At 41.5% G+C, this 72,089-nt stretch overlaps 1 protein-coding gene and 1 pseudogene across 1 annotated transcript; one reads left to right on the top strand and one right to left on the bottom strand.

The window, feature by feature from the left end:
- Window positions 1-6,061: 6,061 nt before the first annotated feature.
- On the top strand, window positions 6,062-7,332 carry LOC131899147 (syntaxin-2-like; annotated as a pseudogene).
- A 9,356-nt stretch (window positions 7,333-16,688) lies between these two features.
- Luzp4 (leucine zipper protein 4) lies at window positions 16,689-49,042 on the bottom strand. Its single transcript, XM_059250922.1, has 8 exons — window positions 48,931-49,042; window positions 37,443-37,568; window positions 36,089-36,168; window positions 31,217-32,544; window positions 29,297-29,382; window positions 27,564-27,609; window positions 22,355-22,475; window positions 16,689-17,331 (listed from the first exon to the last, which is right to left on the bottom strand). The coding sequence occupies exons 1-8, from the start codon at window positions 48,977-48,979 to the stop codon at window positions 17,233-17,235; spliced, it is 1,935 nt and encodes a 644-aa protein (XP_059106905.1). The 5' UTR covers window positions 48,980-49,042; the 3' UTR covers window positions 16,689-17,232.
- Between the last annotated feature and the right edge of the window lie 23,047 nt (window positions 49,043-72,089).

The following is a 72,089-nucleotide window of genomic DNA, read 5'->3' as shown; positions in this document are numbered from 1 at the left end:
CTTACCTATTTTAAATTCTCTCTCTCTCTCTCTCTCTCTCTCTCTCTCTCTCTCTCTCTCTCTCTCTCTCTCTCTCTCCCCACCTGCATCTGGAACTATTTCTCTATCATGAAGTTGATCATATAGCTAAGAATCACGTTTTATTATAGAAAGTTAAGTAAAGCAGAATTTTCAGGTGTTACCAGCAGAGTGGGCCCTGCACCCTGCCTGGGTAGCACACTAGATCTGACCTTGTTGTCCTGGGTGCAATTGAACCAGCCCTTAGGGCATAAGAGCAGGAGAACTGACCCCTACCCCCCACATTGCCCCTACAGCAATCAAGAGAGAGCACCCTGTGCCTTGCTTGGGCAAAACAATATAGCTGGCCTTGGTGATGTGAGTGTGGGGGACCCAGATCTGAGGACCCAAGAGCAGGAAAACTGGCCCTGCTCCTTGCTGCAGGCTGCATTGGATGAGCTAGCTGAGGCAGTGCTGGAGAGCTTGCCCAGGTAAAGATGAGGGAAAGCTGGTGGGCTGACGAACTCCACTACCATGCAGGCCCAGAACCAGGGCTCTGTTGGCCCACCCCAACATCCAACAAATCTATGAACTGTTGGAGCATGTGAAGGGAACAAACCTACAGATCCAAAACAGAAGGATCTCCGTGACACAGGACAACAACAGGATATCTAAGAGGAGCCCCAGTGAGAGCCCATTTTTGATGATGTAGCAGAAATCGGAAGCCTTGAAGCCTTGAGCCAGACCAATCAGTTGTGGCAATGAACACTTACAAGTAAAGATGAAGGGATTAAAGTGTCAGCTGTGTGTCTCAACAGGCCACACTACAGCTTCCATGACAAGATTGTTCTTTTTTGTTTTGTTTTGTTTCTTTGTTTTGTTTTTCTTTTAAATTTGGGTTTGACTTGTGGGGGTGGGGTTATAAGGGCAGAGGGCAAATTCGAGGAGATGGAGAGATAAGTGGGATTGGAATGCATGATGTGAAATCTACAAAGAATCAATAAAAGTAAAAAAAAAAAACACTAAAAAGCTGGGGGGAGGGGGGAGTGGCGCACGCCTTTAATCCCAGTACTTGAGAGGCAGAGGCCAGCGGATTTCTGAGTTTGAGGCCAGCCTGGTCTACAGAGTGAGTTCCAGGACAGCCAGGGATATATAAAGAAAGCCTATCTTAGAAAACAAAAACAAAATAGAATATGAAGATATCTAGGCCTGATAAGAGAGGAAGGACCATCCTGTGCTACATGAACCTTCATGAGAAGAAGAATTAAAAAAAACCCACAAATTAAAAAAAGATACATTCTTAATAAACTTTACAGTAGAGTTTTCAAAATTTGCTTATTTGACCTATAATATTTACTTTAATATTACATATAATTATGATTATGTATATAGTATTTTAGTGGATAAGTCCTTTATTTATTGATTACTGGGATATTTTAATGCACCTCACACTGTGCCACTTTTAGCTATCTGTTCATAAGGAAGGACAGTTTGTTATTGCAAATACGAATGAATGTGAAGCTCTCACAGCCCTGAAGGCAGGAGAGGAGGCCTGGCTTCACGTAGTTCCACCACTCACTAGCCATATACTTATGGCTATGGTATAAACTCCTTAGCTTCAGACTTCTTTTCAAAACAACAACAGAAAAAACAGAGACTTAATTAATTTTCAACATTAAAATTCTGTGACTACTGCTTTTCTTCTAGGGCTATATGAATTTTAAGGGAACACATGTGTAATATCCCCCAGTTACCTGGTAAGGGAAAGTACCCTGAGAGAGCACTAGTTAGAACTGTGGGGACAGAAGTATTCTTTAGAATTACTAAAATTTAGAATTTCAGAGTTACTCCCTTTTTTTGAGCAGTTGCCACAATATGTCCACTGAAGGCTGTTCTTGAGGATAACTGTCAAGTGTGGCTCCAAGAAAGGCTAGTGAATGCCGCCATTCCTCTAGTTGGCTGTTAACTTTCAAAAGGAAGTCGTTAAATGGCCCCCAAATCATCTGAATTAAACTGGGAAACAGCCCTAAGGAGAAACTCCTTTCCAGCTTCCTCCCAAACGTCCATTTCTGAAGTATTCAAATGCATTTAACCGCAAAATGCTGGTTGTTTTTTTTCTGTTACAGCGGTTCGCGATCATAGAGACAGGCTAGTTTTGCGAAGTTGAGTGCTGCCCTCTGCTGGCTGCCCTTGAGGAGGGCAGCCTTTCAGACACAACAAAAACAAATCTCTGCACAGCCAAAGGCCTCAGAGGTACATGCCAGAATCAACATAGTTTTACCCACAAAAATGCTTACTTTTTTATGACTTAAGTAAAATATGATTCTTTCAGAAGTGTGTAAAATTTGGAAAAAGTGAATATGGGAAAAAATAAATGTCCCATCACTCCTCAGTTCAACACCTTGGTGCATTTTTTTCTTCCCTCCTTCCCGTCTCTTTTTCCTTTTTTTTTTTTTTTTTTGGTTTTGTTTTGCTTATTTGTTTATTTTGTGTTAGAACTTGCTATATAGCTGAGACTAGCCTTGAACTCTCCTTTCCCCTGCCTCAGCTTCAGAGTACCCAGATAACTGGAGGACATCACCATTCTCAGCCCCCAATCTTGATGTGTTTATTAATGTATTGGATTGAGACAGGTTTTACTGTATCCAAGGCTGGCTTAGAACTTTCTACTTAGTCTTGAACTTCTGACCCTTCTGTTTAAATCCCAAGAGTGCTGGGATTTCAGACGTGTGCCATCATGTCTAGTTTACCCAGGGTTTCATGCATGCAGGCTACACATTCAGTCAACTTAACTATATTTCCAGTCCCCAAACTTTGTCTGTTACTCTCACTTTGAGGTGCTAGGCATCAAATTTAGCACCACAGCACACTGAGCAAGCTACCACTATCCTTCCACTGAGCTACAGCAAGCACCCTTCCACTGCGCTACAGCAAGCACCCTTCCACTGCGCTACAGCAAGCACCCTTCCACTGAGCTACAGCAAGCACCCTACCACTGAGCTACAGCAAGCACCCTACCACTGCGCTCCAGCAAGCACCCTTCCACTGCGCTACAGCCCCTGCCTCTTGATTATATTCTGCGATATTTGTGTTCCAAACTCAGTTTTTTATGAGTCTTAGTTCCATTCAACAAGCATTTATTGAGAGCTTTCTATATACAAAGCCTTTCACTGGACCATGGCTCACGGCCAGAGCACTTTGCCTAATGTGCACTGGACCCTGTGTTAGATTTCCAACACGGCAAACTGAAAATCAAACAAAAACAGTGAAGTTGGCCATTGCTTTCCACACATCACTGTTAAGCCTGCCTCTTTGTCTAGGTTTTAACGCAAAAAGCATAACTCTGCTTGCTGATCATGGTATCTCATAGCTGTAAGCACTCAGGAGATAGAGGCAGGAGGATTGCCATAAGTTCTTGATCTGCATAGGAAATTTGAGGCCAGGTAGTCAGATATAGGGAAAATCTGTATCAAAACAAAAACCCAAAGCACTATGAATGTAGAAATGAGAGGAAGAGCTCTTGAGACATTAATTTACAACCTCCTGTAACTCTAGCCCCAGGGAATTCAACACTCTTTCCTGGCCTCTCTGGGCACCTGTACTCACATTCATATATCTACATGCAGATACATGCCTACACACAATTTAAAATAAAATGTTTTTTTTTTCTTAAGAAGTAAAAAGATTGAGACAGAGAGAGGAGACAGAGCCCCATGCAGATACTATATCTTCACTCATCTTGGGCAGGAATCTCAGTTGCTACTCAGAATCATTATGGAGCATCATCTCAGATATTAGGACGTATCAGGGATTGCAGCAAGTTTTGTTAGAATGTGGGTTTCTGGGACCTGTACCTGGAGTTTCTTGTTCAAGTGATGTGATGTTAAGCCTGAGAATTTGCAAGTTCCCAGGGGGAGCTGTCAATGCTGCCCTGAAGACCATGCTTTTGGAAAATTAGGGCCAAAGGAGACGTATATGGAGTTGTTCACGTACTACCAAATGGCAGAGTGCTTGGCTCTTCAAAGTGTTCACAACTATGATTGTCTTCCCTTGCTTCTATGTTATTCAAGGCAGAAAAGGAGAGACTTGTGAGTGACATGACAAGTTTAATCACTCCTTGGAAGCAAGACATTGAGAGCAATGTTCGATGTTTCCATCCTGTATTCTCAATCTATGAAAATATCCCCTTTTTGGAAGTAGAGCCATCTGTTAAACAGTTCAGTCTTTCTGTGGGACAATTTATTAAAATAAGTAGCATTCTACATATGTACTATTTGGTCTAGCCGTCTTCTAGAAAATTACCATATGGAATGAATTAAACATATGTTGCAAATGTATAATACATGGAACTTCTCCATAAGCATAATTTAGCAAAAACCACACTGGAAACAGCTTAACAGTCCACCAACGGGAAATTGGATGCATGCAGTGGAGAGCTTTGTTGTGGAACCTCTGTGACAGGAAAAGAAATATGAGAGTAAAGACAGCAAGTGGTAGGTATTGTCCCTGTCCTTCCTTACTGCTCCCACATCCCCCAAGGCCACAGTTTTTCACAAATTGTACATGATACATAGGAGTGGCTTTGGAAAAAGATTGCAAACTGGTGGCACCCTACTGCTTACTTGGTGCTGTCATTTGGGCTTTGATATTCTCCCACCCCCAGGAACAGATTTTATTTGTGGGAAAGAGATGCTCTACATTGTGGATCTAAATACTCTAGATACCAAAATGTCAGAAAACATTATGATGGATAACTGGAAGGGCTGTACAGTTTGCAGGTACCAACTATGGCCTTACTTACTAAACACAATGGTGGAGTCAGTATCAGGATAAAGGCACATGTGGCTGGCGGCTGCCATATTGCTGGATCATGGAGGTAACTATGACACATTTAATGAAAAGGCCCTGTTACCGCTAGATTTGCATAAGTGTTAAATCCTATTATCTTTGCATTATGGTTTAAATACCAAATATTGTAAATTTTTTTTGAACATAGGAAACATTTGGAAGTCAGAATGCTAAAGGAAGGGAAAATCCTAGGATATATTTTGTGTATTGCAGATTCCAATGAAGCTGTTGGGTCTCATACTGCTGGCCACTAGGATCCAGTCACAACTCTTCCATTTGTGAGATAGAACTCTTTACCTGCATCTCAGAGATCTTGTATCCCAGTGTCATGTATTGATGCTTTCTGGGTGTGATTTTCAAGACAAGAGAGGTTGGGGGTTTTGCTCAGTCAGTGGAATGCTTTCTTAGCAGGCGTTGAGCCCTGGGTTTGATCCCCAGAATTTCATATGCTGGCTGTGGTCTTGTAGACCTGTAGTACCTGTAACCACAGCATGACACTAGGAGGTAGGGCAGAAGGATCAGAAGTTCAGGGTTATTTGTGGATATATAGCAAATTCGTAGCCAACAACACAATGAGAGGGAGAGAGAGGGAGAATAGGGGGGAGGGGAGAGAAAGAGATAGGGAGGGGGAGGAAGAGAGAGAGAGAGAGACAGAGACAGAGACAGAGAGACAGAGAGAGAGACAGAGAGAGACTGAGAACCAGCAAGAGTGCACCAGCAAGATGGCTCAGTGGGTAAAAGTAGTTGGCAGTCCAAACCTGAAGTTCTGAGGACCTGTGTTTTATCCCCAGAACCTAGAGTGAAAAGAGAGAACTGAGTTAGGAATGCCCATGCACCCACACTCACACTCGTCATACACAACACACAAAAGCATGACCCAGTTATTTTTTTAAAGGTCGGGGAGTGGGGGAGTGAGATGGCTCAGGGCTTAAAGAACTTGCCACGAAAGCCTGGTGACTTGAATTCAATCTCCAGATGACAAGGTGAAAGGAGATGAACTGGATCTGCCAAGCTCTCTTTTGACCTCCACATGAGAGACATGGCATGCGCACACTTGAGAACATGCAAACACACACACACACACACACACACACACACACACACACACACACACTGAAATTTTAACATTTTTAAAAGTATAAAAAAAACTTCAATTTGGGGGTGGGCAGGCGCAAGCGCAGAGAGCGTTGCCATGGTAGCGCCGGCCCGAGGGAGGGCGGTGGCCCTGGCCACTGAGAGTGTGCCGGAGGGCAGCTGGGAGGCGGGCGTCCCCGCCTTACTGGCTGGTGGGGTTTCGGGACTGGCTGCCCGACCTCAAGGCGTGTAAGAAATGCGAAGATGGAGACAGTACTGTCATCATTGCTGAAAAGGACCATTTCATGGATGATTTCTTCCATCAGGTGGAGGAGATTCAAGGCAGCATAGTCAGGATTGCTCAGTACGTGGAAGACGTGAAGAAGAACCACAGCATCATCCTTTCTGCCCCAAACCCAGAAGGAAAAATAAAAGAAGAGCTAGAATACCTGAACAAAGAGATCAAGAAAACCGCTAACCAGATCTGAGGCAAGCTGAAGGCTATTGGGCAGAGTTGTGATTAGGACGAGAGTGGGAACCGAACTTCCGTGGACCTGCAGATACGACAGACCCAATACTCGGTGCTGTCAGGCAAGTTTGTGGAGGTCATGAAGGAGTACAATGAAGCACAGATCCTGTTTCGGGAGCGAAGCAAAGGCCGAATCCAGCGCCAAATAGAGATCACTGGAATGACCACCACTGACAATGAGCTAGAGGAGATGCTGGAGAGCGGGAAGCCGTCCATCTTCCTCTCGGATATTATATCATATTCACAAATCACTAGGCAAGCTCTCAACGAGATCGAGTCACGTCACAAAGACATCATGAAGCTGGAGACCAGCATCCGAGAGCTGTACGAGATGTTCATGGATATGGCTATATTTGTGGAGACCCAGGGTTAAATGCTCAACTACATCAAGAGAAAGGTGATGAATGCTGTAGACTAAGTCGAACACGCCAAGGAAGAAACCAAGAAAGCCATCAAATATAAGAGTTAAAGCCAGGTAGAAAAAGTGGACAACTGCTGCTGTGGTGATGGCTGTCATCACTGTTTTGTCTCTAATCATTGGCTTATCGGTTGGCAAATGACTGCTTAGATGACACTGGGTGCTTGCCTCTCCCTGGGGTGGCAAAGGTGATGTTTGTCCTCATTTGTGTAGTCACTTTGCTTGTGATCCTTGGAATTATCCTAGCAACAGCATTGTCATAGCAACTGCACCCAGGAGCTCTTTGTCCTCAGAGACTCCGGCCACACCTGCAGCAGAGTCCTGTCCTGTCCTTGGCTTAGGCCAAGTGCTGAGGTTTTTATTGGTGACGAAGAATAAAGTGCCACAGAGGTTTCATACCATGAAAACACCATGAGCCAAGTGGACGCAGCATGCCAGCCCAGATAGCCTTGGTCTCTGAAGGACACCGCAGAGATTTCACAATGGTGGCCTTGTCTCAGTAGCCTTGAAATATTGAAAGAGGAATGATTGAAAAATCCTAAAAAAAGATGTCAGTGTTACAGATTTATGTACAGTTTAATTAGGGTGTGCTCTGTGCTCTCGCGGACAGTGATGAAGAGACTTTGCACCCGGACTGATTTCTGTTCATGCCTTGCTTGCAGAATCATCACAGAATTGTTTTGTAAGGTATCTGTAATTTTAAATACCTATAAATTAATATATTAATTCCTTAATATATTGCCCGGTCCCGCGGGCCAGGTTATTTGATGAGACCCGAGGAGGCACCTCCTGAAAGATCAATGGGGGTGAGAGAGAAAGGAGATCAGGCGCGTAAAGGAAGACAGAGACATTCTGAGTTGCGTCGAGGTCTCCGTTTATTGACTGGGTGTTGAGGCTTATAAACAGGGCTTCAGGCAGGGAGGGGGAACAGGGGAAGCACGGAGAGAAGGATGGAAAATTCCTAAGGGAGGGTGAGGTCGCTTTGGTCCCAGGCCCCTGCAGCTGGTTGATTAGCAGGTATTCCAGGAAGTTGTACAGCCCACAGGTTAGGCCAGGAACTTCCTGCTTTTGTAAGGTTTGATAAAGTAAGGACACCGCTGTCCTGAATCGGTCCCCAACAGTTCCCCCTCTTTTCTCAAAAATGGATCAAGTCCATGTGATCGGGGTGGCTAAGGTCCGAGAGAGTCCCTGTCTTAGGCTACACAGGGGGCTTCCCACGCTCAGCAGCATGCCGTGTTGAGCCGGTCTCGGGTGACCTCTGTATGCTGTTGTCTCCGGCGTGGGCCCTGTACTATTCCCGTCATTGAGTACCCTCTAGCAGGACCGTGGGGACGTTAGGGCCTTAGGACACTGAATCTGAGTCCTTGATGGGGCTCCTGGCTGGCCTCCTCGGAATCTACTCTGTGATAATGAATCGAGACGTGTAGTGGTAAGGCCGAATCAATCTGATTTTTGATAAACTGAGTCAACCGCTGAAAGGCCCAGGGACCAAAGGTCAAACCACCCGTGCTGATTTTTAAACTCCCTTTTTCTTTGAACCAGCCTTTCCCTTAATTTTTCCATCGATTCCCTGACAATACCAGTGTTGTCGACATAAAAGCAGCATTCTTCCTTCAAGGCTGCACCTAATCCTCCCTCCTTTAAAAATAGTAAACCCAGACCTCTTATGTTTTGTAACACAACCTCAAAGAGCGAGGTTAAAGATTTCTCCAGAGCAGAAATGGATCTTTCTATGGCCTCTAGGTCAGTAGTCATAGCCATTTGTAACTGCATAAGGTGGTTGCTCTGCACGAGGGCAGTAGTTCCTGTACCAATTCCTGCAGTGATTCCCCAATACCTAACAAGAGGGCAATAGTCATAGACACAGGTTCTCGAGTGTATCTGCCTCTCTGCTCAAAGAATTCCATATCGGAGACTAATTGGACCACAACATAAGAGTTTTCCCATTATCAATGGCAAAGCGAGCTTCCCCTTATTCAGTTTTTGCCATCTGCAAGTGTGTCATGGGTTCCGAGGTGGATATTGGAATTCTAGCATCCTCAGTTTAGTGGTACCCAGACATGAATCATCATTTAGTTAAGACATCAGTGATATAAGAGCCAACAGTAATTAGCAGAAGCACAAGGCCAAAAGCCTTGTGATGGCTGACAGAGTTCCTTATCCTCAAGCAACTTGGAACTTTATCTCAGGTTCCCTATGACAAGAAATTCCCTTTTGAGCTAACATTCCAGGGTGGGGGGGAAACAGGGTCGATGTTTTCTCTCTTCTATAATTACTTCCTGCTGGCATTGGGACGTTGTTGTCAAGGCCCTGGAAAGCCAGAATGTTAGTCAAAGACAAGAGGGAACGTTTTATTGACCAGCTGAAGAGATGGTATACATATCGGCTGAATTGGTCCATATCAGCTTTCGGCAAGTTCAGGGCTCATAGTCATTTGCAGTAGGTTGTCACCAGCAAATGATGCTTGGATGTATCTGTCAGCCAAGTGGAAACCTGTTGAGATAGATATAAACTAGGAACAGGAGTTAAAACTTACGAACTTATTTGGAACTTTTAGACCCATAGTCTTAGTAATTGTAGTATTATCAATTTGCCCTGAAATCCATAGTGTCTTTTCTATCTAGAGAACCAAGTATAGATTGGACTGAAATTTCCTTGGCCCAATGAAAAGCATCTGTAAGTCTATATTTAGAACCTGTTTATCTTTTTTAAAGAGACTTATTAGCTTTAATTAATTAATCCATTGATCAATCAATTACTAAGCTGAGAAAGCTATAGCTAGTCCAGTCATCAATGTCATCAAAGATCTGAGAAGGATAAACTTTACCTGAGTGCAGACTTTTAAGTCTATTTAAAAAACAACATAGATTATCCATTACCCAGACTGTCATCATCCCAGGCTCCTATAGTCTTCATAGTGTTGGCAGGACAGGTGTCAGGACAGCATTGTCCACAATTCAGCTGGCATCTTCTTGTCATTGTTCCATTTCTTCTTTGGAGACCTTGGGAGTCATTGCTAGGAGCTGGGGAGCTCAGAGTCTCTGTTTGCTATAGTAAGCTTTTTATCAAATAATGTAAATGCCATATTCATCAGATCCTTCACAGGTTTGAGGACCATTATCTATTAAATGTATCTGAGCCAAACAAATCTAAGCCTAATCTTGAAAATATCTCTAAGTTTGGTAACAATAACCAGGCCAATTTGTTCTCCTATAAATATATTAGTCAAATATACCTCTCAGTTTTTTTTTATTTTTTTAAAATAGAACAGTTTATGCTTTAAACTAGTATCTGAATAGCCAGATGACTAGTATTAACTTGTATTCCTTAACACAAAGGACATGCAAACTCAGACATTCAAAACCAAACATACATGTGGCCACATTTTTCATTCATACCTGTAGAGTAGACAGACATTTTTACAACTATGACCCTTTGGAGTCTCAATGTAACAGCAGAATAACAAGACAAAGAAATCTGAAACATTTTTTTGTTTTTTTATATATATCTCAAGTCATTTTTTATAAAATATTATATTTTATCTTAACCAACAATAATTTGAAACCAATTCTCTTAAATGATGGCAAGTATTTGTAACCCATTGAACTCAAATGACCAAAACCCATGTAAATTTTTATTTTTCCTGTGGAAACAAAAGCATAATTTTCCCAGTATCTTGAACTGGTAATTTAACATTTCTTTTTAAGCAATATCAGGACAGAGAAGGGCTAACAAGAGAAGCTGCTGGCCGGCAGAAGAGACCTTGAAGTTATCACAGTAAAGGAAGGGAGGGTCAGATTCTCTCTTTAGTGTTCACACAGTTTTTGTCAAATGCAGGCAGTCCCCATTACCCTGTCCAGAGCTCCCGTCTTTGCCCGCCTGTATGGAGAGCATGCACCCCACCCTCCTGAGAGCAGCCAGCTGGCTGTAGTCCTGATAGCAAGAGAGTTATGGAGGGAGGGAGGTGGCCTTTGCTATGCCTCTCTCTCCTCTTCTTCCTCTAGGAAAATAAGGGAGGGTAGTAGACAGAAACAAACAACATTTACACAGACAATCCAAGAACTGGAACATCAGCACTGAGATGATGGCCTCATTCACAGCCAGAAAGCCCCTCCTGCAGTATGCAAGCCCCATCTGGCAGGAGCTCCTGTTTATCTCAGTTCAATCAGGGAGTGGGGGTGGGGAACTCAGTTCCCTCCTTTGTGGCTCACACATCCTTCCAGTGGGCTAGGCAAAGGTCTAGTAGAGAAGAAGGGAACTGTCCCATAGCGTCCATCACAATCAAGTCAACAATGAGAACAATTAACACATTACACCCAAGACCAAGGGCACACAAAAAAACTTTGCCCCAACAAAACAACCAACAAAGCTCCAAGAACAATGACAGCCTGACGTGCTGGGGGGGGGGGAACCCTCCAGGCTCAATCACATCAAAAACAATCCAGACTCAAGGATCTCTGTCCTTGATCAAACAGACATCAGGGGGCTTCCACATCCCTGTCAGTCAGACATGCATCTTTTTTTTTTGTTTTGTTTGTTTTGTTTTGTTCATACACTTTATTATTCTGTGACAGTTCTCTCTCTACATAGCTTCTATTCTGCTTCTCATGTCTAGCTCCTTTCTTGACTGATTTCTCTATATTTATCTACCTCTAGGTTCTATCTTAATTCCTTCATATAGTTCTGACCCTTCTAGGTTCTCATCTATCTAGTTCTTTCCCCTATCAGCTCCTCTCCCATCTCCTTCTCTCATCTGGCTCTTTCTCATCTTGTTCTTCCCCATCTGGCTCTTCCTCATCTTCCATCTCGTTCCTCTAGTCCTCTCTTTTAGCCCTTCGATCTAGTTCTTCCCCATCTCAGTTTGTTCCTCTCAAGTTCTTACCCATCTAGTTCTTCCATTCTCTTTTTTCTTTTTCTTTCTGTGCCCTGGAAGTCCCGGTATATAAAAGGGAGGGTCCAAGCTAAACTAAGTAAAGCTATTACTTAACATCCACCTCTCCTAGGCGGTGTCTCCTTGTGGAATTTACCTTAAGTCAGGAGACTTGTATGTGGGTGGTTATCACTGTTAGTCCTCGGAAGTTGGGTGACCACCTGGGTGGTGTCTCCTTTAGTCCTTGAAAATGGCTAGGGGAGATATCTGATTCCAGAGAAAGCCTTTCCTGGGGCTGTTCTCCAAATGCCTGGAATGTGTATGTATGTCTAGAGAGTGATCAGTGCATATTGTTAGCCCTTCTTAGGGAAAAATCAATTGGGAAAACTATGAAGGCACACATGATTTTTATAACAGAATACAGCTGATATATAACAAGCCAAGTAACACCAAAAACTCCTTAGGATTTGCCTTCCTCTGGAGGAATTCCCTGATTCCTCCAGGTAGTGACTTTGCCATAACCAGCTGAGTTCTTATGATATATTCCTGTGGCCTGCAGCAGTTCCCCTTTTTTCGTTTAGTTAAAAAATTTTTTTCTTGGAAGAGAAGGAGAGACAGTAAAGTAACAATGATCACAACAAAACATACAAAAAAACCCACAAAATGGCTCTGACAAATTCCCGGGACAAAATACAAGGTGGCACTTCCTCCCATTGTGGGGGAAGATACCCAAAGATGCTCCTAAACCAAATTGTCACCTCTGAGGTGGCCTTAGGGCTCTGGGACGTCTCCCTTCGCCGCCAGGTTCACTGTCCGGACACGTCTGCCCCAGTGAGAGCCTGCAAAGTACAAATCGGTCGACCGGTACAAAACAAAAGTAACATGACAGAGACACAGACAGGACAGAGAGCGCTCTTACTGGTAGATGTCAATAAACCTCTGGACCCTTGGGTGTCAGGCAGGGGGAGTTTGAGAGAAAATCCTCTGCAAGGGCTAGTAAATGTGAAACACGCCCATCTCCCTCTGCTTCCTTTAGAACATCTCTAATCACACCATAAAAACTAAAAAAGGCGTCGGGGACATTTTCCCCATCTCTGAATAATTTGTTAATATCTTTTCCAACCTTGTTCCAAGTCAAAGGGTGATTTCCTGGTCCATTAATCACTAACCAGGGACATTTCTCCTCTGCATATTGGAAAAATTTTATCAAATCCTTTTTCTTAACTCTTATTCCTCTCTCCCTAAGATTACCTTTTCATCTCCTTTAGAAAAACAGCCTCTTTAGATAAATTTTTGCCCATGATCGATGGGACGACATACTTACCTCAAGACTCTCCCGCGTTGCACGAGTGATGCGGTCCGGGCGTCTCTACCCTGATCCTCTCTGGGGCCCCTTCCGTTATCCGTCGTCCGGCAGGTCACCGGTCCTCGAGCCCCACGTTCGGGCGCCACTTGCCCGGTCCCGCGGGCCAGGTTATTTGATGAGACCCGAGGAGGCACCTCCTGAAAGATCAATGGGGGTGAGAGAGAAAGGAGACCAGGCGCGTAAAGGAAGACAGAGACATTCTGAGTTGCGTCGAGGTCTCCGTTTATTGACTGGGTGTTGAGGCTTATAAACAGGGCTTCAGGCAGGGAGGGGGAACAGGGGAAGCACGGAGAGAAGGATGGAAAATTCCTAAGGGAGGGTGAGGTCGCTTTGGTCCCAGGCCCCTGCAGCTGGTTGATTAGCAGGTATTCCAGGAAGTTGTACAGCCCGCAGGTTAGGCCAGGAACTTCCTGCTTTTGTAAGGTTTGATAAAGTAAGGACACCGCTGTCCTGAATCGGTCCCCAACAATATATTAACATCCAAACCCCTTTTTCTAAGCTAGACACTGCCTTGAGAAGGACAATGGGCAGGTCCTAGGCAGCCATGTACAGGTTGCTGTTGTCACTGAGAACGTGGTCTCGCAGCCCTCAGGGCCTTTTTGTCAGTGCTTTCTGGTGACCCTGATCTAGGAAGTGTAAGGGTCAGAGAAGTCTTGATTGTCGTTAGCTCATTTCTACCGACTTTATGCAATGCGCTGCACTCATGTGGCCCTCCTCCCTGCTCACTGGTGCTGGCGGAGTTTCAAGGCAAGTCGATGACAGAACCAAGACTTGGTGCTTACTAATCTCAAGGGAATAGTCCCGGCTGTAAAGCCATTCTTGGGGAGCATCCGAAGGACCAGATGTTCAGCTGAACCTCCACTAATGTCCAGAGTTCCTAAGAAACTATGATGGATGGTATGAAGATGTGGGCTGTGTGGCCCAGTGACTGCGTATCTGTATGCTGATATGCTGACTGAATATGTGAAGGACACCAAAGCCTAGTGAACTGCGCTGACTGCTGACCATGTGTGTGGATGCTCACTCTGTCCCAGCCTTACTTGGTTGGATCTGATGGAGCCACGCTGATTCAGAACACCAATCATGAGAGATACCGAACTGTTTAGAAACCACCACCTTTACAGCGGTGAGTCACTCACTCTCCTCCTCACACCTCCCAGCCTTACACCCCATGTGACCAGAGCAACTGCAGGAGGCTGGTCTACGTGTCCTGGTCCAGAGCTAGTCTGCAGTGGAGAGCTCTGCACATGGGGCTGTGTTTTTGCAGCTCCCTCCCTCTTTGCTCCAGTGCCATCAGACTTAGCTGCAGTGACCTGCATGCCACCGAGGTTCCCACCACTCGTGGCCAGGGCTCCAAGTCCAGCCTGAGTCCTTGGCCCGCAATGTGCTCCTATGTGCTCAGGTGGTCTCTTGACCAAGCAGGTGCCTGAATCTGGCTTTCTAGTGAAGCAGGGGTGTGTGGGTGAGTGAGTCAGCCCTCAGGATATATTTCTATGCTGACTTCATAGCCTGTTTAAAAATACATTTACAGATTGTCTTGTTACTTTTTCCAATGATTTCTTCAAAAATTTTGTGTTTACATTAAAAAGTTCTCAGATAAGCAAAAAAAACCCCTTCAATTTGAACCCTTTGGTCTTCATGCATTAGTCATTTATCAGTATTAACACAGTACATTTGTTATTTCTGTTTTTCATAATTTAGTAGGCATATGAAGAGTTTGTATTATTTACAAAGGGGCCTCTCTAAATGTAAGATAACATGCATAAATGTCATACTCTGTATTTTACTTCTTCATGTTTTTCCTCTTGAACAGTGGGTCACTATCAACATTTTGACCCAGGTAATTCTTTGCCATGAAAGACTCTCCTGTACATTGTAGCACATTTTAGTAGCCTCTCTGACCTGTATTCACTAGGTGCTACATCAATCAGTTTGACAATTAAGAATACCACTTATATAGTCAGGGAGGCAAACAGGAACCTGATTGACAGATATCCTTGAATGTTAGCAGCATGGAGACAGATTTTTATAAACTGTTTTCTTTCGTCAGGCACATTTGCATGCACCTGTAATCCCAGCACGTTTAAGAGGTGGAGGAAAGAAGAGCTAGAGTTCAAATCTAGCTACACAGAAACTTTGAGGCCAGCCTGGGCTAAATGAAGTGCTGTTTCAAAACAATTTATGAAAACTCATTTGTTTTACTACTAGTAAATCCCAAGCCCTAACAGAACAAATGACCTGGAGTACGAGTTAGCAGATATTAATAATTAGAGAGATGAGTATGTTTTAGACCTATGGCTAATTAGAGTAGTGTGGCTTAAAAATGCCCTTGGAATGAAGAAACCTGCTTTAGGTTTATCATTCTGCCACTAACCCCTTTAACAGACACACAGATTGCATTTGCTCTACCTCCAACTTCTCTTAGACCCATTCCGTTCTTCCAGCTTAATGTCTTTTTTAAAAAACAGCCCATTGCCATATGGAAGTGGCACACACCTTTAATAACAGCACTCAGGAGGCAGAGGCATGCCTTGTCTACAGAGTGAGTTCCAGGACAGCTAAGGCTATACGGAGAAACCTTGTCTCAGGGGGGGAAAAGCCCATCAATGGACTCCTATTTGTGGTAATATACTCAAAGGTGTGGGACCTTTGTCAAGAACATGTTCAATCTACCAGGGTCCACGCCCTTAAAGAAATCGGACTCTTCTTTCTCCAGAACACAACTGACAATAGCTCTTCAGCTAGGATTTAGAGCTCAGGAGCCCTTCAACCCCTCCACGATGAAATGCTGACTAGCTTTAGGTCTTGCGCAGGCATCAACAGCTGCTATGAGTACATGAGGGCAACAGTGAGGCTTCTATGAATGCTTGAGGCAGCTGTGAATGCTCGTTTTCAGCTCTTTCTACTTTTCACACAGTAAAACCAAAGCCCAGGGAATGGTGCCACCCACAGTGGGTGGGTTTCCCTACCTCAATTAATCTAATCATGATATTTCCCACAGGCATACTCAGAGGCTCTCTTCCAACTGATTCTAGACCTCATCAAGTTGACAAATGAGATTAAACATCACACTAGCTTTATCCAGAAATACCACATAATTACAGTATCACTTTGCGGAATGTGTATCTGTAAGCTTAGATGGATACAGGGGCTGAGGTACAAGTCATACTTTGATGATTCACCATATTCGGATCATTATTATTTTGGACTCTAAGTATCAATGGTCAAGAAAAGTATCACATTTATATTTAAATATTATTTGAGCTGGGGAGATAATATGGTAGTAGATCATTGCCTACTATGCTTAAGGACCTGGGCTCTTATTTTATTATATTTTTTAGTTGTGTGTGTGCATGCGCACGTGTGTGTGTGTGTGTGTGTGTGTGTGTGTACATACATGTAGAAGAGGTTAGATAAAACTTTTATGAGTCAGTTCTCTCTTTCTACTACTTAAGACCAGGGAATGATCTCAGGTGGATCAGCCTTGTTGGCAAGTGCCTTTACCTGCTGAGCTTTCTCACACTCCCAAGGCCCTGGACTCTAGTCCTAGCACTGAAATAAATGAATAAATAAATAAATAAATAAATAAATAACAATGCTCAAACTCTTTATTATTTGTCATGTGTTTACAAAACCAACAACAAAAGACACTACATTTAGAATTCTTACAAAAGTAAAAGAGTAAGTTTCATCTTGTTACACTATAAATTTCTATAAAATGTAAAAGTATAAAAGTTTACTATTTTAACAATTGTTAAAGTCACTCACAGGGATTGATTTTTGTGGACAGAACTTTATCAGTTGTACAGGTTCCAGAGCTTAAGGACTACAGTAAATTACAGTTTTCTCTAACATTGAAAACATAACATATATTTCTAAAAATAGCTGTTTTCCTAAAATAACCCCACTTAAGCCAGCTTTCTTCTCGCTCATCTCCTTGTTCATTTATGCAAACAGCGCTAAACAGTTTTTCTTCCAATTGCTTAGTATCAACCAAATCTTGACATCAAAACCTACTGAATACCTACTTTAATAAGAACAGTCCAAAGTTCAACATTCTAAGAATATATTTATGCTCCTAAGTATGGTTCAGTGCAATTATCAGCAAACCCTTGATAGTAAATGACAGTTCAGTCTTCCTGTCTTCTGGGTCTATTGTTCATATTGTTCATTCTGGCACGTCTCAAAGTCCTCAGGATGGTGAATCTAGTGTGGAGGGACAGATTAGTCTGTGAAGGAGACAAAAAGCTTTAAGTTTGGGAGCTTAGCAGTTTAATAAAATACTCTTGAATTTAGTTATTAGACTAGGGAGCCAGTTGTGGTGGCACACACCTGTAATGCCAGCCCTTGGAGGCAGGAAGGCCAGAAATTCAAGGTTATCCTCAGCTACAATACTGAGTTAGAAGTCAGTCTAGGCTACTTGTGAGACAGATCGACAGAGAGAGAAAGACAGAGAGACAAACGTAGGCATCTAGGACTGTTGGTACATGCCAACAGCTCCAGCAACATGGAAGGTGAATGCAGCAGGATTGGAAGTTAGAAGTCTGTTTGGGCTACAGTGAGAGTTCAAGGTCAGCTTGGGCAATTTAGTGAGACTCTACCTTGAAATAAAAAAATGCTTCCAGGCATAGTGACACATGATTTTGATCTTAGCACTCAGGAAAGCCAGAGTAAGCAGATTCCTATGTATTCAAGGCCAGCCAAATCTACATAGTGAGTTCCAGGTTAATCTGGTCTACACACTGAGACATTAGAGTAGTGAGAGGACAGGGTATATGGTTCAATGATAGAATTCTTGCCTCGTATGTGTCAAGCCCTTGGTACCTCAATTCTCTGTACCAGAAAAATGTCAAAGGGCAAAGAAGCTGCTGTGGATATCACTCTGTATGCTGTGTATGTGTTGCTTTGATTAATAAATGAATTGCTGATTGGCCAGTAGCCAGGCAGGAAGTATAGGTGGGATAAAGAGAGAGGAGAATTCTGGGAACAGGAAGGCTGAGTCAGGAGTTGCCAGCCAGACACAGAGGAAGCAAGATGTAAAAGTACCAGTAAGCCACAAACCACACGGCAAAGTATAGATTAATAGAAATGGGTTCATTTAAGATATAAGAACTAGATAGCAAGAAGCCTGCCACGGCCATACAGTTTATAAGTAATATAAGTCTCTGTGTATATACCTGGTTCTGAGCAGCTGCAGGAGCCAGGTAGACACAGGAAAACTCCAGCTACAAATGGCACCCAATGGCTCGAGTTTCCACCTTAAACCTGGGAATACTTAATAACCAATTCTAAATGCAGCCAAAAACAGGTTCCTGCTTCATATCTCATGTGGTTGGCGAGATGCTGCAACATGCGGGCTTGAGCTACTCTATGGTGGGTTTGCAACATGCAGACTAAAGCTACACCATGGCACATTCTTACCAAGTTACACAGAGGTTTATACAAGCTGCACAACATGGTGCATGGTGAATATAGCTTTTGCTACTAAAAAAAAAAAAACAGGTTTCTGGGCTACACGCTGCTTTGATAAAAGCATAGACGAACTGCTTCTGAGAGTTGATGGTACACATGGCTTCCAGACCCAGAGCTGGTGGTAAACATACCATCGCCATGTTGGGAAGCTGAGGTGGGCAGAAATACTGCAGTTTAAAGCAATAGATTCACAACAAGACAGATTCAGATGGGATAAACCTCTAAATGGTTTATATTGTATGTAAAAATGTACATAGGCTTGGAAGAAAGACAAAGAAATATATGTAGTTATATAAAGAAATAGTTTTTAAAAATAAAGTCTTTAAAGAGAAAGTAATATAAAAAATAAGCCATGTAAAGATGGATATCACACAGAGAATCTAGATTGTGTTGTCTTTGGGATTTTTAACTGCAGAAAGACATTTGATTGTAAAGGCTGCTCAGTTAAACCAATATGTATATTTTAAAGGTACCTTAACTTCACAATTTGGATATAAGGATATGTTGCTTTGGAAAGGAGGCTCCGCTTTTGTTTCTACAGAAAGCAACAGGCTATGGATTTGTTCCAGATTAAGATACGTCAGGTTTGACCAGCCAAGACCCCCTGAAAGGTCTCCGATGACACCATGGCCCAGATGATCCAACATCCAGAATGGTTTCAAGGCAACTGGCTCAGACAATACAGCCTCAGGGACTACTTCATAATCCTAAAATTTTCTTTATGTCCCCATAAGAATACAGCACCCCCATCCAGCAGGAAGTAGTATGAGAAGCTATGCCCCAATTCCCAAATATACCAAGTTGGCTTTGGAGATGGAATTGGCTCACTCCTTCTCTAAACCCAAGCATATTGCTAAAAAAAAAAAAAGGTTGAGAGATTATTCTGTCCTATATCAGAAGAGCTCTCTGGTGTGGGGCAGAGAAAAACCAATTATTTTTATTAAAGCAGGTTGATTATAAATGCAATCTCTTTCTAAAGAAGAAAAGGGGATAGCATACATATGATAGGATAAAAGGGTAGATTAATGAACCTATTTTTAAAGAGCAACAACTTCTTTAGAAATGTTTTACATTGCTATGGATTTTAGTTTATTGATACAAGTTTAAACAATTTTGTTATACTGTATATATATTTCTACTCTCATTTGAGTTATGTTTATGTTCCTCATCTAGATTGTAATGGATAATTAAAAAATACAGATTAATAATTAGTCTTCTATGATAGTCAAAATTATAGTCATGTTAAGTCTTCTAGGTATACATAGATATATTTCAGATAGATAGGTAATCTTCAAATACTTCAAAGACCTACAGAATATGGCATTTAAAATGTTTTAAAATTTAGACTTTCTGGACAATGAGACATGTCTGTTCCTGGCAGCACTGATTTACTTCAGAGTGGAGGATGGACATAGAAAACATTCTATATGGAGTTTATCTTCTTCTTGGCAAAAATAGCCATTCGGCAAGAAACTGTTCTTGCCTGGACTGCTTGATTGACTAGACATGCAGGACTCATAGGAAGGTGACCACTGAACTTTGCTTGGCAAAATGGTCCTTTAGGTTCCTGCTTCGCAGAGAAAACTACCAGACACTCTACAGGACACAGAGAAGTGATTGAGAGACTCGAGGCCTGTGGGCTAAAGACAGATGCCCCAACTTTACAGAGGAACTTTGGATGACTGTCCAGGCTGCCAGCTGTCTCTGTCTATTCTTACAAGACTCCTGAAAGTTGCTTGTGTCCTTCTACCGTTTCTCAGGTGATATTATATCCTTCTGAGACCTTTGATGTAGTTGAAGACTAGATAGTTATAATCTCCTTAGTTATGGTAAAAGATAAGTTAGCTATGAAACTTTATACTCACAAATATAGGACAGGATATCTTCTTTAATTTTGCCAAATACAAATAGACTAGATATTGTAACTGTAATTTTTTCTTGATAATTGTTTTGTTATGCAATTTTACTATGTTCAAGTTAAAACTTTCCTTTTGAAAAAAAGGGGAAGTGCTGTGGGTATCACTCTATATGCTGTGTATGTGTTGCTCTGATTGGTTAATAAATAGTACTGATTGGCCAGTAGTCAGGCAGGAAGTATAGGCAGGACAGAGAGAGGAGAATTTTGGGAACAGGAAGGCTGAGTCAGGAGTTGCTAGCCAGACACAGAGGAAGCAAGATGTAAAAGTACTGGTAAGCCACAAGCCACATGGCAACTTATAGATTAATAGAAATGGGTTCATTTAAGATATAAGATCTAGATAGCAAGAAGCATGCCATGGCCATACAGTTTATAAGTAATATAAGTCTGTGTGGGTTTACCTGGGTCTGAGCGGCTGCAGGAGCTGGGTGTACACAGGAAAATTCCAGCTACAAGCATTAGCCTAGGGTTGAGAAGACTCTGAGAGGGGTATGAAATCTCTCTGTGTTTGAAGAATGTGCATGAGCTCTCCTTGAGATTAGAATCATGTGTAGTGTGTCTGATGCTTGGTCTACACCTGAGGTTTCTATTCAGACCATCCATGCTGAACAGCAGAATCAAAGAGCTTTAATGGAAGAGTATGGAAGAGCATACCACAGACCAAGTAGCAATACGTTTTCATAGCCGAATGAAGGGCAGGCTTATTTCTATATGCTGGAATTCAAATGTCTGTCCAGGGTTTGAAATCTATTCTGTGAGAGCAGTCCTAGGTACAAGCAACTTCCTATTGTTCTTACTGGTCTACAGCTGACTAGAGTACCTCAAATATTGCCAAGTCAGACGTAATTCCAGTTTCATCTTATATACATGGCCACAAAGTCCAAGTCTCTTTCTTCATTTTTCAGACATACTCTTTTCAATATTATCCCTAAACCTAATTCAGAAACAGGGTTATTGTTGTTCTGAGATAGAGATAGTTTGTGTGTTTTCTGTTTTGCACTTATGAAACACACACACACACCCTTTTTCTTTTCTTTTGTTTTTCTAAGACAGTCTTGATATGTAGTTCAGGATGTCCTTGATCTCTTGAATACCACACTACCATGCCTTATTTATGAGTTACATACTTCTATGAATAATATAATCAGAACACAGATGGAATAATGTACTTTGATTATTTCATCTCATTGCTAAGTGAAGAATGGCAGAAAATTATTTAATTTCAGTCCCTTATAAAAGTCTTTAGACATCTATTAGTTTGTTTTTTTCTTTACTACATAGTCTGATAAACATGGATGTTTCCTTTATGAGAATTGTATTGAGCCTTAATGCAGCTACAGGACTAAGTGTATAGGAGTGTGGGCTATTCCATGCTATGACTGAGGTTTGTTTGAAAGTCTGGAGAGATGGCTCAACAGTTAGGACCTGAACTTATTTCTCAACATCCATATCAGGTGACTCACTAGTGCATGTAGCTCCAGCTCCAGAAGATCAGGCACCACTTATCTGCCCTACACACACACACACACACACACACACACACACACACACACACACACGCACACACGCACGCACGCACGCACACACACACACACACACGTGCGGTAGGGGGTGGGGGGCAGGCAGGCAGACAAGACATAAATACACATAAAAATAAATAACTGAGGTTGGCTTATTTAGCTATTTTCCCAACTTTTCTGTCTTTCCCAAAAGCAGAGGACAGGAAGTATTTCTGTGTATTAAGAGATTCACATTTTTCCTATATGTAAAAGATAATCTTATATATTTCAAGTTGACCTAAAATAAACATGGCTTTCTTAACATCTGGTGAGCAAACAATTGGGCAAGTCTATCATAAGTACCCGATTAGTCCGTGCTGCGATATTGAAGTTCAGTCTTACTCCTTTTGGAAAACGTGTAATAGTCTTAATTGTAGTGTATCTACCATTCTGGAATTCTGCATCAACTTCGGGTCTCCATAAACTGTCAATTAAAGCATAATAATAAGTAAGTAGATATAGTAGCCACTTATCAGATGAACAAGTTTGGGGCCTTCAACTTAGTATCTGTAGATCTCATTTCTAGAGGTTTAAAAGAAGAAGGTATGTGTTTTACCACTGAACTATACTCTTAAGCGTAGGTATTATTATTAGTAATTTCCTTCACATCTTTAGATGAGTTTTCACCTGCTAGATAAGAATCCAGTTTTACTCTTCTTTAATTATAGTATATTTGGAACAAAAGTAACCACAACTTCCATAGGAAGAAAATGGATTTGTGATTGCCTTGGACTGACAAGGATGGGAGAACATGGGGAAGGAATGGTCTGAATGAAGAATGACTCAGAGTATAAAATTTTGGGGAATGATGGTGAAAATGTTCTAAAATCAGACTATGACGAGGACTGCACATCTCTTAGTCAACTAAAAGGCAAAGAACTGTGTAGTTTAACTACATAATATAAAACCTGTAGCTCAGTAAAATTTTTAGAAGCTGTGCCTATAATCAGTAGGTAGAGGCAAAATGATCAGGAGTTCATGAACATCCTTGGCAACATGAGAATTTGAGGCCAGCCTTGGCTGTATGAGAGTGTCTCAAAAAATCCAAAGAAAGCAGCTGCTTGATATCTGTACCACTAAGCCTACCTACCTGTGAGTCCCAACTTTAAAAGTGTAACATTCCCTTTCCCTGTTTCTATCACTTTCAGATATTGGCTAAAATCCTAAGCCTGTTCGGACAGTCTGAATCCTACTCTTTCCCACGAAGCTAATGAATATGTGTGCTTTCTTGGACCTTATGTCACAAGATACAGCTTCCTCTTCTCTTCATCTCCATCTCCCTCCTCCTGGCAGCTGGTGAGATTTACAACTTGTCTGCCCTGTCACTGGGTCTTTTTTCTAACTCATAAAATGGTCCTTACATTTAAACAAAAATAAAAAAGTTACAAAAATGTTAGCTGGAGGGCTAAGGTTGCAGAACAGTGTTGCAGAAAACTTCATTAGCCTGTGTGAAGTCCCGAGTTCCGTTCTTTGCACCATAAAAACCCCAAATGAAAAAGTGAATGAAAGTTAAAGTGGTTGCACAAATCTAGAATCCCCCAAACCAGGAGATTGAAACAGGAGGATCTCAAGTTTAAGGGCAGTCTGGTTATATTAAAAAAAAAAATGGAAGCCACCCCATGGCATTAAGCCCACTCAAGAAAGAAAAATAATGGAAAACAATGTGGTAGCACATACCTAGAATCCCCCAAATCAAGAATTTGAGGCAAGAGATCTTGAGTTTAAGGGCAGCCTGGTTATATAGAAGTTAATACGAAAGCCAGCTTAGATTCCTGTGACATTTGTTGTACCATGTTGCAAAGGTATATTCCATAAAGGGCCTCATGGATGGCTGCTAGTGGATCAGGTTTGTGTTTCCCCTTACAGTAGCTCTTTGTGTCAGTAAACAGCACAGAAAAAAAGAAATTTTTTTGAGACAGCATCTCCTGTATCCTAGGCTGACTTCAATTTCATTAGTTGAAGTTGACCTTGAACTTTGGAAACTCTTGCCTCTACCTCCTGAGTGTTGGGAGTACAGACATCGGCCAATAAACCTGCATTATGCCCTTCTGCAGAATGAATCAAGACATGTTAGACAATGAATCATACATGTTAGACAAGCAGTCTACCAACTGGACTACACCCCCAGTCCAAGGAGAAATTTTTAATAGGCAGCAAGAGTAGTATCAGGGAAGATGTTAATCATATGTACTTGCACTTTACCATAACACAACCAATGTCTAAAGGCTGTGTAGTTGTCTTGATATTATTACTTGAGAATTTATAGTCAGTAGTTCTATATAAACAAGGCGCTTTCTATAACAACTTTTTGTCTCGTTATATTGTTCCTATTAGGCTTTAAGTGGACCAAACACTGTTTTGGGGGGAAAATTAGAGTTCAATGAATAATTAGATACGTAATAGTTTCCTTCCTCCCTTCCTTTGTACATCTCTCTCTCCCTCCTTCCTTGCCTCCCTTCCTTCCTTTCACAGTGTTAGGCATCAAACTCATGGCTATATAATTCCAGGCAAGCACTCTACTGAATCCTTCAATGTTAAGTTTCCTCATAAAATTATTGTTGCATTTTCTCTAGCTTTTCCCTTTTTCTTTTTTTTCCCTTTAACAACATGTACCTGGCTTAGCCTAATGCAATCATAGAACAAGGTAAAACGTGGAAATCAGGATGATCAACAGTGAGAAGGATGTGATTTGGGTGGAATCGTGTGTGGGGGTTGTGTTGAAGATGGAACTGGTATCTTACAAGAGAGGAGTGAGGTAGTTCAGGTTTTGTTTTTGAAGAATGGACTCTGGCTTACAAGCAGCAAGCAACTAGATTCTGCCAACCACTAGAAAGATCTTGAAGTAGGCACCTCTCCAGAACCTTCTAATAAGAGGGCACCCAGGGTAGTACCATGATTCCAGGTATGGGAATCTCTAGCAGACTAGCAAACCTGGACATCTGACCTACCAAACTGGGAGATGATGGATGGGTTTTGTTCTAAGTTGCTGTGTGTGGTAAAGGTAGGCACATTTTGGGGCAAATTTCCAAGCATATGTAGTGGTGGTGGTGAAAAGGCTACTGATCTTTTGAATGACTTTTTAAATGTCCTCAGCTTTCAAATCTGTTTGCTGAGCTAACGTTTTAGCCAAAACTCTTAGAGAAACTTTTTGTACATGACTCATTCAGTTCAGTTGACCTTACTTATTATTGTACTAAATTCTCCACCTAGGGGCAGTTGGCAGTGTTTTGTTTTGTTTTGTAACATATGATATTATGATCTCTGATTGAGCATGTCGTATAATGTGTTGGGCTCCAAAGCAGCAGTCCTGAGAATGTCCTTTTTGGAGGTCAAGAACATCAGAAGAGAGTTCTGCTTCCTGGTTTCTTATTTCCTCTTAGTCTTGAATGGAAGCTCTGGAGGAGGAAGTGACTGAGACAGAGAGGAGGTGCCTAGACATTTCCTATTGGATGATACAATGGACTGACCAGCCTATTTCCCTCCTTATACCTCACACCAGTTTCTGTTCTAAGTTCTTAAAAATATTCCCAGAGTAGCACCTTGACAGTCCCTGTCCCTGGAGATGTGCTCTTCCTCTACAGGAATTATGCCTTCTTTCTTTTAAGCTGGCTCTAACAAAATACTTCTTCCTAAAACTTGCTCTCTGTGGCCCATGAACTTCACTCTTCAAATTTACAAGACAAGAACTAGAAAGCCATTGGCTTTGGTGGCTCTTGAGTTTACCAAGACTCTAGCCCTCCAAAGCTAAGCTCACGAAGAACTGAGAAAGGTTCCACACTCTTGAAGACAGTCCACTACTTCCCACACCACCTACTTGTTCAAATAATAAATCTCTTTCCACTCTTGTTCCCTGGTTGTGGTTATCCTTTTCCTGCTCACCAAGATTGAATCCGCCGCCTACAGCCATAGTAATTGTTTAAACAATGAAAGAAGGTGAATGTTCTAGCACTGTAAGAATTAAACCTCCTCTGTACTTGTAGTTGTGGAAGTGCAATCTGTATCATCCTGGCTGTCCTGCAACTCACTCTGTAGACCAGGCTGGCTTTGAATTAACAGAGATCCACTTGCCTCTACCTCCCTAGTGTTGGAATTATAGGTGTATGCCACCACTGCCCAGTCCCATAGGTTTTGTAGAAACACAAACTGTATTTGAATGTACCTTCACACTTTTTATTAGTTGTATGATTTGGGGAAGTTAAAAAACAAAACAAAACCCCAAAACCATCTTCTTTGGCTGTAGTGGAGCTCCATGGCACACTGGTAAATCTTTTTATTTTGTGTGTGCACATGATCTTAGGTTTGATCCCCAGTAGTGCTAGAAAAAACAACCATCAGTCCTTCTTCAGTTTTAATCTATCATTCTGTAATATGGAAATGCTAATACCTTACCAGAAAGGAATTTTAGGGCTAAATTAAATTATGGATATAAAAGTACTTACTTACAACTTTCAATTATTTCATAAGTTACCTAGGTTATGTCCATTTCAAAGGTAGTACAGCAACGTTTTTCTCCTTCCATTTGCATAAATTCTCCTAGTATCACTCAATGAGTTTTAGACAGCCACCCTCAATACCACTTCAAGCGGCCAACTCCTAAACTCCACTGAAAGAGGCCAAAATATACTATCAATAATTAGCCTCTTTTCTGTAACCACTAATGCTTAGCTAATCCTTTTGAGAAACACAAGACACATGGGCAGCTGTGGAAACCAAATGAAAAAGTAAAAGTCACCGTTTTATGAGAGAAATGTGCATCTCCAAAGGTAATCTCCATTTATAAGGGTTTCCCCTTCTTACCCTACAAAGAGAAGGACAAGCAACAAATGCAGCTCTTGTTTTCCACTCTTTCCCTGACCATCTTCCTGAACAGACCTTCCCCCAGATCTTTGTTTCAGGGAGGATGATATTTAAGCACAAAATCTAATAGACCATGTTCAAGTCTGCTCTTGTGGTAGGAACCCTCACTACCTCCCACCTGTATAGCAAGTAGTCATGGCCAGAAACTTCTTTTTCTTATGTTTGCATTTCAACCTGTTTTTGTTACAGAGGTCCATAGCAACAAAGATCTAAAGGAACACAGAATTCTTGTCTCCCTGATCCCTTCACAGGCTAAGTCTTGCTACGATTGCTGCTAAAATGGGATGCTGAGATTCATCTAGCTTGTCTAGCATACCCTATTATTACACACGAGTTTCCAATTTTAAAACTGAAATGATGAAACAATCTTAATCATTCTGACTTCTCCAGTGATAATTCCTGTAGAGAGAGACAGCTAGTTTAGATGCAAAATTATGACACTGAACATATATCAACAGAATATGATATAGACAAGTCTCAGAAGTAAAAAGAAAACCAAGCCAGGAAGATTTAATTAAAGCTTTTCTGATTCTGACTAGGATTATTTACACAAAGTGTTAGTTTTCAAAGTCAGATTGTAAGGCTCTGGCCTGGATGTTATAGTCAATGCCAGTTTTCATATTTTCCTCTTAAGACTGTACAAAGCTTGTCTCACCTGTCAGAACTTTCATCACTTTCTTCAGAGCTGCTGTAACCTTCCTCTACCATCTAAATGGACAAAGGTGAAACAAATTATTGAAATGATATCCTTACTCAGCACAAGGTGTTTTGTTTCTTAATCTAAATTGCAACTTTTAGCATTTACATGACAATATTCCCTTTGCTTAGTTCTTAACATTGTTAGCTCTGGCCCTGGCCATCTTGTAAAGTCTTCCCATCTTGGTTAACCATGACAATTACCAAACTAAAGTGACTAAACTCCTAGAACTAAAGTAAATTGCTTCCCTAGATTCTTGCCTACCCTATGCTTTCCACCCCCCAGTAATGGCTAGCCAAGTGATATTGATCCTCTGACATTCTTTAACTGAACACTGACTGCTAACTCTTAGCTATGATCACCATCAGGCCAAAAGGAAAGTTTTCCCACTCTGTAAGTACTAAGAGCATCACAGGCTCTTTAGTTTCTTGAACTAGAGATCTCCCTATTACATGTCTTCCCAAATATAGCCTGTGCTGTTATGCAGTCACTCAGTCCCTTGTCTGTCTTTCATTCTTGCTGACCTTACAAGTGTCACACCCAATTTCTGATATTTCACAGAGATTCAATACTGTCAAAGGCAGTGTGCCCTTAGGGATAAATCAGTCTAAGCCTTCTTTGTATGTTGTAAAACTGAAGTTGAGAAGAATCAAGTGACTTCCCCAAGGCTTTATAGTAGTGATCCAGAGAAATCCTCTTAGATCTTGATGTGCCCTGGGTTCAAACATTATTTATCTGAAGCCTGGGTAGTATCAGAGTTACAAGGAAAAGCCACATAGGACTGTCTCAAAATCTGTATATTCGACAAATTTGAGACATTGATGGTCTTTTTAACAAGTAACTAAGGTGGAAAACTGTGCTACATCAGTCATTTCATTTTATTAAGTGTCATTTCTATACCAATTTGGAGTTTTCAGATTTTTGATAAAATTAGATGCTTTAAAACCACCAACTTATCTCTCCTGTTCTTATAATTACTTTGTAAGTGATGATATGTTATATTTATGTGTAGACAGTTGAACAGAATAAAGCATACATAACCACTTCATAGAAATGTTAACTGGCTCTGATCAACCCACCACAAAATAGATTGTCTAACAGAGGTCCTAGTCAGTGGTAGCGGTGGGAGTGGGGGAGGAGGACCCGACAGTGGCCATGATGGCACCCACCTGTAACCACAGCACAGCATTTAGTGTGCGGAGGTAAGGAGAACTGGAATGAAAGGCTCAGATTACAAGTGTGTGGTGCCATGTTTGATTTTCTGCAGAGTAGGTGATGGAAAGCAGTGTCTGGTCCATGCTAGGTAAAAACCCTCTTCTGACTGAGCTATGCTCCTCATGCTTCGTTTCAGACAGGGTCTTGCTATGTAGCACAGGACTGTCTTGAATTTAAGCTCTCTCTGAATGAACTGGCCGAATATTGGGATCTTAGGTGTCTGATACCATGCCCAGCCCAAGAAGGAAACTTTCAAGCAATAATTACACTGGAAACCATTTTTGTAAGTACATATAACATGATATATGGCTTCTTTGTACATTGATACTGCTAACTTGTTTTTAAACTCATGAAAATAATCATTAATGCAAATAAAAGCCAAGTTTTCAAAGAAGCAAAAAAGACACAAAAGGAAAGCCTAGTTAAATGAACATGATACATACAATTTGGGGGGTAGAAAGTAGAAAGCATTGCACTTACCCCTCCATTCAGATTAATTAGCTCATTTCTCTGCTGTTCCTGAGCTAGTAAGTATTCAGTCGTTTCTCTTATTGTAGAGAATCTGGCATTCATCATAAAGGGTGAAAATTCAGCAAAATAATTTTCACTACCACATATCATGACAGATTATTTAACATTTGTGAATGATTTACTTAATTTTATGTATGTACGCATCTCTGTCAGAGTATGCGGATGTGTTGATACATGTTCCTGTATACACATGGAGATGCCAGAAAGTGGCATCAAGTGTTCTCCACCACAATCACTTTCCACCTATGTTTTCAGCCAGGTCTTTCCCTGATACTGGGGCTCACATTCTCTTGACTAGTCTGGAAGCCAGCATGCCCCAGTGACCAGTCTTGTCTCTCCCCATTTCAGCAACTGGCTACAGGTTTGGTTAGGACACCTGGTTTGTCATGTGGGTGCTGGTACATCAAGTGCTCTAACTGCTAAGTATCTCTATGGTCCCCTATTTAACAGTTTTAAGGAGAACATTACAAATGAATTTTCTTTACTGAAACATAGAATAATCAGTTATTAGCTGTATGCTACATCTAAGAAACTTGCAAGTAAATGGATGGAATTAGGAAATATACCAAGTGAAGTAACCCAGACCCAGAAAGATAAATGCTGCACATTCTCTCTTTTTTTGTGGATCCTCCTAATCCTTCAAGGAGAATATATAACCTGGAATAACCTCGAGAACTAGGAAAGTACAAAGGGACCATAGTGGGAGGAGTTAGGTGCTCTAGAGAGGTATAGAGTAGGACACTGGTGCTGTGAAAGGAAATATGGGAAAATAGGTTAGGAATTTAACTGGAATATAGGCAGGAAATACAGAGGGAGAAGAAGGATGGAACAATAGTTAACACTAAGAATGTTGAACAAGAGAAGAAGGATGGAACAATAGTTAACACTAAGAATGTTGAACAAAGTCATAGGAAAACAGTAATTTTTGTTTACTTAAAGTATTTACAATACACACAAACATGTGTTTAAACATATGTATGTAGTTTGAATGAAGTTATGCCATTCCAAGTGCCAATGCTCCCCACAAGGATCATAGACAACCTAACAAAATCCCAGTGCTAGGCATGGGAAACCTCCCTTTCAATGGTTGGTCCTGGAAGTAGAAGAGACTCCCAAAACAATACAGGCTAGTGCTGTTGCCCTTGTTTGCCTTGCATACCTTGAAGGTAAGACCCTACTACTGAAGACAGCATACACTTTAGACAGTGGTTTTGGAGGAAATGAGCTACTCAAAGATACATCTGCTGGGCTGAGGTTGTGGTTCAGAAGTAAATCAGAATGATTTCTAACAGCAAAGAGAGAGAGAGAGAGAGAGAGAGAGAGAGAGAGAGAGAGAGAGAGAGACAGAGACAGAGAGAGAGACAGAGAGAGACACACAGACAAACACGACAGACAGACAGACACAGACAGACAGACACATAAAGAAGAGAGAGGGGGAGAGAGAGATTGATTGAGATTATTTGTCTGCTAAAGACTTGTAGGACTCCTTAGGAAGGATATAAAGGAAGGAAACAAATTTATTACCATTAGTTATATCTTATCGATTTAGCACAGTTTGTCAGTACATTACCTTGCCTACCAGTTTGGAAGATGCAAAAGAACTAGATACTAAGTGAACATACTTTGGTTATTGGATAGGCCTCATAGGAAAGGTCAGAAACTGGGAAACAAACTTGGATAACTGCATGTGCATGTCAGTTGATACCATGAGCCACATAATTAGAACAGTCTGAATTGGAACAACTTCTGAATTAAGAAAATACATACTTTGTTATTAAGATACAGAAATAGAAAGCATGCTTATACATTTCCTTATCATTCAAAACATTGTACTAACACTGATAAAGTACTAATTTTGCTTTTACCTGTCAATTTCAGGTTCAGATTCTGGTGATGATTGGATTCTTCCAAATCTTTCTGCTTGACCACGATATCTCTCTTCATGACTGCGAGATCTCCATGTACGGTTGTTATGAGCTCTCCCTCCATGGCCATCATTAGCTCTCCTAGCATGGTCATGATGAGCTATCCCTGTGTGGTTAAGACGAGCTCTCCCTCTGTGGTCATGGTGACCTAACCCTTCATGGCTAAGATGAGCTCTCTCTGTGTGGCCAAGATGAAACCTACCTGAGTGGTCATGATGAAACCTACCTGAATGGTAATGATGTGGTCTATCCGGATGGTCATGATGTGGTCTACCCGGGTGGTCATGATGTGGTCTACCCGGGTGATCATGATGTGGTCTACCTGGGTGGTCATGATGTGGTCTACCTGGGTGGTCATGATGTGGTCTACCTGGGTGGTCATGATGTGGTCTACCTGGGTGGTCATGATGTGGTCTACCTGGGTGGTCATGATGTGGTCTACCTGGGTGGTCATGATGTGGTCTACCTGGGTGGTCATGATGTGGTCTACCTGGGTGGTCATAATGTGGTCTACCTGGGTGATCATAATGTGGTCTGTCTGTGTGATCATGATGAGGACTGTCTGGGTGATCATGATGAGGTCTGTCTGGGTAATCATGATGAGGTCTGTCTGGGTGATCATGATATGATCTACCTAAATAGTCATGATGTGGTCTACCTGAGTAGTCACGATGTGGTCTAGCTGTATGGTCATGATGTAGTCTATCTGGACGGTCATGATATGATCTATCTGGGTGGTCAAGATCTGGTCTATCTGGGTGGTCATAATGTAGTCTACCTGAATGGTCATGATGTGGTCTATCTGGGTGGCCATGATGTAGTCTATCTGGGTGGCCATGATGTGGTCTATCTGGGTGGTCATGATGTAGTCTATCTGGGTGGTCATGATATAGTCTATCTGGGTGGTCATGACGTGGTCTATCTAAGTAGTCATGATGTGGTCTATCTGGGTGGTCATGATGTGGTCTATATGGGTGGTCATAATGTGGTCTATCTCGGTGGTCATCATATGGTCTATCTCGGTGGTCATGATGTGGTCTATCTGCATGGTCATGATGAGATCTATCTGAGTAGACAGGAGCTCTCCTAAAGTGGCTATGAGATCTTCTGGAGTGGGGGCCATGGGATCTGATAATACGGCGGCCACGAGATTGGGAGTGGCCATGAACTCTCCTGAAGGAAACTTGATTTCCTTCTATTTGTGGCTGTCTCTCTTCTGATTGGTTTCCATTCCACTCTGATCGATCTTCACTGTTATCATGCCTCATCTACAAAGGAGTCCAATTACATGATATAAATGAGACAGATAGTCCATGATTTGATTAAGTCATAAGGATATTTTAAAACCATTCCTTCCCTCCTTCCTTCCTTTTTCCATTCCTCCATCCCTTCCTCTCTTTTAAGATAGGATCTCACTATATATTATAGGTTAGCCTGGAAGTTGAGATTCTCATGAATGCTTGAATAAGCTTGTGCCAGTACACCCAGCTTCTCAAAACCATTTCTATCAGTGACTTTCTCCTAGAATTATTCTATGACTACCTTTTTTATATACTAGTTTCCAGATGCAACTTAAAGACCTAAGTCTGATGTACCATGTCACTGCACAAAGACGATAATACAATGTAACATAAAAATATGAAAAATTAGCTGTCCCACGAGTTTTAATAATGAAACAATCAAGCTGAGTGGTGGTAGCACACGCCTTTAATCCCAGCACTTTGGAGGCAGAGCCAGGTCTCTGTGAGTTCGAGGTCAGCCTGGTTTACAGAGCGAGATCCAGGACAGGCACTGAAACTACACATAGAAACCCTGTCTTGAAAACAAACAAACAAAAAACAAATAATGAAACAATCAAACTATGTGACTTCATAATTGAGGAGAGTGTTTTTTTCTTTTTTTTGGGGGGGGGGGCGGGGTGGTCCAGGATCTTATGCTGGCCAGAAACTCACTATGTATCCAAGTGTAACCTTGAACTTCTGAAACTCCTGCTTCCACTTCAAGTGCTATGATTAAAGACACATACCACAACAACTGGTATTATGTCGTAATGAGGATTGAACCAAGATCTTTATGCATGCTAAGGCGAGTACTCTACCAATTGAACTATTTCCACAGCCCCAAGAATGATAGAGTATTTAATAATGTTTTGTAACACAACTTCTTTAGATCAAAGAAAAGCATTCCAAATTATTCTGTTGATTATTTCCCTGCCCAGTGGTCATTAAAAAAAACTATCTTTCAATAAAAACATAATTAATTCTAAGGAGAAAAACAATCAAGTGGAAAGTATGCTACAGAGGAAGCAAAGTGTTGGCTTGATGCAGTTCAAATAAATTGATCAGGTAACAATTCAGCTTCTCTATCCTTTCAGTTTTTAAACCAAAAGTCCTGTATAGTGAATCCTCAAAAAGGAAATAGTGAAAACTTTGACAAATGTCTATGATGTCTGTAAGTGTAAATGAATAGTCATATGGACTGTGCTAAGAAAGCAAGCTGTAAACTAGTATATGTGGTTTAGCAAGGAAAGCATCCCTTATATTTGGCATTACCATGTCCTGCTACAACACTGCTAAATGCTGGAAGTAACTGCTAAATCTGAGGCAGGTACTAGCACGAAGAATATTATGTGTACACAACTTGACTAAAATAAATGTATGAAAGATCAGCTGACTTGCTATAGGCTAAATCCATAGCCGTTCTCCAGTATTTCTATTGAAAACAGAAGTATTAGGTAGAATACCCATGTTAACTTTTTTATTTTAAGTGACTAGCATTGGGAGAACAGTGGGTCATCATGAAAGACAGGATTGAGGCACATCTCCTGAAGACTTTTTTAACAGAGTTTCCAATATTTTCATAAATGTTTATATAAGGAATATTTTCTGGGCTGGGGTTGTAGCTCAGTGGTACAGTACACGCTAAGTATGAGCAGGGCTGTGGTTCCCATCTGCTTTATCAAAAGAAATTGTTTACATCAAGTTAGGTACTATAAGATTCCTAAATTTAAGAAATAAATACTATTAAGAAAAAAGTAAATACTTAAGAAATAAATAATTTTAAAGGTTTAATATATATATTAACCTTATATATAGAGAGAGAGTTGTGTGTATATGTCCATGGTGTGTGTGTGTATATATGCCATGGTGCGCATGTGGAAGTCAGAAGCCAACTTTGCATGAGGCTACTTCTTTCTTCCACTTCTACAAGGGTCCCAGAGATCCAACTGGGTTGGCTAGGCTTGTGTAGCAAGCACCTATACCATTTTCTATTCCTATTTGCAAGCACAAACCTATCGAAAATAATTATATAGACAAGGTGTAATAGCTCATGCCTATAACCCCAGCCTTTCAAGTGCTGAGGTTCCCAGAGAGGCTTGAAGAAGGGCCGCAGCCTCTGGAGCTGGAGTTATAGGATGTTGTCAGCTACGTGATGTTGCTGCTGAGGATTGAACTTGGGTTCTCTAGAAAAGCAAGCAAGGGCTCTTAACCACGAAAACATCACTCTAGTCTTAATTTCTGGTTTGTGTAATTAATTTTTAAGGCTACTAAAATATTTTTACACTATAACTTATGATCAAAGGTTGTATGAGGACAAAAATGAGAATTACGTAGGATAAATGACACAGTCACCAGCAATCTATTTTTTTATATTTTATAAATTCAAAATTCCTGATAATGATTGAAAATAAAAATAAAATGTTTATTATAATAGTTTCAGGGACAACAAGTTAGCCAAAAATACCAAATTTAAATTAAATACAAACTAGCATGGAAAAACATAAGAAGAAATCTCTGATTTCAACAGAATTGAAAATTATTCTTATTATTACAAAATATGTTAGCTAAGTATGATGTTTAGAATGAGAGTGACCCCCATAGACTCCTATATTTGAATGTTTCATCCCCAGTTATTGGAACTGCTTGGGAAGTGTCTTGTCAGGGTTTCTATTACTGTGAAGAGACACCATAATCACAGCAATTCTCATAAAAGAAAGCATTTAATTGGGGATTGGCTTAAAGTTCAGAGGTTTAGCACTGTCATCATGGTGGGGGAACAAGGGGGCACACAAGCAGACATAGTGCTGGAAGAAGGAGCATGGAGTTCTTTATCTAGTTCGGCAGGCAGCAGGAAGAGAGAGTGATGCTGGGCCTAGCTTGAGTATCTGAAACCTGAAAGCCTGTCGCATGACAAACTTCCTCCAACAAGGCCACACATACTAATAGTGCCACTCTCTATGAGCTTATGGGGGTCACTTTCATTCAAACCACCAGAGGAAGAATTAGGAGGCACTGCTTTGTTGAAGATGTGTCACTTGGGGTGGCTTTGAGATTACAAAAGCCCATGCCATTTCCAGTTAGAAGTCTCCCTCTACCTCATGCATGTGGATCAGATGAAAACTCTCAACTACTGCTCCAATGTCATGTTTGTCTCTCTGCTGTGACACTCCCACCATGATGATCATGGATGCTAACCCTCTGGAACCATGAGCTCCAATAAACTCTTTCTTTTCTAAGTTGCTTTGATCATGGTGTTTTGTCACAGGAAGAGAAAAGTAACTAAGACACTCAACATGAGCATAGTCCCAGCACTCTGGAAGACTGAGGCAGGAGGAACATCAAAAGTTCTTTGCCATCTTAGGCTACATAGTATTAAATAATATAGTAGTTTGTCTTATACAGCAAGACCTTGTCTCAACACACACACACACACACACACACACACACACACACACACACACACACACAGTTAAAAACGAACAATGTTATATTTCAGACTCTTGATTTCTGTTAACATTTGGTATTCACTTACCAGATGATGTGAAGGCTGATTTTCTGAAAGTCTCCATCCAAAAAAATTCCCATTTCTTCCCCTATGGCCACCTCTGAATCCTGTATATTATTTTGACAAAAATTATTTTCTGTATTTTCATCACTGAATTCAGTAACTTTCAGAATCAGTTTTTAGAAGCTTGGCCTTGGTATGGAAAACATCTCCTCTTTCATCATTCTGACAGTGTCCAATTGTCTAACTGAATTCTATAACAGATTTTGCCATCCTATCTATACTTACTACTTGGAAGGGGAAATCTTCATTTTACACAGTAGTTAAGGTTTTGTTGTGTATGGTACAAAGGTTGAGACATATCCGGAATCAATTAAAATAATATGTCAGCATAAAAAAGGAGAGATGGGAAAATGATGTTTTTAATTTATCCTATCAATATTTGCCTCATTATCTACTTTGCTTAGGGTATAGAGATAGCTTAGGAAATACTTATAAAATATGATCTGGGAACGTAGCTCAGTGGGCAGATTGCCATCTTAGCACACACAAAATCCCTGAGTTTGATCTCCAACACAACATAAAACACAGTGTGCCGACAAGTATCTGTAGTCCTGGCACTTGACAGGTAGAGGCAGGAAAACCAGAAGTTTAAGGTTATCCTTGGTTTCACAGTGAATGAGAAACTAGCCTGTAGTACATAAGACTCTACCTCAGAAAAATAAATTAATTAAAAAAATAAAAACCTCTGAAAAGCTTTAAAGATCAGTTTTGTGTTTTACTGGGAAATACACGAGAATAGACTTTCTTACCTGTCTTAGCTGTATTGCCCCTACAATAACTGCTCTCTCTGTTTCTCATTAGAGGCTGAACCACTAAAAGATTCATATGAAGGCTGCAATAAATTTGGGTAACCTTGCAGAGTCTTGTAATATGCACCATGTTAAGATGATGCTAAACTGTTGAGTAGATCAGTGACCCCTAATTGTTGGAAATACTTCTTTACAATGACAATCTGTATAGTGTGTTCATATTAAAATATGGTCACTGCTCTAAACAATGATGTTAGGGCTAGAGAAGACATTCTTCACATTCTACTTTATTCTCTTTACCAAGTGACATTCCTTTATAACAACATGTGGTTGTTATAGCGGTTAGGTTATTGATCCGCTTAATTTCTCACCCTGCTCTCCATTAGAAAAGTAACTCACCAATTAATCATTTCTCTCATTTGACCCAGAATAAATTCTTCCCAACCCTGTACAAGCCCATGTCTGAGAGAAATGAAGCATGTAACACAACACAACATTAGAACACTGGAAGTTCTAGAAACTGCATGTTAGTTTTTACCATGTGTGCTTTTTTAAAAAATATACTTTACCTCTCCCCCAATGATGCATAGGGGTAATGATTCGCTCTCTGGAGCTTGATCTCTGTATGTCATTCTCCTCATGGTATTCTTCTTCAGTGTCAGAGGATTCTAGATGTCTATGGAGTCCAATTTCATCTGCACCAGAAATTACAGGAAAAATGAAGAAAATGGAGAAAGTCAAATGACAATTATCTGTTCTTAGCCACAAATCTACATCATACTTCAGAACATATAGAACAACCGTTATCCCTTAAAAAAAAACTCCTAACACTAGAATAGTAATACATTTGGAAAACCACAGCAACAGCAAACAGAATTATAGGCAGTGGTGAAGCACCCAGCTTCCATGTGGTAACTGAACCTCTGGTCCTTTGAAAGAGCAAGCACTCTTAAAAAAAGTTAAACTTTTTCAAAAATGAATTCTTTAAGAATTTCATACAATCTATTTTGACCATATTCACCTTCCTCCCCCAACTCCTCTCAGATCCATCTCCTATTTCCTACCCACTCACCTTTGAGCCCTATTTTCAAATTTCCTCAACTCCAATCTGAGCTGCCCATACACTCTTGGGTATGTAGCCATCCACTTGAGTGTGAGTGACATGCTAGGGCCATACCCTTAAAGAAAACTGACTCTCCCCCTCCAGGCAGCTATCAACTGCCAATAGAAATTGCCTATCTCTCCCTACCATGCTGGGAATTCGTCTGGCCTGAGGTACTGTGCATGCTGTCACAATCATTTCTCCAACTCCACGAGACTTAGCAAGTTCTAAAAGGAGGCTCATTGGGACTCAGGCAGTAAATCACTCAGAAAACCCTTGAAATTGACCAGATAGATGTACAAGGCCCTCTCACCCAGTGTTATATAAACAGTAGGGACTGCTGAGGAGACCTGGACTGGGTTAGCCAAGCTACTGTGGAGTTGTTGAGCTGACTGCAAGTTTGCAGTAATTTTCAGGGTTCCAGCATTCCTGAACTGTCATCGAAGTTAGGGTGGGATTTCTGTGATGCAGCTGCTTTTGAGCCATCCCTTCTGCTGTGAGTAATCTCTCATTAGTACTTTAATTAGTAACTCCAATGAACTTAATTGGTTCATCGCACTGAACTTCAGTGCTGTCTTTATTTTAGCCTGTTGTTGGTTCCCTATATGTGGTGACTATGTTTTGTTCATGATTCCCTAGGATTTAAGTCACAAAGCAGTGTGTGTGTTTGTGTGTGTGTGTGTGTGTGTGTGTGTGTGTGCGCGCACACGTGTAGGTGCACATATGTGGAAGTCAGAGTACAACATCATTGTGTCTGCCCCCACCTTTCACCTTATTTGAGACAGGGTCTGTTATTTGTTGTGCATGTCAGCCTAGCTGGCCCTTCGAGCTTCTTGGGATTTCTCCATCTCTGCCTCTCATGTTGCTGTGATTATAGATTTGTGCTATTATACAGAGATTTATGCGGATTATGGATATTTAAACCTAGGTTCTGATGCTTGCCAGGCAAGTGTTTTATCCATGGAGTCATCTTCCCAGATGTTTTCCTTTTTTTTTTTAAGCTTGCTTGTTTGAGAAAAGATTTTGTTATGTAGACCAAGCTGGTCTCAAGGAGCACTTAACTTATCCATGATTCTTTAGTGCTGGGGTTATAGGCATGTGCCAACATACTCAGTAAGTTTCCCTAAATAACATGGAAGCTTCTCCATCAAATGGATTCATGATAACTTCATTTACAAGCACACAAACAAACAAACAAACAAACAAAAAAGGCTTTCAGGTCATAGTAGCTCAATAGAGACCATTTAAATAATGCTTTTACCTAGTGTTATTTTAGTTTCAGAGAAATAGCATCATTCCTGAGTAAATAAATGCCAATGTAAGACAATTAATTACATATATTTTCTTGAACACAAGTTGGAAATGAGATAATACTTTGTAATCTGTTACCTTATATACTCAGGGAGAGAACACTTACATAGTTAAAGGCTCTCCATGGTGTCACTTGCCCCCGACAACTTAAGACACCTGACGTTTCAATCAAAACACACTCCAACACATATCACTCCCTTTAAATCAGAAGTAAAGTATATAAAATTGCTACCCAAATACCATGTAACTGAATGTTTACTTTTCAGCTCATCCATAACTTCACAAAAAAACAAGTTCAGTCTTTGTGATACCCAGTCAGTACCAAAGTAGCCCTATAACTTTAAAAATCCTTTTTCTGAATATAATATATGGATTTATTTTCCCGTCAGTTTGGCCTAATTTCAAGTAAGACATGAATCCCTAATAGTATGAATGAGCAAACATTAAAACAAGAGTAGAGAATAATAGTGGTGTTATGGAAAGGAAAGAGTCCACACATCAGATGGTATGAGCATTATTTTCCCCAACAGAATACTTTTATTATTTGTTTGGGAATTTCATACAATGCACCCTGATCACACTTGATTCCCATTCTCCCAAGATCCACTCTCCCACCCTTGTACCCTCCTCCCAAAAAGAAAAAAACATACACCAAGATCAATTTGTGTTGCCCATATACTCACTGGAGTATGGTCAAGCTCCCAGTGGCCAGCCCCTTAAAGATAACTGAGTCCTTCCCCACCCCACCCCTATAGAAGCCATCAACTGCAAAGATCTTCACTTCAGCAGCTCTGTCACACTTTTAAAGGACTCTTTTCAATGTATTCCTGTATAGACTGTTTCTTTTTTTTTGGGGGGGAGGGGGGAGTATTTGCCACCAAAGCCTTCAATGTCTCTCATTCTCAATTATGAGTCTGCAGTCATCGGTACTACTGCAAAAGAAGCTTTTTTGGCAATAATAGCCAAAGGCAGCAGGGATCATGGACTTCCACATGGTTTCTGGTGATAGCACAGATCACAGACACCAACATGGCCCTCGATGGCAGCATAGACAATGGACATCCACATGTCCTCTGTGGTAACATGGACCATGAACATCAACATGGTCTTAGGCAGCAGCCCAGCATTGCTGAGGCCATGTTGATATCTGTGGTCTGTGTTACCACCAGAGGCCATGTTGGAATCTGTGCTCTGTGCAGCCACCAGAGGTCATGTTGATGTTCATGCTTTGTGCTGCCGCCTGAGGCCATGTTGCTGTTTGTGGTCTGTGCTACTGATTGTGGCCAGGTCAATGACAGTGGTCCATGTTGCCACTGGTATGAGCTTTTAATACGAGCATCTAGGAGATTCATTTCTAACAGGATGACTGCTGCAGTCTGGATGACTGCTGTAGTCTGTATTCAACAAATGGTTAGATGGTTCACATCCACTACCTGGTTAAAAGCATCAAGATGTTTCGACTCATACTAATTGGTCTAGAAGAGAGAAGGCAGATACATACTCTGAAATCCACCCAAATATATAATAGACAGAACCTCTTGATTTGATAACACCTTATATTGTTACTTATTTATCCTTATTCTAAGGCTGTATACCACCTGGAACAATAAAAGTTAATGGTATTTAGGTTTTCTTCAAAATGGTTACTGTTTTCACTTAATTTAGATCTATAAGCAACAGTACTGGCTTTTCTATAAAGTACCATCATCATCTAATATGGGATCAGCTTTTTAAAAATTATTTTTTTCTCTCTCTATGGTGTGTGTTTTTGTGCATGCGTGCGTGTGTGTGTGTGTGTGCGTGCGTACGTGCGTGCGTGCGTGCGTGCGTGCGTGTGTGTGTGTGTGTGTGTGTGTGTGTGCATGCTTGTCAAGGCCAGAGGTCCATGTGTGGTGTCATCTTCAATCATTTTCCACCTTGGTTTTTGAGACAGCATCTCTCCTTCAACTGGAACTCACTGATTTGGCTATCTCAAGGATCCAAAATCAGGTCCTCATGTGTGTGTGGTAAGCACTTTACCAACCGACCCTTCTCCCAAATTGCTGGGCTCCATTTTAACGTGCACATCACATGTTAAAAGGAAATTCAATTTCCTCTGGCATTTTTCCATTTTGGTATATTTATTTCACTATTTAATTTCAGGTAAAGAAGTCACTTGTGCCAGGGAAGACATACATACAGTGCAGAAGGGAACATCTCCATACAGTACAGAAAGACAAGCACCACAACGGACAACAGCGGTATGTCTGGACAGTCTATCACACAAGGAAATGAAAATGGTGAAAAGCTAGAAAGCACATGAGAATTTCAGGCTTGAAAATAATCACTCCCAAATTTTGTTTCATTTCTTCCATCTCCTACGTCACCTTTCCTGAAATCAGACTAAAATTCACAGTTAGCCAAAATGTAGTCAGAATCACTCTGAATTTGCAACAGAGACACCAGTTGGGAAAAACTAAATCTTCCATTGTGCAGATGAAAAATCAGAAACTCCAGAGAGTGCACACCACCAGGTTTATTAGTACATGCAGGCAACACCAGCACTTGGGAAGCAGAGAAAGGAGAATTAGGTATTAGGAGACAACCTTGGGTAAATAGGGGGTTTGAGACTACCCTGGACTACATAAAACTCATGTCTCAAGAAACCAAACCAAACAAACAAAAATCAAAGAAATAGCCAAACCTAACCAAATCCAAGAGGGGAAGTGGTATGTCAAAGGTGGCTAATGATAGAATTAAAATTAGAACATAAATCCCTTGAACATTCAAAAGTCATGCTAATGTACCACTGTAGCAGGGCTGGCAAAGGATTGCACTTTCTTCAGGTAATCCCTGGCTAGTGTTCAGAAATGTCTGAAGATGTAACTTCCAGGGGGAGGAACTTTCTTCCAGGGAAAGATTCTGATATTGTGTCTCACAGTTAAATCTATATATGCATATGTACTTGTGTTTGCTTTACAATTTAGAGAAAATGTAAATTACATGAAAGAAAAGAGAGCCCACCCAGTTCTGGCTCAAACGATAAATAAAACCATTTACTATTACAAACTCCTAGCACCATGTTTGTTTGCTTGTTTTTTAAATACAGGGGCAAGTAGTGGATCTGATGTTACTGATAAAGTATTGAAGAGCCTCAGCCAGGACAAAGAGCCCAGGTCTTGAGACTTCTCTTGGCAAGTCTGCCCCACGGTTAGAAGCTGGGCACATTTCAGCGGCTGCAGGGTCATATCTGAGGTCCTGGGTGTCTCCCAACTCCTGGTGTTGGCTGTTACCATGGCTCATTGGTAAAAGGAAAAGGATTTTGGCTTGTGGGAGTCATCTGCTTATGTCTGAAGAGTATAAGGTTTGCATACTTTCATTAAAAAAAATTCTTCTTGAAGATCCTGCCTAATTTTCATTTGTCATTTGGCTCTTCCAATTAGTGAGAGTTACAAGGTTTCTTGAAACTATTTGTTAGAAGAGGTGGTTGCCTTTTGTGTTTTTGGCATCTACTTGTAATGATGTCTGAGAAAAACCTGGTACATTTTGCTTTCTTGTCATTAGGTGGTTCTTTGGAAGCCACTGGAATGTATCTGTAGACAGGAAGATTTGTATGACTGCCATTTGGAGGGTTCTTTAGTGATTTTGGATTCTTTTTATTCTAACAGGAAAATCTTGTTTCTAGTAACTAGTAGAGAAGGTAGATAATAAAAATGAACCAAGGAGTAGATTTTTTTTTTTTTTTTGGTTTCTGATTTACAATGTAAGGCAGAGACACTTGCCTGGAAAGATGTGACTGTCAGGATGCCTGTTCCCTAGGGAAAATTACTTATAGGAGGTTGAGAGATATTTCTATTGTAAGAACTCTCCAGGCGAGGGGGTTCTCATTTCTGACAGGCCAAGAAAAATCTCTCTTGATTCCGGACAGGGACCTGGAAACTGGTGGCTGTGAGGACTTTTCTGGAACTGTCCGTGCATCAGTGTCTGGACTCTGTACACTGGCACATACAGTAAGTGCTAGGGATCTGATCTCAGGCCTTCATGCTTGCATGGCAAAGAGTTTACTGACGGAGCCATCCCCAACTTCCAGCTTTTAATCCTAACACCCTGTGATCTGCATGGCAGCATTACATCTTTGCTATTATGTGCATCAAACAGACTTCTGAGTATCACCCCAGAAATGTAATTCATCCTTTATAAAATTCTTTCTATGGAAGAGACTCTTTGTATATCTAACAGCTGGCACACAAACGAGCTACTAGAACACAACACTCCATTTCCCGGCGGTAAATTGCCTGCATGTGATTAAGCACCCACTGAATAACATAGAAAATAAATGCTCGAGAGCAGCAGAGAAAAGTCAGACTGCTCTGCACTGCAACAGTTGCAAAAGCTTTGTGGCAGAGGCACGTGGGAGGCACGGAATTTGAATGAGCGGGAAAGATCCTGACACTCCAGGAAAGACAAACAACGCCAGAGTTTTCAGGAGGAAGATAAGCCTGGTTAAAACAGAGTAGAGGTAGATAGGGCATTATAAAAGTAAAGAAGACACAAAATCCCCCCAAATCCCCAAGCGTCAGTGAAGGGCTAGAAACCATGGCTCAAATAGTATTATGAACAGGAATGTGTTTGCAGGAAGGAACATCTCATATAATGCATATCACAGGATCATATTAATGGACCAAATAAACAGCACTTACTGAAAGTATTGAGCCTGATAGTATGTGTGGAAACTGATGAATACTTTACAATAATTATGCAATAATTTAGATAACCACTTCAGTTATTTGAAAGGAACCCACCATTCTTTCTGCTATTTTTTTTTTTTTTTTTGGTGTATGTGTGCATGGTGTGTGCATGCATGTGAGTGTTTGTGTGTACATGTGTATTTTGGAGTCAGAGGTTGATGTTATGGTCCTCCTGATTACTCTGAACATTATCTTCTAAATGCTAGGAACACAAGTATATGCCACCATGCCTGATTTATGCTGTTCTGGGGATGGAACCTAGGGATTTAAAAATGCTAGGCATGTATTCTATGAGCAGAGCTATAAGCTCAGCCAGGGATTTTTCTCTTCTCAACTGTGAGAAAGTACCCTACTATGTAGTTCAGGGAAGATGTGACCTCACAATTCTCTTGCCACAGCCTCCAGAGAAGGAGGGATGACAGGAATACGACACCACACTCAGTGACACTGTATCTTAGGATTGCCTGGTAATTCCTAATTTTCCTGTCCCAGGCTCCTAACATTCAGGTGTCACCGTGTTTGGCTTTATATTATCTTTTTAATTGTGCTTTCTTGGGACTTACCTGAGAGTCTCATGCTCACTAAAAATTCACTGTGTCCCAAAGCTCTGCCCAGCCTACGTGCATTAATGCTACATTAGTTTACATTATATAAGCTAAGTACTTGAGATTTCATAAATATTTCCAATTGTATTAACAGATGATCACTGTATGGTGGTACACAGCTGGAATCTCAGCACTTGATCGAGGCAGAAGGATCTGGAACTCAGAGTCATCCTGGCTATACTGGGACTCTGAGGCCAGTGTGGACTAAATGAGACCTTTTCTTAGAAACCAAGCCTAATGAATGAAAACAATTACTCCATGAAACGAACCTGGCACGAAGGCTCATATTTATACTCTCAACACTTAGAAGGCTTAGGCAGGGACTGGAGAGATGGCAGGGTGGTTAAGAGTCCTGACTGCTCATCCAGATGTCCTAAATTCAACTCCCAGCAACCACAGGGTGACTCACATCCATTTATAATGGGATCTGATGCCCTCTTCTGGCATGCAGGCATACATGCAGACAGAGCATTCAAACATAAAATATACATAAAAAATAAAATAATTTAAAAATAGAAAAAGAGGCTTGACACAGGAAGCTTGAATTTGATGCCAGCCTGGGATTCATCGTGATTTTCAGGACAGTTTGAATCACACAGTACAATTCAGGACAGTCTGAACTACATAGTGAGACCTTGCTTCAAAAAATAAAAGAAAAGTAAGTAAATCCAGCTATGTTTAAATTGAAATATAAGAAAAAAATATATTAGGATATGGCATCTTTGTTCACAAATTGGGAATGTACTATGAAACTAAAAGTAAAAAAACTTAATATAATATTCTACAAGAAACTCAAGACAAACAAAGTCCTCATTGAGAAAACTTCCATTTGCTACACACTGAGACCATTATAGGAAGCTACAACTACTCAAAATGTGTATTTGTGGGTCCCAATCTAAGGGATACATCAACAAAACAAACAAACCCCTTACCTAAATATCAAGGAACATTGGGAAAGAGGGGGATGAAAGCTTTTAAGAGCCAGAGGAACAGGTAGATTGCTGTCATTGTATCTCTTTGTAAAGTCAGAAGCTAAATCCACAAAGTCTCACCAATCTGACTGCCTAAATGAGGTCTGAACAAGGAATTCACCAATATACAGGCTAATGTGCACAGTCAACACCAAGAGGGCTCAATTCAACCCAAAAGCTGAAGACAACTGAAGAATGCTGAGGGGGAGAAATTGTCTTCCCCAGGGAAGAACACACCAATTGTTTATAACAAAACAAATAGCCCTGAAAACCAATACCAGGAAGTAATATTAATCAGAATGATGAGATTGTATTTATATTTATGAGTACTCATGAAAACTCTCTTTCCTTCTCTATATTCAGACACACGATAGAGATAGATAGATATAGAGATGTATGTAATAATTATTCATGAAAGAAGAGAACAATATCTTTGAAAAGAGCAAGCAGAGGTACAGAACATTATTTTAAGATGTGTTACATTTTTTTAAGCTGTGAAACATTTGTTTAATAATACAAAGCTGTATTGCACTCTTAAGCTGTGTTACTGTGCCTGTCTAAAACACCTGATCATCTAATAAAGAGCTGAACAGCCAATACTAAGGCAGGAGAAAGGATAGACAGGGCTGGCAGGCAGAGAGAATAAATAGAAGGAAAACTCTCCGAGGAAAAGAAGAAAGAACAAGAGAAAAAGGAGAGGAGTATGCTAGGGGCCAGTCACTCAGCAACACAGAAAGACATCTAATAAGAAGGAAAGAAAAATACAGAAATAGAGAAAGGTAAAAGCCTTTACATCATTTGCACCCTACGTGGGCTACAGTAAAATAAAATTCAACAACAGAGGTATATGGGGAGTCTGGAGTGAGGAAAGAGAAAGATGACTTATATGTACAATCTCGGCATGTAGAAGGGGGACTTAGATGGACTTCCACTGGAGGCTAGCTGAGCTCCAGGGTGGTTCATCACTTACATTCAAAAGGGTAAATATGAAAATGACAAAAATTTCTTTAAAGCAGTATTTTGGATCTCTTAGATATGAAAGCGAAGCATCAAACTCAAAAGAGAATAGTAAGTGAATTGATCTATTATCATTAAACGCTTTTAAGCTGGAAGGATACTATGTACAAAGTAAAAACAAAAAAGCTAATCCTCAGGAGAAAATGCTGATAAATTCAACATAAAGCTCTAGACCCACAATATACAATTAGCTCACAGAATTCAATGGTAAAAAGCATATATTTATCATTTAACATGTGGCATTTCTGTCTGCTGCATTCCCACACTCACTGAAGGTTCCCCTTGTCTTGCTTTCATTTTTTACATGGTTCTCTTTAATCCACACATTCTATTTCCAGAATTTCTCTCCCTGTTAACTTGCTGTCATTTACAAAGTACACTTTTCTTGCTCCTTCTTCTCCCCATATATAAAGACATATTTTCTTTTTGTCTTTTTTGCAGTGCTTTTCATCTTCATATTCAAAAGAGGCATCCACTTTTACTAATGAGCCACACCACATGACTTCCTCCCGGATTTCTACAGTCTTCTATCCCTGCTGTATTTCCCCTTTTTGGGTTATGGGTGCTTTTTCGTCCATTGCATCACTGATGGTTTCTCTTACTCTCCCGCCCTGCTATAAATGACTCCTCCCCATTGATCACCCTCTGCCTCCATGCTCATCCACCCTTATCCTTATGACAGAGCATTGCTGTCTTGCCCAAGCTTCCTTCACACTTCCAGCATGAAGCACTGCCCTGCCTCAGCGTTTGAGTAGCTGACACTAGTTCCCCTGCACCTTCTGTATCCCTGCTAAATTTACCTCCCTTTCTCAGCTCACCTCTCTATGATTTGTCCCCTCTATTCTTCTTTTCTTTTTTATTGGTCAGTCTCCTAAGTACAACCCCCTTTCTAATCCTGTGCTCCTGCTTGGCTGGCCACCATATTCATACCTCCATGTGGATCCTCCCATCTTATACCCTGCACTTCTTGCTCCTGTGTCTTATCCTAATTTGGGACTCATACCTCTCTCCCTTTTCTGTCTCTTATAATAGCCCTGGCTAACATACAGAAAGTCCTGCAGGATAGGGTTAGAGGATCAGAAATGATCGGTGGCAAGGCAATGGCTGGATGGGTTAGGGCAAAAATGGGGGCTTGGAAAATGGTCAGGTAGCATGAAACTGTGGTTGCCATGGTGGGGGTGGGGAGTGGTAAAAAAAGAAATGTCAGGTTCAGGAGCTTGTCATAATTACCACAAACAAATTACCAAACAAACAAACCCAACTACCAAATTTTCTTTATCTGTGTCTTTCTGGCACATCCTTAAATATATGCTTAGAAAGTTAGCCCTGGGCTCCAGCTATGCAGCCACATGGGTAGAATTCAGCAAAGGACTTTACGTTTTGAAAATAACCAGTTTTCTCGCCTGCCCCTTTCAACAATCATTAATCCCCACTTCATTTTTAAGATTCAAGGTTCAAAGAATGAGGATGGTATGTTGAATTCTAAGGGGGATGTGGACAAAGGGATAAGAGGGGTCAATGGTGGGGAGCCATGACGAGGGAGCAAGATGAAGCAATGACATGGTCAGAAGTTTGTCACTATCACTACAAACATCCACAAAAATTCACCAAACATATGCCCATTTTCCATCTTTCCATTCCCAGATCCCCAGAAAGCTTTCTTTGGACTGATATCCGAAAGGTGACTTGGGTCGAACTCAGCAAGATGCTAGGTATAATTTTAAAATAACAGCAGAATCAGGAGGTGGTGGCGCACGCCTTTAATCCAATCATTCAGGAGGCAGAGGCAGGAGGATCTCTGACTTCCAGGTCAGTCCAGCTCACAGAGTAAGTTCCAGGAGAGCTAGGACAGTTTCACAGAGAAACTCTGTCTCAAAAACACAAAAAAGTAAAACAAAACAAACAAAATTAAAAAAAAGGAAAAACTCGGATTTAGTCCCCGCACCTTTCAAAAGTCATTAATTCACTCGTCATTTTAAGCTTCCCTTCTGGAAAATAGGAGTGGATGAAGCACAAGGGGCCCCGGGACAGACAGGATGGAAGGATGTTCAGTGGGGAAGAAGACAGGAGAGCCAGAGCGCAGCGCCTCTCCGCAATGGTCCACACCACCAGGCGCCATTTTACGAAGCCTGTGTTATGCTGAGGCTTCTCCATCAGAGCGCAGCGCCTCTGCGCAATGGTCCACACCACCAGGCGCCATTTTACGAAGCCTGTGTTATGCTGAGGCTTCTCCATCAAGATCCTTCCCGACTAGAGGGGACCCTGAGGACGGAGAGGGGCCCAACTGCTACATGCATAGAGACGTGACTACAAAGAACTGTTACCCTCACGGTTTGTCGTCACATTGCCACCAGGAGCTGGATTCCAAGCCATCTCAAAGAGGAGGGCGCCCCATGCAGACTCTCCTTCTGGACTATCCTGCTGCTCTCAACAATTGGCTGGTGGCGCCTGCCAATCACTGCCCTTGCCTGCACTGTTGCTAAGGCTCAAAGGGCAGAGTTTACTGTGTGCCTGTCAGCACCAGGCCTCCAATCAGGAGTGAGGGGAGGGGACTTTCGAGACAGGGTTTCTCTGAGTAGTCTGGCTGTCTGGGAACTCAGCAGGCTGGCCTTGAACTCATCAAGGTCTGCCTTTCTCTGCCTCCTGACCGCCTGCATTAAAGGCATGTGCCACCTCTGTAGGGCCACAAATTTTATTTTTTTTTAATTAAAATATTTTCTTTTTAACCAGGCAGTAGTGGCGCCGGACTTTAAACCCAGGACTTGGGAGGCAGAGGCAGGCTGATCTCTGAGAGTTCAAGTTCAGCCGGGTTTACAAAAACGAGTTCCAGGAAAGCTAGGAATTTTTTTTTCCAGGCAGAGCTCTCATAGTACTGGCTCTTCAGCAACTCACCATTACAACAGGCTTGCCTCAAACACAGTTATGTGACTGCCTCTGGAATGCTAGGATAAAAGTCATGTGTCCCTATTCCTAGCCAGTTATCACAAATATTGGTAGTTAGGACCCATCCAAGATTTAATACTAACTCAAAATTTTTTAATCACTTTCTTAAAATTTATTCCCAGTATATATGAGGAAAATTGTGATCAATTCCATTTGGGCTTAAATTCTATTCACTTTATCCTTTCTTTTACTTATGTTTAATTTATAATTTTTAGTTTAAACATCTGGGCCTGTATGAATGTGTGTGAAGGAAGTTTTTGCCTAGTGCCTGTCAGTCCAGAAGAGGACTGGAACCCCTACGAATCTGGGGTTTCAGAAAATTTTGTGCCACATGACTGTGGTCCTGGGACTCAAATCTGGGTATATGCAAGAACAGTGCTGATCCAAACGTTACTTCTGAGCCATCTTTTTTGCCCACAAGAATTTTTGTTTTCAAATATTTGTGCAATTTTATGTTTCACTATTTCTTTGGAGGAGATAGTAATCAATGTTTGATTTTTGTTATATGAAAGTATATTCATTGGCTTTAAATATATCCTTACACAAATCCTGAGAGTCAGAGTGGAGGTCTGAAGGAGGAGCCATGAGTTCCAAGCCAGCCTGAGTGAGTAGTGAGACTATTTCTCAGCTAAGGAAATAACATTTCCACCCATTCTGGAATGACCTCACAATTCCATATGGTAACATAAAGAGTATAGAAGAGATCACAGATTATAGAGTGTGGGTCAAAATTCATATTATATACAGTATGTAAGAATCACCTGAGAGATTTACTAAAACAGAACTTGCCTATATACCATGCCCCAAGCCTGTTAATCCTAGGTACGGATATCAGAAATTTGAAGCCTGCCTGGGATATAAGGTGAGTCCTTGCGTCAACAGGCCTAGAAATATCTCTAAGAACATTTTAAAAAGTGTGAGAAGCTCCATCTTCATATATGTATACACACATACATATACACACATAATAAAAATTACTAATATGCTATGAATTTTAAAGAGAGCAAGCCTAGTCATATGTGAGCCTTTAAATTAGGAAATGAAAAGTTTAGGAATAAGTTAATTATATCATAATTTCAAATATGGAAGAAGTAGTTTTAAAAATTGCCTCTGCATGTGAGAGAAAACAAGGAAAATAACTACTTTCAATAGGAGTCTTGCATCTATTTAGGTGAATTTCAAAATATCGTATGACACAAATCTTTGGTATGTTTCTAAAAAGTTGAAACTAAGGTGATGTTGGTGGTGATATACATAAATAAAAATCTGAGAGTGAATTTTTTTGTGACAGGGTCTCATAAAGCAGGCTAACTTCATACAGAGCTGAATATGATCTAGAATTTGTGATTTCTCTGCCTCTTGTGAGCACGTGTGGTAGACACAGACATGCATTACCATTCTTTGGTTTATGCAAGGCTGGTAATCAAAGCCAAGGCTTTGAGCATACTAGGGAAGCAGTCTAACAATTTAACTGTACTTTCAACTCTCAACAGATTTATTTGAGACCAGTTCTTATACTGTGGCACAGGCTGACCTCATATTTGTAGAAATTTCCCTGCTTCAGTATCTCCAAGTCCAGGGATAACAAGCTACTATGACATTCTACCCATACTAAAGCATGTGTGTGTGTGCATGTGTGCGTGCGTGCGTACGTGTGTGTGTGTGTGTGTGTGTGTGTGTGTGTAGAGGTGGTGGCTAGAGGTAAACTTGGGTGTCTTTCTCAGTCACTTTCCACTTTAGTGTTTGAGACTAGTTCTCTCCCTGAACCTGTAGATCACTCCTTCACCACACTGGCTATCCAGCAAGACTTGGGAATCCTACTGTCTCCACCACTTCAAGAGTGCTATTATCATGCCAGCACCCTGGGTAATCAAACTCAGACCCTCAAGCTTACACAACAACTCTTTAGCAACTGAGCAATTGTCCTAGCCACATTACTAACAAGTTTTGTTTGGCTCTTACTTAAAAAATGAACTTAGTTCATTAAGTTATTTTATTTTTCATGTAGCCTAGTGTGTCCCTGAACTCACTGAGCAGTTGAGGTTGACATTCAAGTCTTGATTTGTCTGATGTGTTCAGGTCTAGATCTATATTTGAAAGACAACTTGTTTAGGTGAAAGCAGTAACTCTCCCTTGTCTACTGAAACAGGTGAAATAAAACAGAATGGTGGATAAATTAATGTAACATTCAGCTGTTATTTTTTGTAGTGCTGGGGTCTAAATCTACGGCTTTTAATATGTTCAAGTTATGTAGCTCTATGACTGAGCTACATACTTAGGCCTTTGAAAATTTTAATTCTTCTGACACAGGGTGTTATTTAGCCCAAGCTTGCCTCCACCTTGCTCTACAGATGAAGACAGCTTAGTAGATCTGATCCACTTGACTCTGTTTCCTGAGTACTTCAATCACAAATGTATGACACCATGTCTGGTTAATGCTGCCCTGGGGATTGAACTTGGGCGTTTTATAAATGCTAGGTACCTACTTCATGAGGAAAACTATAAGCTCAGCCCCAGTTTTGAAAAAAGACCTTTTACTTTTTCCAGTTTTGAAAAAAGACCTTACTATGCAGCCTAAGGGGGTCTTGAACTCTCAGTTCTCTTTCCAGAGCCTCCAGAGAAGCAAGGATTACAGGAATGTGATACCACACTCAGTCACACCCAATCTTCAAACACAAGCATATTTGTTACTTTCCTGTTGGGATAATCTATTTATACACTGTGGAAAGATGTATCTCTATCTTTCCTCACCTGCCTAAGGCACCTTCTGTTTGTTTTAATAAAGAGCTGAATGGCCAATAGCTAGGTAGGAGAGGGAAGGCAGAATTCTTGGCACAGACAAAAGCTCTGGGAAAGAATCAGAGGCATGGGAGATTCACTAGCCAGATGCCGAGAAAACCAGATGTGCCATATTGAAGAGAGGTAAGGAGCCACAAGGCACAACGTAGATTAATATAAACAGGTTAATTTCAATTTTAAGAGCTAGTTGGGAACAAGCCTAAGCTAAGGCCAAGGTTTCATAATTAATAAGAAGTCTCTATGTTACTATTTGGTAGCTGGTAGTCCAAATAAATACTAGCTCCACTTTCCATGTCTGCTTCTGTGTGGTTTTCAGTTATGTGGAAAGCTTTGTATAATATACCTCTTGGGATGCTAATTATCCAATACATATCATTTTGATTTTACAGTTATTTTAGTTGTGTGTTGGTGTGTGTAGATTGCTGTGGAGCCCACTGTAGTGGGTAGCCATTCCAGCTTTGTTCTGGAAGTTCCAACCCCCATTGAGACTTCGGCAACTGTCACGCCTACAAGGCGGGGCCAAGGGAGGAGCCTGGGGACCCGAGATCTGGATCAGTGAACGCTCTCTTGGTTCCAGGACCCTGGATGGTGGAGGTGGACAAAGCAGAGCTCCAGAGAACACCGCTGGACTGTGATACACCTTCCCCAGACCCCGCGACCTACCTATCCCTTAATTTGTAAGTTACGCCATTAAATAAATCTCCTTTTAACTACATGGAGTGGCCTAAATAATTTCACCAATAGCCCACTCATTCTCTTTTTACTATGTGGGGTCTAGGCTGTCAGGCTTGTCTCCAGGTACATTGACCACTGATTTGTCTCACCTGGCCCTTATTCTGTTTTACTTTCTACTTGGGACACAGATATGGCATCACCCCGAGAAAACTTCACATGACCTGGTGCTTCTCTCAGTAATATGGGGCTCTGACTTCAGTATTTAAAATGTAAACATGAATGAAAATTAGGTGAGTAGGAAATTTTAATCTTAAATGTACTTCATTTTCAAAAGGGAAGTGAAGAGGAGGGGGTATAAAATGAATTTTTAAAAGGTCTTATTAATCAAAACAAACCCAGAGCCAGGTATTGGGGAGAACACTGAATGAAAGAGAAACAAAACCAGCCACAGCTATCCTCACCTTGACAATTCCTCAGCTGAACTTGTTTCCTCAGATTGGAAGTCTCTGAGTCCTCATTGGAATGGATATTAGCCGAACTGCTGCTAAAAGCCTATACACTTAAAAAGGCTGTAGTTCCTGGTCGTCAAACCTTATATACCTTTCTGCTTCCTGTCATCACTTCCTGGGATTAAAGGCGTGAGTCATCATGCCTGGCTGTTTCCAGTGTGGCTTTGAACTCACAGAGATCTAGAGGGTTCTATATCACCGAAATGCTAAGATTAGAAGGGTATGTGCCGCCATTTTCTGGCCTCTATGTTTATCTAGTGGCTGTTCTGTTCTCTGACGCCAGATAAGTTTATTAGGGTACACAATTTATTGGGGTACAGTGTATCACCACAAGGGGGGGAAAATTAGTATTTGAAGTGTATTTTTTTTGTTGTTTCATTCTAGGCTCTCCTTGAACTCACTGTATAGCTGAGGATTCCCTCTTACTCCTAATCTTCCTATACCAGCCTCATTATATTCATGTGTCACCATGTCTAACTGTATATTATGGTTTTAAATGTGTTATCCTGGGGTTTAAACTCATTGCCTCATGCTTGACAAGCATGCAGTGTGTTCAGAGCTCAGATTAGCCCACATCCATTTAATGCTACATCACATTATCCTTTCTTTAAAACCAATTCAAACAAATGAAAAAACGCATGGATGACTGTGGAAAGATGAATCTCACTCATAACCTCAGCAGTTATTAGGTCAAAACAGAAGAGTGACTTTGGAGCCTAGCTACATACCGAGACTCAGAACAGTCTGGTCACATAATGTGTTAAGACAGCCTCAGCTACATAGTGAGACCTTGTCTCAAACAACAGGAAAAAATAAATGCAACAATCTTTAAATTGAATTATATGAAAATGATAGGGAAGCTGAGTCTACTAATTATAAACATGCTATTAGACTTAAAGATTTAAAATGTATTACCTGAAATTATTAACAACTATAGCAATGATATTTCTCTAGTTCTCCCGAAAAATGATTTCCAAAGTTTCTGTATGCCCATGTATAATATCTTCCTAGTTAGACTGGAGAATGTTTATGTTTCTTATACATTGCAAGGAGGGCAGGTGAGATGTCTCAGTTGGTAAATGCTTGAAATGCAACCTTTAGTTTTGAATTGAACAGCCAGTTTCCTCTAAAAATCCCGTATTTGACGGCCAGTGATATGGCTGAGTAGATAAATACAATTGTTACCACACATGAACACTTTAGTTGCATCTTCGGAAATCTGGAGAACCAACTGCTGAGACGTGTCCTCTAATCCACTCTGTGCAGTGTAGGAGGTCATATACTGCCCAACGCCACAGAAATGAAAAAATAAACAGTGAATGTAAATAAAATGTTGAGCACAGTGGTATATATTTGTAGTCTCAGAGATGAGGAGGCAGATGACAGAGAATTCCTGGAACTCACTCACTGGCCAGCCAACCTAGTCTCATCGGTCATCCAGGCCAAATGAGAGACTTGTCTCTCATTGTTCTTCTTCAGGGTTGACTTTTGGTCTCCCTGTGTAAGCACATCTACATTCAATCAGAGCTACACCCACATGTGCCACGTGAACACACAGAAACACAGTTACAGACACACCACACACACACACACACAGAGGGAGAGAGAGAGAGAGAGAGAGAGAGAGAGAGAGAGAGAGAGAGAGAGAGAGAGAGAGAGAGAGAATGAGAATAAGAGTGTGTATTATCAGAAAAGGAAATGAAATTCTGTTAGGTATGCAGTATTTAATTCCTTAAATTGAAAATTGGATTGCTAGATAATAAATTGTGACAGTAAAAGGTTTTCTCGAGTACTTTTATAAAAAGTACTTAATGGATTCTATTTGGGGTACAGAAGTAGCACAGAAAAAATTTCAAAGCAAAAAAAAAAAAAAAAACACCAAGAAAGCAAACAACCTGCCAGGCTTGGAGGCTCACTGAAGGCCAGCCTGTGCTATACAAGCAGACCCTGACTAAAACCACAAGAGTCTAAGATCTTAATTTGTACTAATGTGGAGAGGGCAAATGAAGGGATTCTAAAAGGCTGAGCATGGCAAACATGGCTCTGGCCTTCCTTTCCCTTCTCCCCCACTGACTCTGCCTTGCAAAAAATCCACTAGATTGCATTCATAAAGCTAGCCATCAGTCTATTCACTTATGTGACCACTTCTTCCTCCTGAGGCTGACTACCAAGTTCCAGCCATCCAAGCATTGAAGTCCAGCCATCAAAAGATCCTCTGGCTCACCTAATTAACATGCTCCAGTCTAATGAAACACTTCATCCTAACACAGGCTTTCCCCTTTTACCTTCCAAAACTGCCATTTTTGGCTGGGCCACGTGTGTCTCCTGTCTATCCAGAGGCAGTCCTTTGTCCCAATGAGGGACAAACATTCCTGTCCCTCTCCCTTGTTCCCTTCCCCTTCTAACCTGTCGTCTATCTGTCTTTAGCTGATGTAAAATCCTTTTGCACACTGTGAAGATGTGTCACTGTGATTGGTTTAAGAAAGAAGCTTACTGGCCAAATGCTGAACAGGTTACAGTTAGGTAAGAAAGCCAAATTGAGAGTACTCGGAAGGAGAAGTGTGGAGTCTGGAGACACCAACCAGCTGTGGAGCAAGCAGGACATGTAGAAATTGAGGTAACCAGCCACGAGCCATGTAGCAGAGCATAACTAGAAATATAGGTTAATTTAAATGTAAGAGTTAGCTAATAACAAGCCTTAGCCATTGGCTGAGTATTTGTAATAAATATAACCTCTCAGTGCTTATCTGAGAGCATCTCCTATACAGTAAAACTCCTACATTTGTCTCTTATGCCCTGACCTCTGTCACTCTGGGGCAAATAAATCTGCTGTGTGCTAAGAACTTGGTCTTGGGGTGTCCAGAGCCGATACCATTTCAATGTTCATCTCCCTTTCTGCGAAATTCCAACTGTACCCATTTTCAGAAACCTTAGAAGGATGTAAATTGCACATATTTACTCAGTGGCCGTTTCATCTGGGTCACCATGCTTTTATGAAGAGGAATCCTTGTGGATAAGGTTCTGGTTGCTCCCTTTTCCACCGAATCACTGATGCTTCTGTTGATCCTCTCTTCCTGTTCCTAAGCTCTCCCCTCACCTAGTCATCCACCCTTATCCTTACCACAAGGGTTTGCTGTCCTCCCAAGCTGCCTTCAAACACCCAGGGTCAAGCAGTGGTCCTGCCTCAGCATCTCAGGATCTCAGAATGCTACTGAACGTACTGTGTCCCTTCAAAATTCCCTTCCCTTTTCCATCCCTAGGCAGGCCTGCTGTCTAGTAGCTGCCCCGTCTCCCAGTTCATTTAATGGTTCGTCTCCCTCTAAGTCCAGCCCCTACTCCAGCTATGTACAGTCGTTTTGCTCCTCCCTTCTCACCTGTGTGGCTCCGCCCATTGGTAGAGCCTGTCTTCCTTGCTCCTATTATTTCCTATTTTGGTACTCTCATCTCTGCAGCACACTCATCCTCCCTTCCTCCCCCCGTGCCCCGTCTCTGATTATTGGGTCCCTGGATATCTTACAACAAGTCCTACAGTGTACAGGTTCCAGGTTTAGAGAATAGGGATGGTATGTTGAATGGTAAGGAGGATGTGGACAAAGGGATAAGAGGGGGCAATGGCGGGGTGCCGCGACAAGGGAGCAAGACGAAACAATGACATGCTCAGCAGTTTGTTACTATCACTACAAAAATCCAAAGAAATCTACCAGCCAAATGCCCATTTTCTGTCTTTCCATTCCCAGATCCCCAGAAAGCAGTGGTGGCTCACGCCTTTAATCACAGCACTCAGGAGGCAGAGGCTGGAGGATCTCTGTGAGTTCTAGGCCAGTCTGGTCTCCAAATGAGTTCCAGGAAAGGCCCAAAGCTACACAGAGAAACCTTGTCTTACAAAAAAACAACAACAACAACAACAAAAACAAAAAAAACAAAAACAAAAAAAACAAAAAAAAAACCAAAAACAAAATCAAATCTATTTCTGCATTTTATCCCAAAAATCACATGGGTGGAGACTCAGCAAGAGGCTGGATGTTATTTGAAAATAACTGCAGAGCCTGGCCGTGATGCTGCATGCCTTTAACCCCAGCGTTCGGGAGGCAGAGGCAGGAGGATCTCTGTGAGTTCCAGGCCAGCTTGGTCTACAGAGTGAGTGCCAGGACATCCAGGACAGTTTCACTTAGAAACCCTGTCTCAAAAAAGCAAAAGGGAAAACGGAAAAAAAGAAAAAAAAATACCGTCCGTTTTAGTCCCTGCCTCTTTCAAAGTCATTAATCCTCTCGTCATTTTTTAAGTTTCCCTTCCGGAAAACAGGAGTGGATGAAGGACAACGGGCCCAGGGACAGACAGGGTGGAAGGTTGTTGAGTGCTCAAGAAGACAGGAGAGCCAGAGCGCAGCGCCTCTGCGCAATGGTCCACACCACCAGGCGCCATTTTACGAAACCTGTGTTATGCTGAGGCTTCTCCATCAAGATCCTTCCCGACTAGAGGGGACCCTGAGGACGGAGAGGGGCCCAACTGCTACATGCATAGAGACGTGACTACAAAGAACTGTTACCCTCACGGTTTGTCGTCACATTGCCACCAGGAGCTGGATTCCAAGCCATCTCAAAGAGGAGGGCGCCCCATGCAGACTCTCCTTCTGGACTATCCTGCCGCTCTCAACAATTGGCTGGTGGCGCCTGCCAATCACTGCCCTTGCCTGCACTGTTGCCAAGGCTCAATGGGCAGAGTTTAGTGTGTGTCAGTCAGTACCAGGCCTCCAATCAGGAGGGAGGGGAGGGGATGTTCAAGTCAGGGTTTCTCTGAGTAGGCTGGCTGTCTGGGAACTCAGCGGGCGTCTGTGAACTCACCAGACCTCCAATCAGGGGTGAGGATTGGGGATTTTGGAGACAGGGTTTCTCTGAGTAGTCTGGCTCTCTGGGAACTCAGCAGGCATCTGTGAACTCAGAGGTCGGCCTTTCTCTGCCTCTTGAGTGCCTGCATTAAAGGCATGTGCCACCAATGCAGGGCAGGTCCACATAATTTATTTTTTATTTTAATAATTTTTTTTTTTTTTTTTTTTTAGCCAGGCTCTTGTGGCGCAGGACTTTAAACCCAGGACATGGGAGGAAGAGGCAGGCTGATTTCTGGATGTTCGAGTTCAGCCTGGTCTATAAAACGAGTTCCAGGAGAGCTAGGAATTTTAATGCTACATCACGTTACCCTTTCTTTAAAACCAAATCGAACAAATGAAAAAAAAATGCATGGATGAGTGTGGCATGAGGAATCTCACTTTTAACCTCAGCAGTTATTAGGTGGAAACAGAAGAGTGACTTTGGAGCCTAGCTACATACCGAGTATCAGGACAGTCTGGTCACATAATGTGTTAAGACAGCCTCAGCTACATAGTGAGACCTTGTCTCAAACAACAGGAAAAATTAATGCAACAATCTTTAAATTGAATTATATGAAAATGATAGGGTATCTGAGCCTACTAATTATAAACATGCTATTAGACTAAAAGATTAAAACTGTATTACCTGAAATTATGAATAAGTTTAGCAATGATATTCCTCTAATTCTTCCTACAAAATGATTTCCAAAGTTTCTGTATGCCCATGTATAATATCTTCCTAGTTAGACTGGAGAAGGTTTATGTTTCTTATACGTTGTTAGAAGGGCAGGTGAGATGTCTCACTTGGTAAATGCTTGAAATGCAACCTTTAGTTCTTGAATTGAACAGCCAGTTTCCTCTAAAAATCCCATATTTGACGGTCAGTGATAAGGCTCAGTGCATAAACGCTCTTGTTGCCACACCTGAACACTTTAGTTGGATATTTGGATACCCGGTTTGAATGGAGAGAACCAACTCCTGTGACCTGTCCTGTAAGCCACTTTGTGCAGTGTAGCAGGTCATATACTGTCCAACTCCACAAAAATGAAAAAATAGACAGTGAATGTAAATAAAATGTTGAGCACAGTGGTATATATCTATAGTCTCAGAGATGAGGAGGTAGATGACAGAGAATTCCTAAAACTCACTCACTTGTCAGGGAACTTAGTATAATCAGTCATCCCTGAGGCCAAATGAGAGACTTGTCTCTCATTGTTCATCTTCAGGATTGACTTCTAGTCTCCCTCAGAGCCCATCTACATTCACTCAGAGCTCAACAAATGTGCAACGTGCACGCGCACACACGCACACACACACACACAGACACACACACACAGAGCGAGAGAGAGAGAGAGAGAGAGAGAGAGAGAGAGAGAGAGAGAGAGAGAGAAAATATGAGTGTATGTTATCAGAAAAAGAAATGAAATTCTGTTAGGTATGCAGTATATAATTCCTTAAGTTGAAAATTACATTGCTATGTAATAAATTGTGAGATAAAAGGTTTTCTCGATTACTTTTGCAGAAAGTACTTAATGGATTCTATTTGGGGTACAGAAGTGGCATAGAAAAATTTCAAAGCAAGAAAAAGCAAAGCAAACAGCCTGCCTGGTTTGGAGGCTCACAGTAATAATTCCTGGCACTAGAGAGAAACAAAGGCAGATTAGGAACCTGAAGGCCATTCTGGGCTATACAGCCAGACCCTGTCTGAAAACATAAGAGTCAAAGATCTTAATTTGTTCCAATGTGGGGAGGGCAAATGAAAAGATTTTAGCCAGTCGGAGCATGGCAAATATGGCTCTGGCCTTCCTTTCCCTTCTCCCCCACTGACTCTGCCTTGCAAAAAATCCACTAGATTGCATTCATAAAGCTAGCCATCAGTCTATTCACTTATATGACCACTTCTTCCTCCTGAGGCTGACTACCAAGTTCCAGCCATCCAAGCATTGAAGTCCAGCCATCAAAAGATCCTCTGGCTCACCTAATTAACATGCTCCAGTCTAATGAAACACTTCATCCTAACACAGGCTTTCCCCTTTTACCTTCCTAAACTGCCATTTTTGGCTGGGCCACGTGTGTCTCCTCTCTATCCAGAGGCAGTCCTTTGTCCCAATGAGGGACAAATATTCCTGTCCCTCTCCTTTGCTCCCTTCCCCTTCTAACCTGTCGTCTATCTGTCTTTAGCTGATGTAAAATCCTTTTGCACACTGTGAAGACCTGTCATTAGGATTGTTTTAAAAAGAAGCTTACTGGCCAAATGCTGAACATGATAAAGTTAGGTGGGAAAGCCAAATTGAGAGTACTCGGAAGGAGAAGTGTGGAGTCTGGAGACACCAACCAGCTGTGGAGCAAGCAGGACATGTAGAAATTGAGGTAACCAGCCACGAGCCATGTAGCAGAGCATAACTAGAAATATAGGTTAATTTAAATGTAAGAGTTAGCTAATAACAAGCCTTAGCCATTGGCTGAGTATTTGTAATAAATATAACCTCTCAGTGCTTATCTGAGAGCATCTCCTATACAGTAAAACTCCTACATTTGTCTCTTATGCCCTGACCTCTGTCACTCTGGGGCAAATAAATCTGCTGTGTGCTAAGAACTTGGTCTTGGGGTGTCCAGAGCCGATACCATTTCAATGTTCATCTCCCTTTCTGCGAAATTCCAACTGTACCCATTTTCAGAAACCTTAGAAGGATGTAAATTGCACATATTTACTCAGTGGCCGTTTCATCTGGGTCACCATGCTTTTATGAAGAGGAATCCTTGTGGATAAGGTTCTGGTTGCTCCCTTTTCCACCGAATCACTGATGCTTCTGTTGATCCTCTCTTCCTGTTCCTAAGCTCTCCCCTCACCTAGTCATCCACCCTTATCCTTACCACAAGGGTTTGCTGTCCTCCCAAGCTGCCTTCAAACACCCAGGGTCAAGCAGTGGTCCTGCCTCAGCATCTCAGGATCTCAGAATGCTACTGAACGTACTGTGTCCCTTCAAAATTCCCTTCCCTTTTCCATCCCTAGGCAGGCCTGCTGTCTAGTAGCTGCCCCGTCTCCCAGTTCATTTAATGGTTCGTCTCCCTCTAAGTCCAGCCCCTACTCCAGCTATGTACAGTCGTTTTGCTCCTCCCTTCTCACCTGTGTGGCTCCGCCCATTGGTAGAGCCTGTCTTCCTTGCTCCTATTATTTCCTATTTTGGTACTCTCATCTCTGCAGCACACTCATCCTCCCTTCCTCCCCCCGTGCCCCGTCTCTGATTATTGGGTCCCTGGATATCTTACAACAAGTCCTACAGTGTACAGGTTCCAGGTTTAGAGAATAGGGATGGTATGTTGAATGGTAAGGAGGATGTGGACAAAGGGATAAGAGGGGGCAATGGCGGGGTGCCGCGACAAGGGAGCAAGACGAAACAATGACATGCTCAGCAGTTTGTTACTATCACTACAAAAATCCAAAGAAATCTACCAGCCAAATGCCCATTTTCTGTCTTTCCATTCCCAGATCCCCAGAAAGCAGTGGTGGCTCACGCCTTTAATCACAGCACTCAGGAGGCAGAGGCTGGAGGATCTCTGTGAGTTCTAGGCCAGTCTGGTCTCCAAATGAGTTCCAGGAAAGGCCCAAAGCTACACAGAGAAACCTTGTCTTACAAAAAAAAAAGAAAAAAAAAAAACAACAAAAACAAAAAAAAAACAAAAACAAAAAAAACAAAAAAAAACCCAAAAACAAAAACAAATCTATTTCTGCATTTTATCCCAAAAATCACATGGGTGGAGACTCAGCAAGAGGCTGGATGTTATTTGAAAATAACTGCAGAGCCTGGCCGTGATGCTGCATGCCTTTAATCCCAGCATTCGGGAGGCAGAGGCAGGAGGATCTCTGTGAGTTCCAGGCCAGCTTGGTCTACAGAGTGAGTGCCAGGACATCCAGGACAGTTTCACTTAGAAACCCTGTCTCAAAAAAGCAAAAGGGAAAACGGAAAAAAAGAAAAAAAAATACCGTCCGTTTTAGTCCCTGCCTCTTTCAAAGTCATTAATCCTCTCGTCATTTTTTAAGTTTCCCTTCCGGAAAACAGGAGTGGATGAAGGACAACGGGCCCAGGGACAGACAGGGTGGAAGGTTGTTGAGTGCTCAAGAAGACAGGAGAGCCAGAGCGCAGCGCCTCTGCGCAATGGTCCACACCACCAGGCGCCATTTTACGAAGCCTGTGTTATGCTGAGGCTTCTCCATCAAGATCCTTCCCGACTAGAGGGGACCCTGAGGACGGAGAGGGGCCCAACTGCTACATGCATAGAGACGTGACTACAAAGAACTGTTACCCTCACGGTTTGTCGTCACATTGCCACCAGGAGCTGGATTCCAAGCCATCTCAAAGAGGAGGGCGCCCCATGCAGACTCTCCTTCTGGACTATCCTGCCGCTCTCAACAATTGGCTGGTGGCGCCTGCCAATCACTGCCCTTGCCTGCACTGTTGCCAAGGCTCAATGGGCAGAGTTTAGTGTGTGTCAGTCAGTACCAGGCCTCCAATCAGGAGGGAGGGGAGGGGATGTTCAAGTCAGAGTTTCTCTGAGTAGGCTGGCTGTCTGGGAACTCAGCGGGCGTCTGTGAACTCACCAGACCTCCAATCAGGGGTGAGGATTGGGGATTTTGGAGACAGGGTTTCTCTGAGTAGTCTGGCTCTCTGGGAACTCAGCAGGCATCTGTGAACTCAGAGGTCGGCCTTTCTCTGCCTCTTGAGTGCCTGCATTAAAGGCATGTGCCACCAATGCAGGGCAGGTCCACATAATTTATTTTTTATTTTAATAATTTTTTTTTTTTTTTTTTAGCCAGGCTCTTGTGGCGCAGGACTTTAAACCCAGGACATGGGAGGAAGAGGCAGGCTGATTTCTGGATGTTCGAGTTCAGCCTGGTCTATAAAACGAGTTCCAGGAGAGCTAGGAATTTTAATGCTACATCACGTTACCCTTTCTTTAAAACCAAATCGAACAAATGAAAAAAAAATGCATGGATGAGTGTGGCATGAGGAATCTCACTTTTAACCTCAGCAGTTATTAGGTGGAAACAGAAGAGTGACTTTGGAGCCTAGCTACATACCGAGTATCAGGACAGTCTGGTCACATAATGTGTTAAGACAGCCTCAGCTACATAGTGAGACCTTGTCTCAAACAACAGGAAAAATTAATGCAACAATCTTTAAATTGAATTATATGAAAATGATAGGGTATCTGAGCCTACTAATTATAAACATGCTATTAGACTAAAAGATTAAAACTGTATTACCTGAAATTATGAATAAGTTTAGCAATGATATTCCTCTAATTCTTCCTACAAAATGATTTCCAAAGTTTCTGTATGCCCATGTATAATATCTTCCTAGTTAGACTGGAGAAGGTTTATGTTTCTTATACGTTGTTAGAAGGGCAGGTGAGATGTCTCACTTGGTAAATGCTTGAAATGCAACCTTTAGTTCTTGAATTGAACAGCCAGTTTCCTCTAAAAATCCCATATTTGACGGTCAGTGATAAGGCTCAGTGCATAAACGCTCTTGTTGCCACACCTGAACACTTTAGTTGGATATTTGGATACCCGGTTTGAATGGAGAGAACCAACTCCTGTGACCTGTCCTGTAAGCCACTTTGTGCAGTGTAGCAGGTCATATACTGTCCAACTCCACAAAAATGAAAAAATAAACAGTGAATGTAAATAAAATGTTGAGCACAGTGGTATATATCTATAGTCTCAGAGATGAGGAGGTAGATGACAGAGAATTCCTAAAACTCACTCACTTGTCAGGGAACTTAGTATAATCAGTCATCCCTGAGGCCAAATGAGAGACTTGTCTCTCATTGTTCATCTTCAGGGTTGACTTCTAGTCTCCCTCAGAGCCGATCTACATTCAATCAGAGCTCAACAAATGTGCAACGTGCACGCGCGCGCGCACACATACACACACACACACACACACAGACACACACACACACAGAGCGAGAAGAGAGAGAGAGAGAGAGAGAGAGAGAGAGAGAGAGAGAGAGAGAGAGAGAGAGAATATGAGTGTATGTTATCAGAAAAAGAAATGAAATTCTGTTAGGTATGCAGTATATAATTCCTTAAGTTGAAAATTACATTGCTATGTAATAAATTATGAGATAAAAGGTTTTCTCGATTACTTTTGCAGAAAGTACTTAATGGATTCTATTTGGGGTACAGAAGTGGCATAGAAAAATTTCAAAGCAAGAAAAAGCAAAGCAAACAGCCTGCCTGGTTTGGAGGCTCACAGTAATAATTCCTGGCACTAGAGAGAAACAAAGGCAGATTAGGAACCTGAAGGCCATTCTGGGCTATACAGCCAGACCCTGTCTGAAAACATAAGAGTCAAAGATCTTAATTTGTTCCAATGTGGGGAGGGCAAATGAAAAGATTTTAGCCAGTCGGAGCATGGCAAATATGGCTCTGGCCTTCCTTTCCCTTCTCCCCCACTGACTCTGCCTTGCAAAAAATCCACTAGATTGCATTCATAAAGCTAGCCATCAGTCTATTCACTTATATGACCACTTCTTCCTCCTGAGGCTGACTACCAAGTTCCAGCCATCCAAGCATTGAAGTCCAGCCATCAAAAGATCCTCTGGCTCACCTAATTAACATGCTCCAGTCTAATGAAACACTTCATCCTAACACAGGCTTTCCCCTTTTACCTTCCTAAACTGCCATTTTTGGCTGGGCCACATGTGTCTCCTCTCTATCCAGAGGCAGTCCTTTGTCCCAATGAGGGACAAATATTCCTGTCCCTCTCCTTTGCTCCCTTCCCCTTCTAACCTGTCGTCTATCTGTCTTTAGCTGATGTAAAATCCTTTTGCACACTGTGAAGATGTGTCACTGTGATTGGTTTAAGAAAGAAGCTTACTGGCCAAATGCTGAACAGGTTACAGTTAGGTAAGAAAGCCAAATTGAGAGTACTCGGAAGGAGAAGTGTGGAGTCTGGAGACACCAACCAGCTGTGGAGCAAGCAGGACATGTAGAAATTGAGGTAACCAGCCACGAGCCATGTAGCAGAGCATAACTAGAAATATAGGTTAATTTAAATGTAAGAGTTAGCTAATAACAAGCCTTAGCCATTGGCTGAGTATTTGTAATAAATATAACCTCTCAGTGCTTATCTGAGAGCATCTCCTATACAGTAAAACTCCTACATTTGTCTCTTATGCCCTGACCTCTGTCACTCTGGGGCAAATAAATCTGCTGTGTGCTAAGAACTTGGTCTTGGGGTGTCCAGAGCCGATACCATTTCAATGTTCATCTCCCTTTCTGCGAAATTCCAACTGTACCCATTTTCAGAAACCTTAGAAGGATGTAAATTGCACATATTTACTCAGTGGCCGTTTCATCTGGGTCACCATGCTTTTATGAAGAGGAATCCTTGTGGATAAGGTTCTGGTTGCTCCCTTTTCCACCGAATCACTGATGCTTCTGTTGATCCTCTCTTCCTGTTCCTAAGCTCTCCCCTCACCTAGTCATCCACCCTTATCCTTACCACAAGGGTTTGCTGTCCTCCCAAGCTGCCTTCAAACACCCAGGGTCAAGCAGTGGTCCTGCCTCAGCATCTCAGGATCTCAGAATGCTACTGAACGTACTGTGTCCCTTCAAAATTCCCTTCCCTTTTCCATCCCTAGGCAGGCCTGCTGTCTAGTAGCTGCCCCGTCTCCCAGTTCATTTAATGGTTCGTCTCCCTCTAAGTCCAGCCCCTACTCCAGCTATGTACAGTCGTTTTGCTCCTCCCTTCTCACCTGTGTGGCTCCGCCCATTGGTAGAGCCTGTCTTCCTTGCTCCTATTATTTCCTATTTTGGTACTCTCATCTCTGCAGCACACTCATCCTCCCTTCCTCCCCCCGTGCCCCGTCTCTGATTATTGGGTCCCTGGATATCTTACAACAAGTCCTACAGTGTACAGGTTCCAGGTTTAGAGAATAGGGATGGTATGTTGAATGGTAAGGAGGATGTGGACAAAGGGATAAGAGGGGGCAATGGCGGGGTGCCGCGACAAGGGAGCAAGACGAAACAATGACATGCTCAGCAGTTTGTTACTATCACTACAAAAATCCAAAGAAATCTACCAGCCAAATGCCCATTTTCTGTCTTTCCATTCCCAGATCCCCAGAAAGCAGTGGTGGCTCACGCCTTTAATCACAGCACTCAGGAGGCAGAGGCTGGAGGATCTCTGTGAGTTCTAGGCCAGTCTGGTCTCCAAATGAGTTCCAGGAAAGGCCCAAAGCTACACAGAGAAACCTTGTCTTACAAAAAAAAAAAAAAACAACAACAACAACAAAAACAAAAAAAACAAAAACAAAAAAAACAAAAAAAAAACCAAAAACAAAATCAAATCTATTTCTGCATTTTATCCCAAAAATCACATGGGTGGAGACTCAGCAAGAGGCTGGATGTTATTTGAAAATAACTGCAGAGCCTGGCCGTGATGCTGCATGCCTTTAACCCCAGCGTTCGGGAGGCAGAGGCAGGAGGATCTCTGTGAGTTCCAGGCCAGCTTGGTCTACAGAGTGAGTGCCAGGACATCCAGGACAGTTTCACTTAGAAACCCTGTCTCAAAAAAGCAAAAGGGAAAACGGAAAAAAAGAAAAAAAAATACCGTCCGTTTTAGTCCCTGCCTCTTTCAAAGTCATTAATCCTCTCGTCATTTTTTAAGTTTCCCTTCCGGAAAACAGGAGTGGATGAAGGACAACGGGCCCAGGGACAGACAGGGTGGAAGGTTGTTGAGTGCTCAAGAAGACAGGAGAGCCAGAGCGCAGCGCCTCTGCGCAATGGTCCACACCACCAGGCGCCATTTTACGAAACCTGTGTTATGCTGAGGCTTCTCCATCAAGATCCTTCCCGACTAGAGGGGACCCTGAGGACGGAGAGGGGCCCAACTGCTACATGCATAGAGACGTGACTACAAAGAACTGTTACCCTCACGGTTTGTCGTCACATTGCCACCAGGAGCTGGATTCCAAGCCATCTCAAAGAGGAGGGCGCCCCATGCAGACTCTCCTTCGGGACTATCCTGCCGCTCTCAACAATTGGCTGGTGGCGCCTGCCAATCACTGCCCTTGCCTGCACTGTTGCCAAGGCTCAATGGGCAGAGTTTAGTGTATGTCAGTCAGTACCAGGCCTCCAATCAGGAGGGAGGGGAGGGGCTAAGGCAGCTACAACACGCCAGCACAGGGCTCCTGAGTGTCAGTTCGCACAAATCTTAGCAGACCGAAACTCTCCAAGAACAAATAATGACTGAGCTTTTCTATCAGCTTCTTAAATATGTTTCCTGGTCAATATTGAGGAAACATAATTATTACTATTGGGCTGTAAATACTATTTATTTTTATGTTATTTTTCCTCTTTTTTCTTTTTAATTTTTAGTATGTATTTATGGGTTTTATTTTTCCTCCATGTATTACCGTAACTCTAATGAGTGTATGTTGCCTGTGAAGTCCAGAAGACGGCTGTAATTCTGGCAGCTGGCGATATAAAAAGTTGTGAGTAATTGGTACTGGGAATCAATCCGTGTTCTGTGGGGGAACAGCCCAATGTGCTTAATCACTGAGCTGATTCCCCAGCCCCTTATGTAGTTGTGTGTGTATGGGGTTGGTGGCGTTGAGGTGGGATTGTGTTTACATATGCAGATTTTCTTGGAGTCCAGAAGCTCCTTAAAGTTGTATTATTTTTGTTTTAAGAAAAATGTGTGCATTACAACTTGTTTCTAAAATCTGTGCAATATTCTTTCTTTTTTTTTAATTTAAGTTGCATATTTCCTTCTGAGTTCACGTGTATTTTGTCTCGAGCATTCCTATGTGGTACATTTACAACTCTGCCTACATTAATAAAATGAGATTATGCTGGGCGGTGGTGGCGCATGCCTTTAATCCCAGCACTCGGGAGGCAGAGCCAGGCGGATCTCTGTGAGTTTGAGGCCAGCCTGGGCTACCAAGTCAGTCCCAGGAAAGGCGCAAAGCTACACAGAGAAACCCTGTCTCAAAAAACAAAACAAAAAAAATGAGATTATTCGACAGGCCGTGGTAGCACATGCCTTTAATCCCAGCACTCAGGATGCAGGAGTAGGCGTATCTCTGTGAGTTCATGTCCAGCCTGGTCTATAGATTGAATTCTAGGATAGGCTACAAAAGCTACACAGAGAAACCTGTCTTGAAAAACCAAAAAAAAAAAAGAAAATGAGAATATGTGTATACAATTGACTGATACATAGAATCTGTGGATACAAGAGCAATGGAAATCCAAATTGCAAAAAAGAAAAAAAAATCAAGGGAGAAATGAATAAAACAGAGAAAACAATATAAAGAAAAATACATTTAAAAACTGGTCTTTTCAGAATGTAAACAGAATTGCTAGACACTTGGTGCAGCTAACCAAAAGATTAGTAGGGAGGAGTCAAATTAACAGAATGTGAAATGAACAGGGAAACATCACTACAGACACCAAGGGAATGCAGTATACTAAAAAGAAATATTTAAGCCGGGCGGTGGTGGCTCATGCCTTTAATCCCTGCACTTGGAAGTTAGAGGCAGGCAGATCTCTGTGAGTTCGAGGCCAGCCTGGGCTACATCGTGAGTTTCAGGAAAGCTAAAGCTACACAGAGAAACCCTGTCTCAAAAAAACCAAAAAAAAAAAAAAGGATATATTTAAACTCTGTACCACATGTAGTTGGCAACCTTCAAAAAAACAAACCAAAAATGTATTTCTATATTCAGCCAACCCACAACAAACAATAAAACAAGGAAGAAGTCAAGAATCTAATTAAACCCCAAGAAATGAAGTAAGTGAAATATTACCAAAAATCCTGTATGTGAGGGCCAGTGAGAAGGCTCAGTGGGTAACTTCAACTGTTGCCATACCACCACCTATGGTTGTATTCTGAGGAATCACATGCTGGAAAGAGAGACCCCATTCCTTTAGGTTTTCTTTTGCCCCACACATATGCCCTGCTACACTGCCAATTGAATGCTAGCTATTTACTCTACAAACAAATCCACAAGCTCAGCCTGGGTTGAATTTTTTTCTCTTTTTAATTTTGAAACGGTGTTTTATTTTGTGGCTCAGGGAGAGTCTGATCTCTGAATTCTCTTGCCACAGCCTCTAGAGAAGCAAGGATTAGAGAAATGTGATACCACATTCACCTGAACTGCATCTTTAAAACAATTGTGTTACTTTCCATGTCCAATATTGTGTGGAACACTATGTGCCCTGCATTGCTTTTTGATTTTACATTTATTTTATTTTTGTTTTTTTTTTCCTTTGGGTGTGTGTGTGTGTGTGTGTGTGTGTGTGTGTGTGTGTGTGTGTGGTCGGTCTCTCTGTCTGTGACTGTGTGTTCATGCCATGTGCAGACTTTGGGAAGTCCATCCATTCTCTCTTTAAACTTGTGAGTTCGGGTAATCAAACTTAATTGGTCAGGCATGCCAGTAAGAGATTTTTGTCTCCAAGTCACCTCACCTGTCCATTTGTCTGTTTTTCTATGTTTCTAGAATTCAGATAGACATCTGTTTGTGACAGTTTTATATAAACCAGTACTTCCCTGAGTCAATATACAATCCCCACTTCAGCGTTTAAAAATAAACAATAATGAAAATCAAATGAATTGGAAATTTTTTATCTTAAATGTATTTCATATTTAAATGTGATGGAGTAAACCATAAGAAAAATATCTGAAGTATAAAATTCATTTTATGTTTTGTTGTGTTTCTGGGTAAGTTAAAACACACAGTGGTGCCCAGAATGGGCTTAAACTCCTCATCATCTTGAAATATGCTCATTATATAAATGTGTCACGACACTGGGCTGTACATTCCCTTTTAAAGTGTTTGCTACCCTGTGTATTAAACTTAGTGTCTCATGCTCAATAAGAGTGCAATGTGTACCTGAGCTCAGGCTTTCCCTGAGCACTTTTATGTTAAATTACTTTACGTGACTCTAGTACTTGTTATTTCATAAATCTTTAGTAATATATTCATTCACAAGTGATTTAGGTGTGGTGGTTGAGATAGAATCTCCTAGAACTTCGTAGAGGAGAAACATTGGGAATTAATGTTTGCCTCAGCTGCACAGAGAATCTGAAGCCACTGAGCCTGGGGGGAGATCCTTTCTTAAAAAGCAATCCAAACGGTATCAAGAAAGTCAATAACTTTAATATATTATACAAATAGATTTAAAGATAAACACATACATGAGCATGTTAATAGATGTAGTAAAACCCTGTGATAAAATCCAATATTCCTTCATGAGAAAGGCACTGCATTATGTAGCAGCAGAAGGAACATACATCAGCATAATAAAAACCACATATGAGAAACCAACAGCCATCCTCATCCTAAACGGAGAACTCTAAACAGTCCCATTAAAGTCAGAATAAGACATTGCTGTCCACTACCCTCCACTCCTTTTCAATACTGGTCTTGAGGCAGTAATAATGGAGTAATAATGCAAGAGAAGGAACTTTAAGGGAAACAAATTAGAAAAGAGCCCACATTATCTCTATTTGCAGATGACATGATAGTAAACACAAAGGAACCTGAAATTTCTACCAGAAAACTTGTATAAATGCCAAGTTTAGCTACAAGACAGGATATGACTGCCAAGATATAAGTGATCTGATCACAGAAATTGAAAAGGGACCTGTTATTACTGAGAAGATAGTTAAATACAAAAGAAGAGGAGAGGGTGTAAATAATAGTAAGGATGTTTAGAAAAGGCATGAGAAATCACTATTATCTATCTATGTAAAAACACTTACAAAATACAAAGTTCTCTGTATAAATATAAGTATGTAATTTAAATGCCAGCTTCTCATCTGTGCTGAAAATGCTCCCTGTAAGAACTAAAGGCCATCGAACAAATAGCCCAATATCCTCCAAGAGACACCCCTTTTTGAGTCCTTTGTCAGGGTTGTCTACGAGACTCCCAAAACATTATAGGCTTTTACTATTGCCCCTAGTTGTCACACAGAGGTGGAAGATATGTCCACATTGCTAAGAAACCATGCACACATCATTTGCTGGGCTCGAGACCTCAGAGCTGGAACTGACCTAAAAGCCTCCTCCCTGAGGTGAGCTTTCATGGTACCATAATGAAATGCAAGCTTCCAATGGAGGGAGGCAACCAACAGTCTTATCCAGGTATGATACCCATAAACTTCGCCAACCAGCATGACATTGTAATATGAAGGGTACAATATTAACACCTATAACTTGGTAATAACCAATAACTCTCTAACTGGACTCAAGACTCACTCACCAAGTGGAAAATCATGCCTGGGTACTGGAAACCTAGCCAGCTTCCCAGGGCTAGTGATGTCAAAAGTTGTGAAGAAGAAACTGCAACTATGTTATTACTTAACCAGACTAATCTATAATTTATTTCTAACTGCTTAATTTTATATCTCCAGATAAATGTAGTCCTAAGTTCTCATCTAGAAAATTTCTCCTTGTAACAGATGGAGACCATTACAAAATAACACAACCAATCAAAACATGTAGTTTTGAATCTGTGGTGGCTAGTCTTATGTCAATTTGACTCAAGCTAAAGTTATCTAAAAGGAAGGAAGTCAGTTGAAAAAAAATGCCTCCATAAGATCCGGCTATAAGCATTTTCTTACTTAGTGATTGATAGGGGAGGGTCATGCCCACTATGGGTGGTGCCATCCCTGGGCTG

The sequence above is a fragment of the Peromyscus eremicus genome, chromosome X (assembly GCF_949786415.1).
Source record: "Peromyscus eremicus chromosome X, PerEre_H2_v1, whole genome shotgun sequence".
Classification (NCBI taxonomy): domain Eukaryota; kingdom Metazoa; phylum Chordata; class Mammalia; order Rodentia; family Cricetidae; genus Peromyscus; species Peromyscus eremicus.
This window is presented reverse-complemented; position numbering and strand designations above follow the sequence as displayed.

Bases quoted from the DNA above. Each gene is read 5' to 3' on its own strand.
- Luzp4 (XM_059250922.1), bottom strand. From the start codon at position 48,979: ATGGCTTGGAATCCAGCTCCTGGTGGCAATGTGACGACAAACCGTGAG. The intron at 29,383-31,216 runs GTAAAAGCAAAA...GATGAATGCCAG, and splicing joins TCTGAACCTGAAATTGACAG to ATTCTCTACAATAAGAGAAA. The intron at 27,610-29,296 runs GTGCAATGCTTT...TTTAGATGGTAG, and splicing joins TAATCTGAATGGAGGGGTAA to AGGAAGGTTACAGCAGCTCT.